Source organism: Ahaetulla prasina, chromosome 3, assembly GCF_028640845.1.
Source record: "Ahaetulla prasina isolate Xishuangbanna chromosome 3, ASM2864084v1, whole genome shotgun sequence".
Taxonomy (NCBI): domain Eukaryota; kingdom Metazoa; phylum Chordata; class Lepidosauria; order Squamata; family Colubridae; genus Ahaetulla; species Ahaetulla prasina.
Window position 1 is genome coordinate 174119998 of NC_080541.1, and position 72089 is coordinate 174192086.

At 39.5% G+C, this 72089-nt stretch overlaps 2 protein-coding genes across 5 annotated transcripts in view; one reads left to right on the forward strand and one right to left on the reverse strand.

The window, feature by feature from the left end:
• The window catches only part of LURAP1 (leucine rich adaptor protein 1), a 20113-nt gene extending 12588 nt beyond the window's left edge, over nt 1–7525 (reverse strand). The window contains exon 1 of one of the 2 annotated variants that reach the window (XM_058175811.1): nt 7403–7525. In XM_058175811.1, the coding sequence (XP_058031794.1) occupies nt 7403–7423 (21 nt within the window). In that variant the 5' untranslated portion in view covers nt 7424–7525. Of the gene's footprint in view, nt 1–1557; nt 3260–7402 lie in introns of those variants that run through there. The other variant, XM_058175809.1, reaches the window with a different exon arrangement.
• A 12782-nt stretch (nt 7526–20307) lies between these two features.
• POMGNT1 (protein O-linked mannose N-acetylglucosaminyltransferase 1 (beta 1,2-)) lies at nt 20308–53645 on the forward strand. Of its 3 annotated transcripts, XM_058176822.1 has the most exons (22): nt 20308–20530; nt 21908–22104; nt 27584–27689; nt 28499–28614; nt 29331–29396; nt 30700–30813; nt 31267–31384; nt 31859–31957; nt 32958–33085; nt 34167–34237; nt 34854–34929; nt 36527–36610; nt 37235–37276; nt 37666–37724; nt 38291–38363; nt 38494–38622; nt 40423–40548; nt 41707–41771; nt 45794–45838; nt 46445–46580; nt 47505–47614; nt 48746–53645. In XM_058176822.1, exons 2-22 carry the CDS (start codon nt 21994–21996, stop codon nt 48825–48827), a joined length of 1956 nt encoding a protein of 651 aa, XP_058032805.1. In that variant the 5' UTR covers nt 20308–20530; nt 21908–21993; the 3' UTR covers nt 48828–53645. The 3 variants fall into 3 exon arrangements, 2 of the variants coding, with proteins under 2 accessions (XP_058032805.1, XP_058032806.1); XR_009154372.1 differs by lacking the exons at nt 47505–47614; nt 48746–53645 and adding an exon at nt 44138–44313 and having other exon boundaries at nt 46445–46539; XM_058176823.1 differs by lacking the exon at nt 47505–47614.
• Nucleotides 53646–72089: the final 18444 nt, after the last annotated feature.

Consider the following 72089-nt stretch of genomic DNA (forward strand, 5'->3'; position numbering starts at 1 on the left):
CTGGCTCTAAGAAATGTATACATTCTCCTATTTGAATCTCATTTGTCCTAAGGTTCAATTATAATAAATCTGCCATGATGCAATTTGCATGATTAAAAACTATCATCATAATAATAACTTGAGCTGCTACCCTACTTAGCTGATCCTCAAAACAGTTAAGCAGGTTTGGACTTGATTATTACTCAGATGAAAGGCAATCAGGGCAATAGACTAACCTGAGAAGTTTAAAAAATCTCAAACAGAATAACAAACTATTTCCATATTCAGAGTTGTTTTACAACTGAAGAAAAAAACCTTAAAGGACAAGATATGGATGCAGACATGAAGCTACCTTGAACTGGATTGAATCTTACCTAGTGCCTGTTTAGTTCCAGGTGCCAAATAAATTCATGCTGGACACACTAAAATCATTTTAGGATTACTTCAAACACACTGTTTCTTAGATCCAGTCTATCCATTTTCATGCTTTTATCTGAATTGGGCTAATCAAAAACATCAAGTATGTGTGTATTTTCATGTGCATTACTTCAATGGAATATTTTGCAGAATCCCATGGAAAAGCCAACTGTATCATTAGAACTGGGCAGACTTTCAGAGGCAGACCTTAACTTTGAATCCAGACTTGGTCAAATGTTTCTAGCATCTGAAATTGGGCACCACATATTTCAATTTCAATCTGGTATTTGAAGTGAGCTGGGCTGGGAAAGGGCAGCCTCACAATCAGATATTTGGATTAAGCATTAAACAGTATAGATTGAGAGCTAGAGAACAGAGTGAACTTTTAAAGCTATACTAACATAAGTAATCAATAACTTCATAGAGCGAGCATCTAGCACTGAAGTATTCTTCATTTCCAGCCAAGAGTGGAAGTGCCTGTCATATCCAAAATCTGATGATAAATCTGATTTTGAATGCTGGAAAGGAAGCTGAGCTGGGACAAATGTGTGTGTTAAAAGTTGTCCATCATCAGATGGGGATGGAGAGGCAGTGCTTGGGAATTAGGAACTGGGAAATAGGGAGGCATCCAATAAATTGCTAGCCTATAGAAAGGTGGGCAAGTTTGTTCTCGGAACCAACAAGTAAAAGACAAGAGAGCAGGGCTAAAGAGTCCAGGCTGGGCATTAACGATCAAGTTCAGCAGGGACCATCAGGGGAAGGTATCTGGAGGAAAATCCCAAATTCACTCAACAACAAAAATCTGTCTCCCAGCCAGCGGGGGCTCGGTTTGCTTCATCTAAAACCCGAGGCATTTGGGGTAGATTGGGAAAGAAAACTCAAAAGGACCTAATTGTGTAACCGAAGCCAAATCCACCCATTCATAGCGAGGGATTCTTTATGCCAAATCAGCTGTTCCTAGCACAGGAAGGCCACGGCGCGGTTCGGAATGAAAAGAAAAAAGGGGAATGAATGAGGAAGGGAGTTCGGAGGAACAAGATCTTTGCCTTTTCTCCCTTCCAGAAGCAACAAAAAAAAAGGGTGGGGGAAGAGTGGGGTGCAAAGGGGGCATCCTATCTTTCCGCGCGGAAAGAAGGGGGTGGTGGTTTCCCCGCGACTCACCAATTCCAGCTTCAGAGCCTTGATCTTCTCCCCCAGCCCGTGGCGGGGCCCCCGATTCGGGCTGTTCCGAAGCAGGTGAGCCGTGGGGTCCCCCCGCAGCCATCGGATCAGCCCGTCCGGAGGTTTCTGCCCGAGTTTCATCTCCAAATCCTTCAGGTCCGGAGGCAGGGGGAGCTCGGCGCCGCTGCCCGGAACCTCCATCCCAGGAAAGGGGCGGTAAAGCGAGAGGCTGGGTCTGTCTCGGCAACTGGAAGCGGGCGCTCCTTTCCCCAACCTTCCAGCTGGGCTTGTGAGCTGTTGAAGGCTCGGTCTGGCAGACAGTCCCTCCCAGAAGCTCCGGGCGTGTGGGCGGGAGTTCCGCAGGCAGCACCCTTATAAATCGGAGCCTCTCCGAGGGCCTCGGCCGATCTCTCGGCTCCGAAGTCTCCCTGCGGGCTCCTCATCACAAGCGGGGCTTCTTCCCCTTCCAGCGGTGCTTTGCCGGGTATAACCCGGAGCTTTCCTTCCTCCCCGCCGTCGCCGTCCTTGGGTTCGCTTTCCTTCTAGGGGTGCTGGAAGCGGCCGGCATTCAACCCGGGATGAGTTGGCCGCGTCATCCGAGCAGGCAGCGCCAATGCCTGGCAAAAGTTCCAGGGGGCTGCGGGAGCAGCGCCAGGTCGCCAGGCAAAATCTGCCCCGTCCCGGGATTGTAGCAGCAGCAGCAAACGGCAAAGTCCGCCTGCCTTCTTCTTCTTCCTTAGAGGGGCTGCCCACCCTCCGGCCCCCACCGACGCGGCTCCTCTTCCCAACCTCCCCTACCTGCCCGGGATAGGAAACACAATGCAGAGGAGCCAGCCGCCAAGACTGGAGCTCGGCTACCGTAATACCCCTCGGAGAAGCACATTCCGCCTTACCTTATTTCCTCAATGGAGAGCAGGAGGAATCAACAAACACCCGCAAATGGAATCCAGCCTTGCCAGATTTCGAAGGATGGCTGGCTCCGAACATCCAATTTAGACTCATTAGTTTAATTTTACAAGGCTTTGCCTTCCCACGTGTCTTCCCTCCTTCGACCTGCATCTGCCTTTTCTTCTATTACTGTATTTTTATGCCTGCCTGTATTTGATGCCCCTTTTTGGAACTCAAGGCATTTCAGGTGCGAAATTCAGCAGGTTCTGGAGAACCGGTAGTGGAAATTTTGAGCAGTTCGGAGAACCGGCAAATACCACCTCTGGCTGGCCCCCGAGTGGGGTGGGAATGGAAATTTTGCAATATCCTTCCCCCCAGGAGTGGGAAGGGAATGGGGATTTTGCAGTATCCTTCCCCCAGGAGTGGGGTGGGAATGGGGATTTTGCAATATCCTTCCCCCAGAAGTAAGGAGGGAATGGGGATTTTGCAGTATCCTTCCCCTGCCATGCCCACCAAGCCACATCCACAGAACCGGTAGTAAAAAAAAATTGGATTTCACCACTGAGACATTTGTATATAAAATGAGCATTGCTGTGAATAAAAGCTAATGATTTTCATGATATTCAACATAGAGTGTATGAAAGGGAATGTATACCATGCGGCCAGCAGCCAAGAAAGGAGCATGTCAAGTTGTTCAGGTTGACGTGCAACAAATATACTGGTAATCTTTGACTTACAAAAGTTCATTTCGTGACCGTTCAAAATTACAGGGGCACTGAAAAAAGTGGCTTATAACCATTTTATTTATTAATTTTATTTATTTATTTAATCAAATTTTTATACCGCCCTATCTCCCGAAGGACTCAGGGCGGTTTACAGCCTGATAAAATAGCACAAGAATAAATACAGGATAAAAACAATATTTAAAAAACTTATTGAATTAAGTTTTAATTTAAATTTAAAATTATAATTAAAATAGTAAAAAACCCCATTTAAAAACTAAAATTTAAAAACTAAAATTCTAGGCCAGTCATGCGCAAATAAATAGATGTGTCTTCAGCTCGCGGCGAAAGGTTCGAAGGTCAAGAAGTTGGCGGAGTCCTGGGGGAAGTTCATTCCAGAGGGTGGGAGCCCCCACAGAGAAGGCCCTTCCCCTGGGTGTCGCCAGTCGGCACTGCCTGACGGACGGCACCCTAAGGAGTCCCTCCCTGTGAGAGCGTACGGGTCGGTGGGAGACAATCGGTGGCAGTAGACGGTCCCGTAAGTAACTCGGCCCTATGCCATGGAGCGCTTTAAAGATAGTAACCAAAACCTTGAAGCGCACCCGAAAGACCACAGGTAGCCAGTGCAGCCTGCGCAGGAGTGGTGTCACATGTCTATCACCCGCGCAGCTGCATTCTGAACTAACTGGAGCCTCCGGATGCTCTTCAAGGGGAGCCCCATGTAGAGAGCATTGCAGTAATCCAAGCGAGAGGTCACGAGCGCATGAGTGACCGTGCATAGGGTTCATTGAACAACCATGTTACTAACTTAACTGCAGTGATCCACTTTAACAATTGTGACTAGAAAGGTCATAAAATGGGGCAAAACTCACTTAACAAATGTCTCACTTAGCAACATAAATTTTAGGCTCAATTGGGGTCATAAGTCAAGGACTATTTGTATGTGAAATATTTAGTTTATGTTTTAAAAACAATATATAAAATATCTTAAATATTACTTTTATTTACAAAATAGGTGAATAAGATGCAATAGATATATTACCCCATAAAGGACTATAGCTAAGACTGCAATTCTATTCCAAACATACATACATACATACACACACACACACCCATCATTGTATTAGCCCAGCTTGTTCCTACCATGGCTGGGACAGGGGGATCTGAAGAAAATTGTATATGCATCAGTTTGAATCCATGGATGAAGAGTGGGATATAAATTTATATTAGCATGCAAATAATTTGACCAGGCATAAGGAATCTTTCTGTTGACTCTAGAATAAATAAGGCATTTAGTTGCAGCAATGGAAAATCTCAGTGTTAATCCAGAAGTTTTTAAGTGAGCTTGGTATGGACATGTAAATGTGTTCTTTTCTAAAAATCAAATTTATTTAATGCCTTAGGTGGCCTAGCTGCAGTGTCATCCTACCCATATAAGCATTTTAGATACAGGTGCATGTTGCTTAATGACTGCCCTGTTTAGTGACTGAAGTCACGGTGGTGCTAAAAAAGTAACTTCACAACCAGTCCTCATATTTATGACAATCACAGAATCCCTGGGCTCATGTGATTATCTTCAGGCACTTCTCAACTGGTGGCCACTTATGATCTTGTAGCATCCTGTGGCCATGTGATTCCCACACTTCAGAACCAGCTTCTGTCAAGCAGAGTTAAAGACTGCAGTAAAATTGCAAGTTGATTTTAATGACCTACAGCGAGGTTATAAACTAGTCATCATTATGTGATGCTTTGCTTACCGACGGAGTTTCCAATCCCAATTATGATCACTAAGCAAAGATATCAAACTAATTGAGGATTCACGGCCCTTATTATTACAATATCCCTTTATCCACTGTTTGGAGGAGTTCTTACATTTGAACTATAGCAGATCGAAGTTCAATAGATAAAGCTCTTCTTTCATTGTTGGATTTAAAAGCTAAGAAAAATGTGCTTATTGATTCTGAGCATATCATTCATATCTTTAAGAGACTAGCTTAAAATAAAATTACATCACAAGAGGTGAAGTGGACTCACAGCTCGAAATTGTTTTGAGTTGCAGATGTTTCTGTGAATATCACTAGACTACAATTTTCCTATTTGTAAATATGAGATAATTACATTAGACGTTTTATGATTTCTGGACCAAGGTATTGTACGAATGGACGATTACTCAGTACATCATGGTTAAATAGCATAGGACTAAGCACAATTTACTAACCCAGCCAAGGATGTCTTCCTGTTCTGAGTCCTCAGGCTCAAAATATTCTTCCTCTGAACTACCTCTGGTCAGAGACCATCCTCCCTCTCTCTTGCTCTGCATTCCCATAATGCTGCAGAAGGCATTTCAGCCATGTCAAAACTCATTACTACACTGTTTCTCAACCTCAGCAACTTTAAGTGATGTGAACTGAAACTCATAGAATTCCCTAGCCAGCATGCTGCCTGGGGAATTTTATTAAAGTTGCTGAGGTTGACAACTGAATTACTATGTAGTACAGTTTTACATACCAAAAAGCTCCAGTCTAGGAATATGGGATTCATTCATCATCTCTGAAAAATTTCAATTTCAGATGATTGAGGCAACAATAGTTTTTCCTAGCATCCCACCTAACCCCAAATCTTGCTTCCGCAGGAGCTCTCCACAGTTCTGATCTTAGCTCTCTGATCTACTACGGTATATACCTTTGCATACTTCCTACTTCACCTCTCCCAATTTGGTATTTTTTCCTGACATACACAGAATACAGGTCAGCATGTCAGCTTGGAAGGCTGACAGTTACATGTGTCACTGACACACATGTGACCCAACATGTGTGAAAGACACAAATGTGAATAAAGTAAAAATAAATACACCTCCAATTGCAGGGATAAAGTAAGAAAATACATTTATTTGAATCAGGAGAAAGAAATAGAATAGAGTTATTCATGATGGCTAGCATTTTGAAACAGATGCAAGTGGAACTGCGATTTATAAGTACATATGATAATACATATTTATTTCTACTTAGAAATAAATATATTTGTGCTGAACTCTCAGCACATTTTCCCACAACACATTGAAGTAAATTGACCTGCCACTCATCAGATTACTTTTCTGTGTACTCCTAGACAGCGTAGTTAATTTATGGAGATGCAGAAAATTATGGTTCAATGATTAACGTAGACAAGTTAACCACAGGGAAAGGTACTACTGAGAAAACTGGTGAATAAGCCAATTTACAATCAAATAAAAGATAATTTCATCATATAGGGAGCTGGGAAGATCCATTTCACATTTGGAAATGAAAGAACTTTCAGCAAAATGTATCAAGAAAACACTCTGCAATGGGTCAACTCAAGATTTCTTAGAGGATGCATGTATTTTGATTTAAGTTCTATTGAATTTACAGAGTTTGGGTAAGGTGTTTCCAATAGTGCCTTAACCTGGTGCTTTTTATTGATTTTTGCATTTTTCATTTGTTTGTTCATCAACCAGAGTCCCAATGGTAGGTGGACAGCCATTCATACTTACTGAATAATTTAAGGAATAGGTAAATTGTATTAAGTTGCATATTTGGAAGATATCTGGAACACACGCACACCCAATGAAATTAGATTGCCCCCCAGCTCTGCCAGCTTTTTTGTAAACCATTTAAAACATGGATGTGCTCCAGGGCCCAGGGACTGGGAGATTAGATGACCGCTGAGTGGGTTTTGTAAATAGTTTTGTTTGGCTTTTACCTTCAGGAACCACTGTAGATGCTTACCTTTGTTAATATTTTAAAATTGATTTCAACGTATTGTTAACTGCCTAAAGTCACATTTACTAGATGTGAAACCATATAAATCAATTAAATAAATCAATATTTAATAAATCCCATTGGAGTTTATTCTAGGGAAGATATGTACAACCTTGTAGTATAATATCATTACTGTTCAAATGTGTAACTCTAGAAACATAAAAAATGGATGTTTACTTGACAGACTGGCTTAAACTGACCAGTCAAATACCTTTCCTACAGACCAGATAGATCGGGGGTCTCCAACCTTGGCCACTTTAAGACTTGTGGACTTCAACTCCCAGAATTCCTCAGCCAACTTTGCTTTGCTGGCTGAGGAACTCTGGGAATTGAAGTCCACAAGTCTTAAAAGTGGCCAAGGTTGGAGACCCTTGGACTAGGCTACATTTGGGGGGTGGGGATTCAGGAACAGACTTCTGGCCAGTGCTAATCATTAATGTGTTATGTTCTCCCTACCTTCACAGCTCTGATGTCCATTGTCCCTTAAATCCCAGGAATTCTGGAAGTCCACAAGTCTTAAAGTTGCCAAGGTTGGAGACCCCTGAGATAGATCATACTCTCTGGAGCAGCTGCAAACTGAAAATGTGAAAAATAAGGAACACCAACAGTTTCCCCTCTAACAAGATCACAGTAGTCTAACTACAAAAGAAGATGATTTATGGGATCAAAGGGGCATAGGATTATTAGTATTAGGATCCAGTTATGACAGACATACTATTCTGAAGAACTGAGTGAAGAAAAATTCCTGCCAGTGGCTATATCCACTTCCATCTGAGAGCAATAAGTATTCAGTGAGGGTCAAGAAGCAATGGCGGAAAGGGAAAATAATATCAACTGTTATTTTATTTGTATAGGAGCTCAAGGCAATATGCTAGTGTTTCCTCCTCCTCTTCTTTCCCACAACAGCAAATCTGTGTGGAACATTGGGTTGACTAGAGAATGACTAGCCCAGAATCCCCAATGAACTTCCATATCTGAGGGCAGATTAGAAGTTCAACAGTTTACCCACAACACCACACTGGCTCTTATCATGCCAAAGTTCCTTTTGGGTTGCAAGTTTTGTGATGTTGCAATAAATTACTTTCTTTCATGGTATTTATGCACTATATCTTTGGATACTCTCTCTCTCTCTCTCTCTCTCTCTCTCTCTCTCTCTCTCTCTCTGTGTGTGTGTGTGTGTGAGCCTTTCAGTCAGTGGCAACTGCCTGGACTGAACGTTGCAGGATTTTTTGGCAAGAATTTTCAGAAGTGACTTGCATTGCCTGTTTACTAGGGCTGACAGAGAGCGACTGGCTTTGTGCCTAAGGTGAAACTGGAACTCATGGTCTCCTGTTTCTAGTGTGGTGCCTTAACCACAGTATCAAACTGGCTCTCTTTTGGAGATCTATCAAAAAAGAAAAAAACTGTTCACAGCACATGAGCTACTACAGGGTGACCTTGTAATTTTGCATAGCTTGAAATACTCCTACCCTTTGGAATACTTAAAGGGAAAGGGCAGGAAACACAGGATGGGCAGTCTTCAGTTTTTCCAAATGCTTAATGTGAGTAAAACATAATAGCACAGAAGCTGCCTGTGAAATAATATCTTATCATTCATACTTATACATGCACACCCAGCATGAGATTTCCTCTCAGAATAAGAGATGTTATGCAAAGAACAGACGGGAATAAGAAATAAACATTCAAAGAGTTTAAAAACATATATCTGGAAAGTACCAATTGAAGAAGGATGATGTAACATATCCAAAACAATATTTACAACCTATAAAAATAAATTTACCAGATCTGCCATTCTGGTTTTTACTTTTAAAAAGGTGAGGTCTTTTATTTGTTTCTCCCACTTTGTAGTTGACAGACATGTAAATCTGAATGGCTAGGAATTAGCATAGTAGTTCCTGAACCACAGAGCTACCCGCCTGCATGGACAATGAATTCAGCCAGAACATACAAGGAAATGAACTCAACCAGCCATTTAATTGTCAATGAGGTTCAGCATTTGGTCTATGGTTATAGTCCTGCATTCACTGACCTATAGTCATTCAGAACAAAACCAAATGAAACTCACCTCTAAATATTTATTTATTTATTTATTTATTTATTGTTTGAATTTATATACCGCCCTATCTCCCAAAGGACTCAGGGCGGTTCACAGGCATATAAAAACATCAATATACAAATTAAAACAATCATTAAAAAACTTATTCTACTGCCCAATTAATTAAAAGTAAAAATATAGATATTAAAATCAATTTAAAAACCCCTCTAAATTTAAAATCTAAAAAACTAAGCCAGTCCTGCACAGATGAATAAATGTGTCTTGAGCTCATGACGGAAGGTTCAAGGTCCGGAAGTTGACGGAGTCCTGGGGAGTTCGCTCCAGAGGGCGGAGCCCCACAGAGAAGGCCCTTCCCCGGGGGGCCGCCAGACGACACTGCCTAGCTGACGGCACCCTGAGGAGTCCCTCTCTGTGAGAGCGCACGGGTCGGTGAGAGGTATCTGGTCGCAGTAGGCGGTCCCGTAGATAACCCGGCCCTATGCCATGGAGCGCTTTAAAGGTGGTCACCAAAACCTTGAAGCGCACCCGGAAAGCCACAGGTAGCCAGTGCAGACCGCGCAGGATAGGTGTTATACGGGAGCCACGAGGGGCTCCAACTATCACCCGCGCAGCCGCGTTCTGGACTAACTGTAGCCTCCGGATGCCCTTCAAGGGGAGCCCCATGTAGAGAGCGTTACAGTAATCCAGGCGAGACGTCACGAGGGCGTGAGTGACTGTGCATAGGGCCTCCCGGTCCAGAAAGGGGCGCAACTGGCGCACCAGGCGAACCTGGTAGAACGCTCTCCTGGAGACGGCTGTCAAATGATCTTCTAGAGACAGCCGTTCAACAACGGCTGGAAATAGACATTTACTAACTATAACTCCATTGCAACAATATGTCAGATTGAAAAGGAAGAACCAACTGATCTTAATAGAATAGAATAGAATAGAATAGAATAGAATAGACTAGACTAGACTAGACTAGACTAGACTAGACTAGAATAGAATAGAATAGAATAGAACGGAATGGAATAGAATAGAATAGAATAGAATAGAATAGAATAGAATAACTACTCCCAACAGTAGCAACAACAACAAAGCAGCACAGAACAGCAGCATAATCAATGACAGAGGAGATCCAAACTGCCCTGTTGAATTTCCTACTGGCCTAGAAGAAAGAATTTCAGCCTGGACAGCTGCAGCTGCGTTTTGACCCTCCTTGGCATTTACTCAACTTAGAATGGAAGGTGCATCAGATGAAAGATGACAAGCTGTCTCCAGTCCCGAAAAGTAATTTACAGGAGGAAATCTGGAGGATTCCCTAAGGAAGGTAATAAGTAATGACTACTATCCTCTGCAACTCAGACTATTTAAGACACACATAGGCAACTGAAAAAGTATCCATGCTTTGCCCTTAGAATAATCTTATTTTATCAGATGTAAGATGCTGCAAAAATCCTGACCAATACTAGATGAGGTTTTGCAACCTAGATACAATAAGCCTAACGTAGAAAAAAAAATCCTGATACCGCTAGCATAGCTCAGTAAGGTACATTTTATTTGTAGAAAAAGAAGACAGGATTTTCCTCAGCATCTCCTAGTAAGACTGGAAACGTTTCTGCACGGAAACATGTAATATGTGTAAACTATAATGGACTAAATCAGAGATAGAAAAAAGCAGAAATCCACAATTCCTTCAATGCTACTAGATATCTAGGAAAAAAGGAACTTTTTAACATTATTTTGAGAAAGCTTCTCTGGAAATTTGAAGAACTGATAGCAATACTGAGCTAGACTGACCAAGTTGGTATGAGTTTCTTCTTATAATCCTCAGATGATTCTGCCTATAAGAACAGTGTTGAAGTCCCAAATGCCTACTCTGGATAAGTCTTGCTGCTCTTAAGAGATGAAGTATATTGTAATCATCGCCAACAAACAGTGAAATGGCCCATCCGTGAAACAATATGAAAATGGAACAGGGTATTTACCATCTGGTCTATGGTTATAGTCCTGCATTCACTTACCTATGGTCATTCAGAATAAAACCAAATGAAACTCACATTGAAAAGAAAGAACCAACAGATCTTAATAGAATAGAATAGAATAGAATAGAATAGAATAGAATAGAATAGAATAGAATAGAATAGAATAGAATAGAATTCTTTATTGCCCAAGTGTGATTGGACACACAAGGAATTTGTCTTGGTGCATATGCTCTCAGTGTACATAAAAGAAAAGATACCTTCATCAACAATTCTAAGGTACAACACTTAATGATAGTCAGAAGGTACAAATAAGCAATCAGGAAACAATATCAATATAAATCATAAGAATACAAGCAACAAAGTTACAGTCGTACAGTCATAAGTGGAAGGAGATGGGTGATGGGAACGATGAGAAGATTAATAGCAGTGCAGATTCAGTAAATAGTTTGACAATGTTGAGGGAATTATTTGTTTAGCAGAGTGATGGCGTTCGGGAAAAAAACTGTTCTTGTGTCTAGAAGTTCTGGTGTTCAGTGCTCTGTAGCGTCGTTTTGAGGGTAGGAGTTGAAACAGTTTATGTCCAGGATGTGAGGGGTCTGTAAATATTTTCACAGCCTTCTTTTTGACTTGTGCAGTATACAGATCCTTAGTGGAAGGCAGGCTGATAGCAATTGTTTTTTCTGCAGTTCTAATTATCCTTGCTGGGTTGCAGAAGCAATGTATTATTAATAAGATCAAAATTCATTTTGAGTAGTCTGTTAACTAGAAACCTGCATTTTTAAGAATCTTACAAAAAATCCACCAAGAGCAATAAAAGAGCTAGCAGTAAAATTATCTAGTAGCTAATCACAACATCTTGGAATGGAATGATTAATTTGAACACTGATGTCAACATTGTGAAATCAAAATTAATTAATTTAAATTAATTATTTAAATAATCAAATAAATGGATTTATTTTACTGATTTATTTGAATATCCTTCCTGCCCTTTAAAGTTCCCAGAATGGTTTGCAATTACATTAAAGCAGATTAAAGCAAAAACATCAATATTAAGAGAAGTACGAATCATCCAACAGTTTCAGTAACAGCAACAAAACATAAACAGACAGTTTGAGAGCCCATGAAAAGGTCTCTGCCTGATAATGAAGTGATATCAAAACAGGGCTCTCTGGGAAAAGTTCACCCATCACCATCTCTGATTAGCAATCAACCTTATCTGGAAAAATGCCCTGGCTGATTCTAAATATGCCATTTAAATTATGTAAATAATCTTCAGCATGCTCAGCCTTCCATCATACTTTAACATCAAATCCAACTTATTCCATTTGAAATACTATTTATGTTGACTGGGAGTGTGCCCACACACAAATTTAAAGAGTTAAAAAAAAATCAATCTCCACATCTATAAGAAATCCTAAGCACAGAACTGTGTGGGTGAGACTGTGTTTAGTAAAATATTTTCCCATGAACTATATCACCCTGGTTCTGTTTAGCTATGCCATTATGCTGCCACTTAGTGGTGCAAAATTTCTTCTGCATCAGATAGCTAATCTAATTTTATTACAAAATGATTCAACCTATGGAAGAGGGGTAGGGTTGTGGCTCCTGCTCCAAAGCACCACTTTTGCCCATCTGTGCTTTTAGGTGCACAGACCCTCTACAACAGGGGTCTCCAACCATATCAACTCCCAGAATTCTGGGAGTTGAAGTTCTCCAGGCTTCAAGTTGCCAAGGTTGAAGGCCCCTGCTCTACAAGTGCTACAGCCTTATAAATAAATTGACTATGAGTGTACTACCAGCCTTCAAAAGCACATTAGTTGCTACAGTGGGTGAGAATGAGTGGACTCTTCCAGCAGCACTTGGGGTATACTTCTATACTGGAAACAAAGGAGGGGAATTTGCACTAGCAGTTTTCTTGACTTGAACCAGGCGAAAGGGCAAATGGAGTAATTTATTTCTCTTGCAGCAGCCTGTTCACTCTCCTGTATGCAATTCCTTGTCTCCCAAGGCTATTGGGAAAATGCTTAAATATTCTTTTGGTTCACCTGCCTGCAACACCAAAGACGCCCTATAAAAATTTATGAATAAAAATTTTCCCCATTTCCCCGTAATATTGAAGTAAGCAACTACAGTGATCTACCAAATTAAACATATCCTGAGTTCAGGAAAGGTTATCAAAATTGGATTGCAAGCATCTGGATGACAGCTTAATGTTGGGATCGGGATGCTTTAAGATTGGTTCTTTTGTAAATAACCTCTTTAGGCCCTCAAATGCCTTCTGGCATTCCATAGTCCACTGGAGCAGCTGACTCAGTCAGGATTTGACCCATTATTCCAGTTTTTAGTAGTTCTGTGATTGGCAGGGCTAGCTTTGTGAATTGCCTGTAGAAGTTAGTGAAACCCAGGAAGCTTTGTAACTGCTTAAGGATCTGAAGGGGCTACCATTCTAGGATAGCTTTCACTTTCACCAGGTCCATCTCCACACTCTCGCTTGACACTAGGTAGCCCAGGTAATCCAGGTGGGTCTGGTGGAACTCGCACTTGAGAACTTAGTATATAAATTCGCTGCCAGAAGCTTCTTGAGGACTTGGCGGACTAACTGGATATGCTCTTCCATCATTTTTGTAAAGATAAGGATGTCATTCAAGTAAACTATGACCCCCTTATACAGATGCTCATGTAGCACCTCGTTTATCAGCTGCATGAACATCGCAGGGGGCCTTTGCAAATCCAAATGGCACTATCTCGAACTGAAAATTTCCCACGGGCAATTGAATGCCCTCTTCCTTTCATCCCCCTCTCTGATTCTGACATGGTAATATGATTCCCTCAAGTCTAACTAGATGAATAGCTTTCCCTTAGCCAGGTGTGCTCACATGTTTTTCATGAAGGGGAGGGATATATGTTTTCCACACACACCCTATTGATCCCTCTAAAATCCACACATAGTTGCATCTTTCTTTTCCTTAAACAGGACCAGAGCCACTATGCAGGATTTAGCCGGTTGGATGAAATCTCTGGCTAGATTTTTGTTGATGTACTCTCTTAATTCCCTCATTTCTTTGAGAGTCATAGAGTACATTATGGCTTTAGGCAATTTCACCCCTAGCAAGATTTTGATTACGCAGTCTTTGGGGTAATGATGGGGAGTACATCACATTCCTTTTCACTAAACACCTCCACCAGGTCCTGGTACTCTGGGAATGATTTGGGTCCCTGGGGGCCAATTCGACCTGGCCCTCAAGAATTCTCAGCCCCTGCCATCTGTCTCCAATGATATAGCTTGCGCAGTTCAGTCATGTGGGGGAGGAAGAGGGCCTCTCCCTATTTTCAACTTCCTATTCTTCCCTTCCCACCATATTGTCGGGTCTCATTTGTCCAACCAGGCTAACCCCAGGATTACATCTTCTGTCATTTTTGGGATAAGCATGAATCTGATCATCTCCCAGTGCTGACCCATCTTCAGCTTCACAGGCTTGGTTAAGTGTGTAACAGGACCCTCCCCCCAATTAGTGAGCCATCAACCTGCTCGAACCTCATGACTTTAGGCAACTTCCTTGCTTGGATCTCCAGCTTTAACATGGTAGGCAGGCTTATCAAACATAGGATGCAGCCTGAGCCTATTAAAGCTTCAAACTCCCCCTGAATTCCCAACTTGGGTGACACAATTCTCATGGGGATAGCAAAATGGCAGATGGCTCTACTCCCCATTAGGTCTCCTTCTCCCTCATCTTCACTGTTGTATGAGACTGGTAGACTTATTCGCTTTTGCTGGAGTTTCCACTCTCTTGGATGGGTGAGAGAGGACCTTGATGGCCTGGTGGGCCACGCTGGACTTTTTCAGCACCTTCTGTGGTGGGTTCTTCGGCTTGATCGGTGTTGGTGATCCTGCCTCAGTTTGGATGCAGGCACCAGGCACTTGGCCACTTGGTGCCCTGACTGGCTGTATTGAAAGCATTGGATGGGGCCCACCTTGGTCTCGCTGGTGTACTGGTGGGCATGGCTGAGGCTCCTGGCTAGTTGGCTCTCTTGGCTCTTCCTCATTCTCACTTCAGTGTTGCCCTTTGGTTTATAAGTCCTCAGCTCCACATCTAGCATTGTAGCCATTGTAGCCATTTCTGCAGTTGGTCAGGGAAGCTCTGGTGGCATATGCCTGGCACAGTTTTCTGTCAAGGCTCTCTTTGAAATGTAAATAAGCAGTCATTCTGGCCAGTGTCATAGCTTCCCTGTGACCCTCCAGAATTCTTGAATGTATTCCTTCACTGGCTGCCTGGATTGATGTCATGATTCTAAGTAATTATCCTGTCAACTTGCAAAGCATCCCTGGCCTGCTCTTGAGTTGCCATAAGCAAGGGGGGATGGGAAACTGATGAAATGGCACTACAGCCAAAGACAGATGCACATTCCAGCTTATCTCTCTCAAGGCGGTATCTCAGGTTTACCCACAGTGGCTAGAGAAGAGTGGTCTCTACAACCCACAAAATTGCTCCATTGGCAGTATGATCCCTGTGGGGAGGGGGAAACAGGGTCATGATTGAGGCATAAATTACATAGGGTCAGAGCTGGCTTCACTAGGGAACATGCTGACATGAAGCTTATAATAAATAACTGGATTTCTTTTGAAGCTTGGCTCAAGGCTCATGATTTAATTAGGGCATCTGTTGAAACCCAGATATATCCCAATCAATTCAGGAGGCTGTAGCTTTTCTCAAAGATCTTTTTTATTGGATACATCATATCGGCACATTCAAGTGTGAATCCAACTCTAAATATTTCCCGCGGTTTGGTATAATTAAAAGATGTTCCCCACTCCCCAGTGTCACAAGTCACGTTAACCAACCAGGTAAGTGGCAAGCTTCTCAGCTGCTTCCTCGGGCTATCCCGAACACTCGTTGAGATGATCTTGGTTCCCACAAGCCCTATCAATATTATGTCTGGCACATTAGAAGAAAACATTCCACATTCCATTGGTCTCCCTCCCAATATGTATGGCAACTAAGAAGCAAAGAAAAGAGAATATGGCTTCAGCTAAAGTGTTTGGAGGCCGTACGGGTCTGGATGGGGAGAAACAGGCTCAAGCTCAATCCCTCCAAGACGGAGTGGCTGTGGATGCCGGCACCCCGATTCAGTCAACTGCAGCCGCAGCTGACTGTCAGAGGCGAGTTATTGACCCCAAAGGATAGGGTGCGCAACTTAGGTGTCCTCCTGGATGAACGGCTGTCGTTTGAAGATCATTTGACGGCCGTCTCCAGGAGGGCCTTCCACCAGGTTCGCCTGGTTCGGCAGTTGCACCCCTTCCTTGATCGGGATGCCTTGTGCACAGTCACTCATGCGCTCGTTACCTCTCGCTTGGATTATTGTAATGCTCTCTACATGGGGCTCCCCTTGAGGTGCACTCGGAGGCTTCAGTTAGTCCAGAATGCAGCTGCGCGGGTGATAGAGGGAGCTCCGCGTAGCTCCCGCATAATACCACTCCTGCGCAGACTGCACTGGCTACCTGTGGCCTTTCGGGTGCACTTTAAGGTTTTGGTTACGACCTTTAAAGCGCTCCATGGCTTAGGGCCTGGGTACTTACGGGACCACCTGCTGTTACCGCATGCCTCCCACCGACCCGTACGCTCTCACAGAGAGGGACTTCTCAGGGTGCCGTCCGCCAAGCAATGTCGGCTGGCGGCCCCCAGGGGAAGGTCCTTCTCTGTGGGGGCTCCCACACTCTGGAACGAGCTTCCCCCGGGTTTACGCCAAATACCTGACCTTCGGACCTTCCGCCACGAACTGAAGACACATCTTTTCATTCGCGCGGGGCTGGCTTAAATTTTATCGATTTTAAATTTTCTATTACAAATTTTAATGGGGTTTTAGTTTTATATATTTTAAAGTTTTTTAGGCCAATTATAAAATAAGTTTTTTAATTTGTATTTTAAATTGTATATTGCATTGTTTGTTTTTTACTTTTTGGCTGTACACCGCCCTGAGTCCTTCGGGAGAAGGGCGGTATAAAAATCGAATTAAATAAATAAATAAATAAATAAATAAATGGCTGGGATAGAGTTTTCCGCATGTCTTTGCTGTCATCTCCTGGTCATCTAGATTTTTGCACCCTAGGTTAACTGTATGTAAAATCTTCAGCCTAAGTCTATTAGCCCATGTTCAGGAGAAATAAAGCATTTGTTTAAAGAATTACACAGATTCATTAAGGGCACATCTAACAGTAGTGATCAGTTAGCTAAAGATGAGTAGTATATGTCCGTGCAATATATCTGAGAAGCTTCAAAAAATAGCAAGGAACAAGGAACAAAGAGCAACCAAGATGATTAGGGGACTGGAGGCTAAAACATACAATGAATGGTATGGATAGTTTAGTGAAGAGAAGGACCAAGGGACATATGACAGCAGTGTTCCAGTATTTGAAGGGCTGCCACAGAGAGGATGGGGTCAAGCTATCCAAGGAATCTGAAGGCCAAACAAGGAATAATGGATGGATGCTGATCAAGGAGCTGATTCAACCTACCGTGCTTTCCCGAAAATAAGACTCTTGTCTTATATTTTTTTGAACCCTGAAATAAGCGCTTGGCCTTATTGCCATGCGCTCAAAAGCCCGATTGTGCTTATTATCAGGGGATGTCTTATTTTGGGGAAAACAGGGTAGCAGTAAGGAGAAATTTTCTGACAATGAGAACAATCAACCAATGGAACAGCTTGCCTTCAGAAGTTGTGGGAGCTTCAGAAGCTTTCAAAAGATTGGACTACCATTTGTCAGAAATGGTGTAGTCTCCTGCTTGGGCAGGGGGTGGGGGATACAAGGTCCCTTCCAACTCTATTAATCTGTATCTAAAGAACAATAAATTGTCAGGTTTCATGTTAACTATTCAGAATTTATCTCTTTAAGGTACAGAATTAGAGAGCAAAGTAAATCAACATCAATGATCATAAATATTGTCCAAATAATTGTTGAATGCAACGATATTTACAAGCACTCCAGCTAAAATTCTGTATTTAGCCCTGCCACTATCAGTCAACTTTTGAAAGTCCCTGACGACTGAGAGCTATAGAACCCTGATCCTATCTGACATATAGCTGTCAGAATTTGACACTATCTGATTGCTAACATACAGCAGCAGTCAATTATTTAACATTATGTGACATGTAGCAGCCAGCATTTATTTATTCATCAAACTGTTTCCTAACCTGTAGCTATTGGTTAGGCTGGTTGAAGATTTTGGTCCTCGCTTAAGAGAATAAGTAATAAACTGGTGGAGAAATCTGCTGTCAGTGATAGCAGGTGATATACCCTGGAACTAGTGATGATGTAATATCCTTTCTGTCCTCCTTTCTGTGCCTGTTGGCCTATTCATTTAGCTCAATGTGGGGTCCTTCATGTTCTCTAAGCTTGGATGTTTTCTTGCAGATGTTCCATTACCAAACTAGGTGTACTGATTAGTGCACTGATATTACCTAGTTTGGTTTATTTATTTATTTATTTATTTATCAAACTTCTATACCGCCCTTCTCCCGAAGGACTCAGGGCGGTGTACAGCCTTCATTTAAAACAATTAATATACATATTAAAATAACCATTAAAAAGCTTATTCAATAAAAGGCCAAATTAAAACCGGTAATGAAACGTCTGCAAGAAAACAATCTAGCTTAGATAAAGGACCCCATAGTTGAACCCTGAGCTACAAATATTCCCTTCCACTGGTAATTAGCTCAGTTCTCACATCTCTTCATGGGCTCACACCATTGTAGGGAGGATTTGGGTCAAGTCACACCCTGTTTCCCCGAAAATAAGACATCCCCCTGATAATAAGCCTAATCGGGCTTTTGAGCCCATGCGCTGAAATAAGCCTCCCCCCAAAAATAAGCCCTCCCCAAAAATATTTAAACGCAAAGCTGGAAATTAGGTAAGACGGCAAGAGGAGCCCTATCTTGCTCCACGGGCCCCAAAATAATAAGACCTCCCTGAAAATAAGGCCAAGTGCTTATTTCGAGGTTCAAAAAAATATAAGAGAGGGACTTATTTTCGGGGAAATCTGAGATGGAGGCAAAGAACAACAACTTTTTATAGATAGCTTAATAATTTAAAATCAAGGAAGTAATGCATGGCTTCATCTACAGGTGGACCTTGACTTACAACATTACAACATACAACATTAAGTCTTACAAGCAACTGATCAAAGTTACAACGGCACTGGAAAATGTGACCATTTTTTACCATTTTTCACAGTTATGACCTTTGCAGCATCTCCATGATCATGTGATCAAACTTCAGGCATTTGGCAACTGGTTCACATTTGTGACCGTTGCAGTGTCCCCAGGTCACATGATCCCCTTTTGTGACCTTCTGGTAAAGCAAAGTCAATGGAGAAATCAGATTCCCTTAACAGCCGGGTTACTAACTTAACAACTGCAGTGACTTAACAACTCTGGCAAGAAAGGTTGTTAAAATGGGCAAAAAGTCACTTAGCCAATGTCTCACTTAACAACAGAAACCGTGGGCTCATTTGTGGTCGTAAGTCGAGGGCTACCTGTACAATACTAAGGGTCTTGGCAGAATCATGTTGGTTGAACAAGCAACACCGGCTTGGTACCCTTTATAACAGGGGTCTCCAACCTTGACAACTTTTAAGACTTGTGGACTTCAACTCCCAGAATTCCTCAGCCAGCAAAGCTGAGGAATTCTGGGAGTTGAAGTCCACAAGTCTTAAAGTTGCCAAGGTTGGAGATCCCTGCTTTTATAACACGGTGGCATTCAGTCCCAGACCCTGATCCAACCCCATGAAAGCTTTACACGAAGTATAAGCCTCCCGAAAGGAAGTCCCCAAAATCCGCCTGCTGGTTTCAAACCCAGGGGATTCCAGACGGCAGCCTCGAGGAGAAAACGCCCTGCGTAAGCAAGCCGAGAGACCGCGCGTGTGCCTGCAACCGTGCCAACATTTTCCTCCAGCGGCGTCTATATTCGGAAAACCTCGACTTCAATGCAAGCCAAGTCCGGGGGGGCGGGGGGAAGCAGTTCTTCTCACCACCCTCGTCTCCTTCAAGCCAAATGCGGGTCGCCTCTCCACACCGCCGAGGAGGAGGAGCCGGGAACGAGTTCCCACCTTACAGACAGCCATAGAGAGACTGTTGGATGGAGTCTCGCCTCCCCCCCGCGCCCTCTTTCAAAGGAGTGGCCGCAACTTGAATAGACAACCGAGATAACCAATCGCAGGTTGTGCCATGCGGGCTCTTTTCTTGCGACTGGTTTCCGACCTGAATTGAAAAGCAAGAGATGCCCCGCCTCCTCTCCGGACGCTCCGCCTTGCGCCCCCCCCCCACCCCCGTCTACCCCAACCTGGCCGGTTGCCTTGCTTTTGAGCCGTCTCCTTTAAGACCCGGGCTTCTAACCTTATATCCCGCGCCGGAAGCGGAGCGGCGCCTTCATTTCAGCTTTTCGGTGTGAAAGGGTGTTTCGACAGCTGTGGTTCCACCCGCGCTCGTGCAAGCGGACGGCTGGAGTTCTTGCGTGCGCGGCGCCGGGCTATGGAGAAAGCTCCGCGGCTGGCGTGGCGGGGCTCAGCGCCGGTGAGTGGGGTGTGAAAAGGAAAGGGTTTCGCTTGGAGAAAGCGGGAGTGGGGGGAATGTCCCTTCTCAGACTCTGACGATTCATTTTGCATCATCATCATCACCATCCACTCCCTTCCGATTGTTTTCTGGGGGGACCGGTTCCTCCGTCTTATTAATTCGTTTCCCCTTTTAACAGCGCTTCCAAATCCGTCTGGTTTATTAACGGGCGGGTGATAGGAGAAAAGAGATCGGCCCACGCGTGGGGTTTGGTTTGAGACAATGGTAGGATGGCCGGCTCCTTTCTTTGGTAGCCAATGCTATCTTTCTTCTCTCTCCCTCCCTCCTCTTCTGCGTGGGGATTTCTGCTTGTTTTTGTTTTGCTGAAGGCTCCTCCGCCTTTTATTCAAGAGCTCCAGGCGGCATTCCCGTTTCCTTGATGAATGTAACTCTTGATATGTGCTTGCTTTTTTGGGGTAATTTGTGAGAAGGGTTGAAAAATGTTATGGGTGGTATAAAACGGATGGTTTGTACATGTGTTGCCCCTTATAAATTTTTAGAATGTTTGGCTGGGGTGTGAAAGAGCTCCATGGGATTTGAAGATGATGGCAGATTGAGGAAGAAGCTATTTAAAAAAAAAACATCCTCTAGAAAATATCCTTAGGGCGATGAAGCCTTATCACAGATGCTGATTCTAAAGGATGAAAAAAATCTATAATATTTATCACTTTGATGTGTGTTCTAGAGATCTGTAGAGATCTGGAAGGCAATTCATAGAAGAACACTTAGCAGTGTTGGAGGATGGTTCTATATGGGAAATTCAGAACCAGCTAGATCTGGTTCTTTAACAAACATTGCAAACTTAGATCAGCCCCCATGCCATTTCTAGCATGTTCAGTTTTTTTCTTTTAATTTTATCTTTCTGAGAATGGAAATGGGACAACATTTTCTGGATGCCTCTAAAATTTTGCCTCCCCATCCCATTTTCTGCTTGTCACCAACATCTACAGAAGGTTCTGTTAATCTGAAAAATACGTTTTCTGGGGCTGGGATTGCACATATACGTACACAATATGAATATAATAACTATGATTTTTGGGGGGACATGTGGCATAAAACTCAAGGTCCTTTGCCTGAGTCCATGCTCAACAGTCTTCATTCTTCTTTTAGTTTTCCCTGACAAAGAATTCATTGTCATTCCTTCCAGTCTGTCCTTGTCACACGGATACATTCTGCAAACTTCCAAGTATGCTGCCCAGAATAAATTATGTTAATGAAATATTGTGCAAACTTGGGGTTTAAAAAAAACAGCAAAACCTAGTGACATTCTCTCAGATATTTAAATCTAAATATGACCAGCTCTTCCTTTCATTTTATTTGTTTACTTTGTCCTGACAGGTTTAACTTGAAGAATTCAACTAGAGAAGAGCAGATGGTGAGAGTTACCTCATGTTATCTACTGCTGTCCTTTTTGCCCTGCTGTGATGGATGAATGGAAGCCTAACCCACAACCCAAGCCGTGGAAGAAACGCAGCTGGTACCTGGCCTGGAAGTACAAGTTGACAAATCAAAGGGCACTCAGAAGAGTGTGTCAGGTGAGAAGAAGCCCTACTCACCGCCCTTCTGTTTAGATATTTTGGTAATGGGGAACATTATATCTGATAAGATGATTAGCAAAGATCTTGGCTTTATATTCTTCTGGATTATGGTGTTTAAGGAACAGTAATCCTTGAAATGGAATCACGTGGAGGTGATATTCTTTATATAGCCTCAAGAGCATATTTACCCAAATGGACGCACTACTTTGGAAAGACAGGATGGTGTAGGATTTTGCAAGCTAGCAGATCTATTATAATTCAAGCTGATCTTCAGGCAAGAGTACAGGCTATGAAAGCTCATGTTTCAGTAAGAATTACTCAGCATGGAACATTAAGACATTTGTATCTCTTTAATGTATCTGACAAGGTCATATAATCTGAACTTGTTTCTTTTGGACATTCACCTAGTTTTTTTCTGTTTAGTTTGTTTTTCTGCCTAAAGGCCAGTTGCATGCACTTTGCATTAAATATTTAAAGGGTTTTAAAACCATTTCCAGATTGATACATCTGATAATTACAATTCATAAATTGTATCCTTTTTTTTGATAGTATGGACTGCATATTTTAAAAAGGAAGGAATGGTTCAGACCTTACACAGGAATAGAAGTCTGTACACAAGATGACTGGGCAGAGTACAATAAAAATCAAGAATTAGAACATATAATAAAACCACTCAAAATACTTATATAATTAAACACAAGGAGAAAATCGCAAGAAGGTTAGATTCAGAATGGTCTGCATGGTTCAGTTTACACATGGGCTCCCTGCAACCAGGAAATTCCCAGGCTGATGGAAAAACAACCATCCTGTTTTGAGGCCTTTCTAGAAGACCAAAAGGATTAGGGCCAACCTCACTTCAGGGGAAATGAAGGTCCTTTTGTAACATAGTAATTTGTATCCCACTTGCTACAAATCCTGTTTTAGTAATGATTTTTAAATACTCTGGACTGTAAATTCCCCACCAGCATTTTCAGAGTAGTAGTCCTACATTGGGGACGATGTGTTAGTATTTTAAATCCAGAACAAGTAAGGTTGCCTTAAGAGGATATCTGTGCTTCACAGAAGCTTCCTAGCAGGAACTAGGCTGAACTTTTTTGTAGATTCATTGAAACTCACTGATACTACAATGTATCCAGTCTCTATTGTCTGTCTGAACATAGAATTTTCTTTGCCTTCACCTTCACATGTGATTTATCTGTGTATATTGATAGATCTAAAACTCATGTGCATTGCTTTTCTGGCTTTAGCCAAACAGTTGAATGGGTCTGTTGCAGATTGTAATGCAAACTTTGTACTGTAGCATGTGTAATCAAGCCAATTACGCCTTATTCAGAAGTGATGGTTGTGCTGCATATGAAAAGAGATTGGAAACCAGGCATAACCTAGGGTGTTCTTTGTTCTTTTCCTTTTCGTTAAAGCAACTTGGTACCCAGGTATTTTTGCTGGCAAGAAATAGGATGGGCAAAAGTTCCTGCTGAGAACCCTATTAATGCTTGCAGAAAGTTCCATGCCATTGGATATGGACGATAATTAGTTTATTTAAGCAGATTCATATAACAGAACAACAGAGTTGGAAGGGACCTTGGAAGTCTTCTAGTCCAGGAGTCCCCAGCCCCCGGTCCGTGGCCTGGCACTGATCCGTGGCATGCCAGCGACTGGTCTGTGCAAACAAGCAAACCTCATCCATGGGATGCAGACAGTATGCAAAACCATGGCCCCTTCAGGTCTGTGGAAAACGTTTCTCCATGGAACTGATCCCTGGTGCCCAAAAGGTTGGAGACCACTATTCTGGTCCAATCCCCTCCTCAAGCAGGTGGCCATATGTCTTGATTATCTCCTTTTTGTCAGGTTATATACATGTACTTCAAAGTTGTAGTACTGGCTGAGAGAATAGCAGCAGTTCATCATTTAACCACTAAGAACAATAAAGCCTTCATTAATTGATTTATCCAGTTGAAATCCTGGTGGTGGTCCTGCACTGATATACAGTAAATCTTTGGAGCTATTTCTGATACAAAATCCTATTATGGCTACTGTCTGGTTTGAGTTTGGTTGCTTTTTAAGTAATGTGCATTGGTTACCTTAGTGAGCAGATTTATGAGGAAGGGCTATGATTTTTAAAGAAAAGGCTAAGGTTTTATAAAGTAAAAAAAAATATTCCTTTCCTTCCTTCCCTCCTTCTTTCCAAAAATACATTCTAATGTGCATGTGATCCATATGTTGATATGTTGAGATAAATGTGCACACTTGAAGTTGGCAGACTTCCAGCTCCATGGTGGTTGTGATTGTCATGATCAAAAGCCACTGGACTAATAGCCATTTTTATGTGATGCTAGGTAGGTTGCAGTAGTTCCATGCCAGTAGTTCCAGATGAAACAAATGTATTCACCTAAGGACCCCAAAAATGATCTGAAGTGAACTGGAGAAATCTGGGTTTCTCTTACACCCTTCACCTATTATATAACCAAATCAATTTTTCCTTATGTAGACCGCTCTGAGCCTCCCAAGTCCAAGTCATTAAACATTTGTAGGAGAACACGGGATAGAAAATGGCTTTCTGAATCACAGTTTGCAATTCTGTTTTGGACTTACCGCTGATGATTTGTGACTAATAATGGATTTCTTAGACATTTTATCTTCCTACAAAAAGGGGATAAATTTATCCTACTACAGTCTAGAGACTGACAGTGCAGCAGTCAGGAAGGTATGACAAATGTATTGCAATATCTTGTCTGTATCCCAGTGTCTTAAAATAGCAAATTTAATACAGAGCTGTCAGTGCTGTGGGAGATCCTGACACCTTAGCTACATGTAGACTGGACTTTTCAAGTTCAGGTTCCCATAGAAACCTATATACTCTTTGTACCTTCATCACCAGAGGCTTAATCATTGTAGTACCATACAATAGGTTCTACAAATGTGACGTATTCTGCACATAGCACTTTGTTACCATATAATGAGAGCAAGAGTGACTTTCTTTTCCTGGTTAGATAAATTAAGTATAGGAGAAATTGGTTTCTTGTGGGGAGATTTTGTGTCCAGTAGGAAATTAAGAAAATTTGAACATACGTAAGCATATGAATTGTAGGATATGTAGTTAAATGATTTTAGAATATCTTGTTGGGAGAAATATTGTAATAAAATGAAGAAACAATTCATATTTTTTCAATGTCATGCCCAAATGCTTTGTTTCTCAGTTTTGAAGCCGATTTTATTTGTAAATTTTATTTTATTTTGCATTTTCATATTTTTATTAACATCTTTGTCTTATTTTTAACCTTAAAACGGAAAGCATTCCCATGAAGGTCTAATCCATTTGGCTACCTTAATTCAAGTTTATACAAAAGCATTTTTTCATCAAAAATAAGCACAGTAAAAATAAAAGTTACTGTCCCCTTTGTCTGTTTCTTTAAAAAATTCTTAAATCATTTGTTGCTTAAATTTTGTGACAACATTTCCTGAACCTCTGAATCTTAGTCTCTTTTATTTTTGTAATATAGAAAAAAAAGTTACACTAACTTTGGGGGGGGGGTGTTGCTGCAAAGAGAAATTCTACCTATAGATTAATTACATTCAAAAGTGGCTAAGAATTTAGTCTGGTTGGATTTAATGTCCATATAGACTGCAATGCAGTTGTGGGTGAAGATGGAATACCGCAACTCCTAGCTGCTCGACTCAGGAATTTATTTCAAAAACTTTTGTTCATGCAGTTCACTCCTGAGGAGCAGCTGTCTGGAGTACAGATGGGCTTATCTCGCAATTGCTTCTTGATCTGAAGAGATTTCATTAGCAGGTGTCTGCCCTCTGGTTGGATTCTCAGCTTCAATATTGTCCCCACTTCTTCAGAGATGTTCCAAGCTGACTTTAATCCCCATCAGATATCACTATTTGAAATACACCGGATGTCTCTAAATCTTTCTGATTTCCATCTATAATATATTTTAGATGAGATGTAAATCCTGATCCACAGATAAAGATTAGTGATTAAGTCCTAAGATTATTGATGTGAAATCCAAGACAGAAACACAGGGAAGTTAAAAAATATATGACATAGCATCTAATGAAAATCTATTCACTACAACCACCTGAGGAAAGCAAAAGCTTCTAATTGTCATAGTGATGGGACAGAATTTTGCTGCAATTATAGAGACTTTCTAGTGCTGGTCATTTGGCAAGTAGTTCACAATTACTGTATGAGAGCCATCAGTGCTATAACATAAAATAAAAATTATGTTTGATGGTCAGACTCTGCCTTTATATGTGTTTATTCTCTTCAGCAAGTTACTTTTCTTCTAGACTTGTCAGTTTGTCATCCTGGCAACCACACAGTACATTCTCAAGATTTAACGTCTGTCCACAGTCCACAAAAGCTAAGGACTGTTACTCTACTTTTAGGGCTATTGTCATGAAAGAGAACAAGCATGAAGATAGACTGAACAAAAAGAGACATTCTGATTTTATAAGTAAAATTCAGTGAGCGTTAATTTGGGGTTTTCTCTGAGATGAGAAAGGAGTATAAATGATGCTCATTTTGTAGAGACAGCACTCTTCTCTGAGACTGTGCCTTCTATTACACAGCCTTTTGTTTCATGGATAGTATATTGTGGATGCTTCTCTAAGAAAATCTTACTGCGCTTTGCATCTATGCCATGACTCCATATTCCTATCGAGTAGTTTGTTTTCACTACCCTAAAATCTGTTCATAGTTTGTCAGGGAAGGCAGCCTTTTTGAACCTGTTGTGGTATAAATTATAGAGTTCTTCAGACAGCAAAGACCATATGGGATGGCAATTCTGGGAGTTGTTCTTTAAGCATTCAGATGCCAAGGTCTCAGGGTCATTTAAATGCATGGTGGGGAGAGGTCAGGGTTATATTTTAAGTGTATTTTAAGGGTGATACTAAACACAGATGAATGTATGACATGACGTACTATTGTCACAACTATTATTAAGGTATGTGAATGCAGTTCACTTAAAGAGCTATATGGCACATTTATTTCCATTAGTAAATGATGGAAAACATTCCATATTTATGTCATAAGACACTTAATCCAAAAATTGATTTCTATCACTAAAAGTCAGGATCCAGTTTTAAGGAATAAACAGCTGGCTACTTATTATAGAAATCTGGATATAACCTGCAGGACACTCAATATTTTCCTCTTATTTCATCCTTATACATGATAAAGGAAGACATTATACACAATGATAGAAAAGCCAGCAAATATACAAAATGAGACATTTTTTTAAAGAAGAAAATAGGGGTAAATGGAAGCAGGAACTAAATTTCATCCCTAAAGAACTATGGGAGAGTTCAACAAAGAAGTCCAAAAACTCTTGTCATTCATTTTTCCAGCACCATGTCCTTCCTGTTATGTCTAGCATAAAAATCTGTGTTTTCACCATGTAGACATTTTAAGCATCAGGTTTTCCAAATCTATTTTTTCTTAATCTAATAAAGGAGCCTTGTCTTACAGATGGGGGCGGTCCTTTTCTTGCTGGTAACTGTTATTGTGAACATAAAGTTGATCTTGGACACTAGAAGAGCAGCCAATGAAGAAGAAGAATCAGCTCAGGATTATGGTGAGCAGGAAATGTGATTAGATGGTGGTATAGAATGTACTGTATGATTGGTAGTCACGTTCTGGGAGAAAGGGAATGTAGACTTTTCTATGGTAGGAGAATAGAATTTTCCATACAACATTGCTTACTAGTGAATCCCATCCCATATTCCTAGTTATAGGAGCATTGAACATGGTCTAAATTTACAATTAGAATTTTAAAACCAAGTAACACTCAGTTGAAGTCTTTAATCTTACACGCAGGCTGTTAAAAGCTAAGTGGAAGGAAAATGTTGGTTTTCTTTTTATATAGATAACATGATGTCCTTTGGGAGATAATTCCACATGCCTCCACATCAAATGTTCTATCGATACTTTCATGAATCAGCATCACCATATCTGTTGCTATGTAGCTAGTCCTCGTTTGGCAACCACATTTGGGACTGGCAACTCTGTTGTTACGCAAAACAGTCACTAAGTGATATCCCAACTATGCTTACAATCTTTCAGCTTTCCTTTGCTTTACAAATCTGACGTGAATGTGAGAAATAGTCACACTTATTTTTTTCATTATTGTCATAGCAATGAATGGTCACTGTTGGAGGTAGTATAGAGAAGGCCTTTCATAATCTAAAGCAGGAGTCTCTAACCTTGGCAACTTTAAAGCCTGGCGGACTTCAACATCTGGCTGGGAATTCTGGGAGTCAAAGTCCTCCAGGCTCAAAGTTGCCAAGTTGGAGACCTCTGATCTAAAGGGAGATTACAAGAGGATAAGAGCATGAAACATATGACCATGAGAATCTAAAAATATGGTGCTCTCTCATTTCCTAGATGAAAGTTTGCAGAAGCTAGAGATTCCTCGGCGGCCTATCAATAGCAGAAAAATTCTGGACATTGAGGTCTATTCCAGTCGCTCCAAGGTTTATGTTGCAGTTGATGGGACCACGGTGAGAATCTGCACTGCAGCTGTAAAATACAAGAATCAGGGCAATAATAAATTCTCATATGGTTTACTATGAAGGAGAATTGGACAGTCTCTTCCTGCATTATTTGACCCAATGTGTCTGTGTGTATTCTGGCTTTCAGTTTTATTATGTCCTATTAGGCCAGTAAGTATATTTAGTAATTTTAAAATATGAATATGCGATACTCATTTTGTGACTTTGGATAGCCTTTTATTTTTTAATAAAATTTCTAAGTGGATATAGTCACGATGAAGTAACAAAACAATTATTTTTTTAAAGAGCAGTCTGTTCATTAATAGGAAGTGAGAACATTTTCTGATTGCAATTTACAAGAATAATGGTTTTGCAAGGAGTACGGGAAAGTTATAGTCTGTTTGCCCTATGTGTCTACATACCCACTTATATACATATGCATATCATGAAACAATTTCATGAGTTGCTTTCACCTTATAATGCTTTTATTCCTCACCTTCCAAATTATTCGTATAAAAACTGACCATAACTCTTTCCAACATGCTGGATTATGTTAGGAATAAAGAGCACAACTAAGTTACAAAAGCTAGTTCAGATTCTGGGTTACAGAACATCACTGTAGAAAATTGCTGGAAGAAAATGATGTACAAGAAACAGGGGAGGACTGATAAGGGTAACAGGTTGAAAAGGGTCGTTCGATAACAATTGTTTTTGTTACTGTCCAGGTTTTAGAAGATGAAGCCCGGGAACAAGGCAGAGGCATCCATGTCATTGTGTTAAATCAGGCCACAGTAAGTGATGAAGAACATAAATCTGACCTCAGTGAGATCAATATGCTTCTTTTTCCTGACAAAAAGACAAAGGCAATGTGGAGTTTCTTGCATTTCCACAAAACTATTCTTCAGCCATCACTGAAGTCCAAAAAAAAAGATGTATTTTGGGGTAGATTATTTTGGACAGAGTTCTGGATTCAGAGTTCTGGGTCAGAGTTGTAGAAAAGTCTTTTAACTCCACTGAAGGTTTGAGCAAGTTTCTAGACCTCTAGAATTATGCGTGGCCTGTGTTCCCCAAAACTAAAGCTAAGTGTAAAAGGAACACTTAGTAATAAAGGTAATCCTTGACTTACAACCAGTTGTTTAGAAACCATTTGAAGTTATAATGCAAACCCCCCCCAAAAAAAAGGTACTTATGATCTGGATTCTGCCATCCTGTGACCACATTTTGAAACTGGCCTGCATTTATGGCTTTTTACAGTGGCCTGCATTCACATGACCATGATTGAGGACCGTAATTGCAGGCTCAGTTATGGTCATAAGTCAAGGACTACCTGTATGCTATCCTCCCTGAATTACACAAGACTTCACCCAATTCAGTGAGCTTACCATGGGTGACTACATTCCCCAACTGGCTATAGTAAAAAGGCACTCACCATTCTGTATTTCCAGTAAGCTCCTTTACTAGGGAAGGAATTTTTAAATGCCAACTTCCCCTCTTTCTTCATAAATGTGTAAGATGTGTGGCTGGGAAGTCTTGCTTTTATAGCCAGTGAGCTCTCCACAGTTGCCTGAATGTGACAGATGTTCCTATCACTTTTCTTTAAGAAAATGAACTGGGATAATACATGCTAGGATACAACATTAAAATGGGGAGGAGAAGGCAGAAATATTCTGGGAAAAAATTGCCAGACGTTTTTAAAATATTTCCTCTGTTGCAGACATAGAATTTTAAAGAGTTGGAAGGGGCCATAAGGATAATCTAATCCTAACCTTTGCAATTATCAGGAAAGCTGATTAAACCATCCATGACAGGTGGCTGCTCAGTCTCTTCTTAAAAATCTCCATCAACAGAAAGTCCACAACCTCTGTAGATAGACTATTACATTGTTGTGCAAATCAGGAAGTTTGTCCTTATCTTTAAACAAAATCTGTTTTGTGCAAATCAGGAAGTTTGTCCTTATCTTTAAACAAAATCTGTTGTATATCATTGTCTCAACTGCAGTTCTCAAAAAAAAAAAAAAGAGGTGCGGTCCCAACATATTTGGAAGGTCACAATTTGAGAAGAAGTGATCTAACACCATTTTGGATCGTTTTGTAGGGCCACGTGATGGCAAAGCGGGTTTTTGACACCTATTCTCCCCATGAAGATGAGGCCATGGTTCTGTTCCTCAACATGGTAGCCAAGGGTCGCATCCTTATTTTCACGATTAAGGTAAGTTGAAATTGGTGGTGTAAACTTTCTTTCTTTCTTTCTTTCTTTCTTTCTTTCTTTCTTTCTTTCTTTCTTTCTTTCTTTCTTTCTTTCAGATAACCGAAATTTAACAAAAATTAAATTTCTAGTTTCACTGGAACATAGTCTAATGAAGCTAGAAATACTGCGATAGAGAAGAAAAGGGGATTGTGCTACTGTTAAACATTAATTTTATGGATTGCATTTGAAAATTTAATCTTGTAATTTTGTATGTATTTAATTTTAAATTATACAACACACTAGAAAAGCAAAAAAACCAAGTCCTACTTTGACCTCTTATTACCAGTTGTTGGTGTTTTTTTTTAATGGAGCTTTAGCTTAAAAGAACCAAGGCAGCATCAAACGATTCTTTATGCTTAAAGAATATATAAACCATGTATCTGTATTAATATTGTGGGATTTCTTCCTTTTCAGGATGAGGGCTCCTTCCACCTTAAAGACACAGCCAAGAGTCTTCTGAAGAGTTTAGGGAGCCAGATTGCAACTTCCCTCAGCTGGCGAGACATGTGGACATTTGTGGGGAAAAAAGGAGGTCAGAACTGAGCAGGGGCACAAATCTCCAAGGGAGAAAGGGACACAGGAGAGGGTTTTAACTTTTTCAAGGAGAAGTATAGTATTAATCAAGCCAAGTATTTGGCTCTGCTCTAGCTTCTTGTTTTTCGTATATTCATGATATTGGAACTTCTCAGCCCCATTAAATTGGAGCATGAGAAGCTGAGGACTTTTTCTGTTAAAAATATGGGGGAGTGGGCATAGGCAGCTGCAATGTTTCATATCCAAACCAATTTTCCCTCTTTTACAACAGTTGAGGATGTCTTTATCTCCTCCTACTCTGAGTCCGATAGAGGGATATTTTGTTAATCTTTCTTTTGCACTATAAATATATCCAAAGGAATCTAGTGAAAAAGTAAGATTACTGACAGCATCAGGGTTCTAATAGTGGACAAGCCAAATTAGTGAATGGTATTGGCTGCCTATTGACCATAATGTGTTGTGTTCTCTGTAGGTGAAGTCTATGGCGAGAAGCATGCCAAGTCGGCACTACTCTCATCATGGGGAGAGCCAGTCTTACTGAAAACGGAAGTCCAATTAACCTCTGTGGAAGGTATGATATTGATTCCCAAGAAGGAGTAGTAGTACTACTCTTGAACAGTTTTAAAGCTAGGAAATCAGGAACCTGGCTGAGGTAAAGAATTGAGGAAGAAGACTAAAACTAGTAAAGTTTCTACTGAAGTGGGATAAAAATTGTCAAGTATTTTGTGACACAAGTATTGGAAATCTGAACCAAGGATAGATTTACTTTCTACTCAGTATAATACAAGTGATCCTCAACTTACAAACATTTGCTCAGCAACCATTTCAAAATTACAATGGCCCTAAAAAAGAGACGTAGGATCAATCCTGACCCTTATGACTGTTGGAGCATCCCCACAGTCATATGATCAAAAGTTGGGTGCTTGGCAACAGATACCCATTTATGATGGTTGCACCCTTCCAAGGTCACCCTACGCCAACTTCTCAGTTAGCTTCTGACAAGCAAAGTCCATGGGGGAGATGGATTTGCTTAACAACTGCATATATATATATATATTTGTTTCTGAGGTTTTCACGGGTGTTTCTATGTAGGTCTTTGGTTGTTCGGGTTTTCTCCCATGTAAAATTGGAAGTGTCTTGGTGACGTTTCGACGAAGTCTCATTTGTCATCTTCAGGCTTCAGCTTCGTGCTTCTGGGAGCAATGTGTGATCGCAGCTGTTTCTTCCTTTTAACTGCTAGTGGGGGTTTGAACTGATTGGGTGCAAGCTTGGCTGTGCTCTGATTGGCTGGGGTTTTTTTTTGTGCTCTGATTGGCTGGGGGTGTGTCCTGTTTCGGTGGGGGCTTGGTTGTGGTCAGTTTAGTCTGTGTTGCAGGGGGATTTGAGCTGGTGAGCTGCATTGCTGTTGTTTGGCTTCGTGGTCGTGCTACATCTTCATAGTAGACTGACACCCGCTATAAACTGATAAAATATATAACATAAATATAACATAAACTGATAAAAGGCTTTCTATTTCAAAACTCTCCTATATCTCAAGCTAATCATATGCATACATGTGATGTATTCCACAGAAGCAGAATGCCATTGGCCAGATTCTGAGTTGAATCGACGGCGAAAGCGTTTTTGCAGCAAAGTGGAAGGTTATGGAAGTGTCTGCAGCTGTAAAGATCCTACACCTATAGAGTTCAATCCTGATCCAGTAAGTATAATAATGGCCCTTCTTCACCAACTCTTTCTAAAAACAAAATTTCTATCTAATTACATAGATTTAACTGACCTATCAAATATTTAATGTGAGATGGATGGATGGATGAATAGATAGATAGATAGATAGATAGATAGATAGATAGATAGATAGATAGATAGATAGATAGATAGATAGAAAGAAAGAATGTTTACCAGATTGTGTAGTTGGGAGTCAGATTTTTTATTTATTTATTTATTTTATTTATTTGCATTTATATCCCGCCCTTCTCCGAAGACTCAGGGCGGCTTACGCTATGTTAAGCAATAGTCTTCATCCATTTGTATATTATATACAAAGTCAATTTATTGCCCCCAACAATCTGAGTCCTCATTTTACCTACCTTACAAAGGATGGAAGGCTGAGTCAACCTTGGGCCTGGTGGAACTTGAACTTGCAGTGATTGTAAGCAGCTGTATTAATAACAGACTGTCTTAGTCTGTTGAGCCACCAGAGGCTCAACAATTTTAAAATGATCTTTTATGTTTATCTGATTGTTGTATTTGTCCTTCATGCCTTACCTATTTTTTTTTTTACCTTTTCTGACTTTTACTTTATTTCCAATCTCCTCCTTTCTTTGCCAACTGCCTACTTCTCTGAATTTGAGATACATGAGACAAATATAAATACTACTGGGAATCTTTTCAGAATTCTGAAATTTTTTAATTTTAAAATATACTTATACAATCCTAATTCTGGCAGTGGTCAGACAATATTGGTTTGAGTTCGTAATCTAAGTCTTGAGAGTACAGGCCAGGAAAAATTGCTTATACATTCTTTAGCTATTCCCAGTTTTCCACTTCAGTCAGTTTTTCTCAATTTTGGTAATTTGAAGATGCATGGATTTCAATTCCCTGATTTCCCCAGCCATCCATTCTGGGAGTTGAAGACCATATATCCTCAGATTGCCAAAGTTGAAAAACACTGCCTTAAATGTTCAAGTGTAAAAGAACAGACAAAAATAAATGAAGCAATGAGGGGGAAAGAGGTGTTGACGGTCTATCTTAAAATTCTGTTTCTGGTGTTCCTTTTTTAGCTGAAAGACAACAAAGTTTTTGATGTACCTGTTGCTGTCATTGCAGGGAATAGACCTAACTACCTGTACAGGTGAGAGACAGTAGAGACAAAGTAACTGCTATGCAACATAAAGTGGAGAATTCATATTTCTTGCCTGCCTAGTGTCTGTTGGAACATAATCTCCAATTCCCAAATGATGTGGTCAAGTTTTCTTGATTTTGTCCCTCTAAACCACGAGTGTCAAACTGGTGGGCTGTGGGCTGGATACGTCACGTGCAGGCCACGCCCACTCCAGCTCCGTGAAGGGGGAAAATGTAATGATATATCACATGACAGCAACATGATGCTGCAAGTTTGACACCCATGCTCTAAACAAACAAAGTATTCTGTCCCGGAAGGAAGGAAAAAGGAAAGCATACAGTTGTCACATCCAATGTCAACTGGAAGATTTCACCTTTAATAGAACAAAAATGTAATTCTGAGATCCTGCAAATCTCATACTTTGTTTATTTGTAAACAATTTATATTCTGAACAGTCAACTCTTGAGTGGCATACAATACATAATTTGAGATTAACATGAAAAAAGGTTAGTCAAGTTTATATCAGTAATACTAAGTGTTAATCTAGTATTAGATGTATATTCTTGGAATACATTAAAAAGCTTTCTGGGAATCACAGCAAATATGTTAACTCTTTTCTCTTTAGAATGCTGCGGTCTCTTCTATCAGCACAAGGGGTCAATCCTCAAATGATAACAGTTTTTATTGATGGATATTATGAGGTAAGTCACCAGGAAGAGTGGATCTACTTCTACTTTGAAGGTGTGTAACTTTGTGGGGGGGTCCAGTTACAGCACTTGGGTGACCTTTGGAAGAATTAGGCCAGGACAAATTTAAAATTTAATTTGAATTAAAGTTGCTACCCTACTATATCTTCACTAATCACCTTTCATATTGTTGCACTGTACAATATGGGAATTTTAAAAGAGCCATCTTTATCTGAGCATTGCAAATATATTTTAGCTAAAAACACTGGGGGATTTTGTTTGTTCTGTGCCTTATATTACTAATACTACTTCTTTTCTTTGTGCTCTGTCATGAAATTTGTTCTGGGGGCAATAGTAGTATTTACTAACTGGTATGGTTCGACTCAGACTTAGGTTTGTTGATCCCTACAGCAGAGCTGTTCTCCTTCCTCAAAAGGAATACCTCTATTCACATGGTAGATACTCCTTTGCAGAGTTGTTTTGTTGCCATAGCAACTGTGTCACCTGGCTAAGAAGGGCAGCATGAAAGCAAGTCTTTAAGGCACTGAATGATTCAGTTTTATGCTTATGCATGTATGAGAATTTTTTTATAGATGAGAAACTTCTAGATGCGAAGCCTTGGGATCTTTGTAGACTTCAGAAATCAATCTTAACTAGATCCCTCAGCAATTGACCAGATCTATAATAAGGTTGACACCATCTAACTACTGAGATACTTAATTGTAAATTGTATTTTATACAATGTATACAATACAATGTATTTTATACAATGCCATTTGAATAATAAATTTGAATAATAATAATAAAATTTGAATAATAATAATAATAATAGTGAAACAAAGCTATGAGTCATACCCTTTTTTCAAAGACTATTTCAAGCGCTTTGTTCAGCCCAGTATCTGCCTTTGGCTATCCCTATAACATAATCTACTCTCTTTGAAACTGTGATGTAACTACTTAATAAAATGCAAATAGAATATATATTCTGATCTACTTCTGTTTTTCTCTGAACAAAATTAACAACTTGTATTCCGTGTGCAAATAAAGAGCCCTCAGTGTTTGGCATTGAAGAAACATATTATAAAAACATATTATGTCTATAATAAAATATGCTAATGTGCCATTTAGAAAAGATAAGGAACATTATGTATAGGAATTTAGATGGTAATTCTTATTTTTGTAGAAGCAGACAGTAATTTTCATTAGTTACATGAAGTTATGCATCTTGGGTTGAGGATCTGAAAGGTGAAGTTCTAAGATATGGGTCAACTGTAGGTCAGAAACAGAACGCAATACATTTTGAAAGCCTGGGGATCACGGTGGGCAAAACACTAATACAAAATTAAGAACTGTGTACAGCTTTCACTTCATGTATCTCCTGCCTCAAAATATTGATAAATTATTATTATTAATCATTAATAGTTTCGGAACCCACTGAGAAGTATAATGAAAAATTAGAGGCCACAGGTTGTTTATCCCTATTCTAGAAAAAATTGGTTCAATCCCAGAAATCTCTAAAATAGAAGAAGGTTTGTATCCAACCTGGAAGATGAAAACGAATGAGCACAGTTCAGAAAACTTTATTTACCACCCACATTTCCTTCTTTTCCAGGAGCCAATGGATGTAGTTGAATTATTTGGCCTGAAGGGAATCCAGCACACGCCCATCAGCATTAAAAATGCAAGAGTCTCTCAAGTGAGTGGCTCATTTCATTGCCTTGACTGCTGCTTCCATTAAGCCATGAACTCCATTAGAAATCCTATTCTGTACTTGTTATCCTCCAGACTGATTTGTGGTGGATGAGCTCAAGCACAAGCCTTGGCTCTCCATTGGCAGTCTGGGCTTGAATTCGTCAGCTTTGTATGGCTGGAAATGCAGGGTATGTATCATTCTTGCTTTGAGGCACAAACGAAGCCAAGAGATAAAGATGGTTGGTCTGAATGTTCTAAAAAGTAGCTTTTCAGTAATGACTCTATTGGTATTATTATTATTATTATTATTATTATTATTATTATTATTATTATTATTATTATTTATTAAATTTTTATACCACCCTTCTCCCGAAGGACTCAGGGCGGTGTACAGCCAAAAATAAAACACAATACAAATACAATTAAAACCAACAATTAAAACCTAGCAAATTACAAAAGTCTGATAATTAAAAGTTTAAATTTAAAATTATAAAAGATTTTAAAAAACCCAATAAAAACCCAGTTTAAGATTAAAACTATTAAAACATTATGCCAGTATTACCATATTTATAGGAATAAACAGATTTCGAGAAATGCCATTCTTACTCCTTCTTTTGTCTCCATATAGCACTACAAGGCCAGTTTGACTGCAACATTCAACTTGCACCCGGTACGTCAGCTCTTCTATTTTTGCCAGTCTAGAGAGGACTATTCATTTAGGAAAATTCTGCTTTGGAATATGCTCTCCTATGTAACTACTGAGAGTTAGTTTTAGTTAATTAAAGGAGTTATAGTAATAAGTACCTAACGCAAACCTGAAAGTCACAGAGGCTGTTTTACGTAAACATAACATGATGGCAAATATCCATAATGCCATGCTTTTTAGAAATGCAGGTTTTGATTATTTAGTTGTTACTGAAAAAGGAATGTTCTTATTATTTGGTGAAGATAATACATTGCTGGATTGTCAGAAATTTTTCAGAAATTCTTACACTGAGTGAAAATGTGTATATAAATTTGAAACACTGTAGGTTCCCTTCTATCCTGATTGTTTTGTAGGATGCAAAGTTTGCTGTGGTGTTGGAAGAAGACTTGGACATTTCCATTGATTTCTTCAGGTATTAATTGAATTCATTTTCTAACTTGGTCCTATTTTGTTTTGCCAGCAAAGAATTGCAGCTGGGTCCTGATACCTTCTTCTGTCAGTGTGGCTGGCCAGTTTTAGATGAATACATTGACATTCATTGGCAATGGAAGTATAACTCCATTGCAAGGGAGATACTGTAGGATGAGAGTTCCTCCATCAAGCCCATCAGAAAAAATTCTGATGGTCAGGGAAGATAACTTAGATCACAGTATGCAAGCTGACTCAGAAAAAGTCTTTTCACTGAGAAGTATGGATTAGCATTTTAACACAAAACGAGTCTCTAGATCTTATACAAAATGTCTGCATATGTTTGAAGCTTGTTCAGTATCCCATTTTCCAATTCCAATTCAAAGTGAGACCATATTTAGTTCATGTAACTTATTCGTATCATTAGTTTCACTAGTGCTTCGCTAGTGCCTTTGTCCCAAGAAATCTCCTTTTTAAAAGAATGCTTCAATCTTAAGCAATTCACAGCATTGCTTTCATAAATCAAATCAGTATTGGCTTGTTCTTTGAAATTCTTCTCCATTTTCTTAGCTTTCTAAGCCAGTCTATCTATTTGCTGGAAGAAGATGATAGCTTATATTGCATCTCTGCTTGGAATGACCAGGTTAGTTATATGTTATCCTGATGCTCCCTCTTATCACATTTTACCTCATTCTCCCAAACTTGGATGAAGGACTGTGTGACAAGTTTCCTGTTGGGGAAGATTTCCTAAATCTTTCTCTTTTGTTAATTAGGGATACGAACATACCGCTGAGGACCCTTCACTTCTGTATCGTGTAGAGACCATGCCAGGCCTGGGCTGGGTGCTAAGAAAGACTCTGTATAAGGATGAATTGGAGCCCAAGTGGCCAACACCAGAGAAGGTCAGTCTATTTTCACAGGTTGTTTTTCCTTACTGAATAAGACTGTGTGTGTGTGTGTGTGTGTGTGTGTGTGTGTGTGTGTGTGTGTGTGTGTGTTAGGTTGATGGCCAGTTTTGCATTACTATCCTCTGGTATTCATAATGAGTTAATGGTAGCTTTTCTTGCATCATTGGGATTATGGGGCCCTCTAGTGTACTCTTTCTGATCTTTGCAATTTCCAAATAAGTAAACTCAGCATTATTACTAAAGACCATGTTGGCTGAGAAATTCTAGAAGATGAAATCCATATAGTGTATCCATATAGTGTATAAGTGCAACCCAGGTTCAGGAGACCTGCTTCAACACTGCAGTTGAAAAGCTTCCTTAATTGAGAAAAGTTATTATTGGAAAGGCTTTATTTTTATTTTTTATGCTTATACACATAAATGTATAAGATTTTAAGATTTAAGCAATTGTGAATTGTCCCTCAAATCATCTAGAGTTGAACAAAAAGCCAGGAAGAAAAAATTCCTGGCACATCAAGGTTTCAATAGAACAGAATAAAAGGAAGCCTTCCATCCTTCCGAGGTCGGTAAAATAAGGACCTAGATTGTTGGGGGCAATATGCTGGCTCTGTAAACCACTTAGAGAGGGCTGTAAAGCACTGTGAAGAAGTATATAAGCCTAAGTGCTATTGTTTTTGCTATTAAAATAACTGACTTCATGATAGCTATTTAAAAGACCTGCTGCTTTAATAATAATAGTGAGCCAATGTACTGGCCTCTTCTAATCTGATGTCTTCCAAATACATTGAATTCCACTTCTAATCATTTCCAACCACTATGCTCAGAGAGAACAGATTTGGAGGACCTAGGCTGAGAAAGGCAGATTCAGTTTTTTCTTCTAAAGAAACTCTTCATAAAGGCAAGCATTAGCAAGCTGTTGCTGTGCCTCCATCTACCATCTGCTTAGAAGTCATTTTATTGATTGGCCTTGGCAAAGCAATTGAGAATGCTTAATCTGATCTAACAATTAACATACTTAAATAACATTTTATCATGCATGCTTATGTATTTTCTAACAACTTCACATCGTTCCCAACTGTTCATGCAATTTAAATATCACAGTGAGAGCATGCATGTGTTTTAAAAAATGTGGGATATAGAAGAACAATGAAAGCATTAGAAGAAAGGGGAAATGCAGTTTTGGAGCATTTAGGTTTTATTCAATAAACTCAGTGACTTGCCATTTTCTCCCATTTATCAGTTTATAATGTAGCATACAAAGAAAACAAATAATAGAAAAAATAGGGGAGGGGGAGAGGGAAGAGAAATGGGGGGGAAAGAAAAGGGGGAAAAAAAAGAAAAGATATTGACTTGCCATTTTCTAACTCTATAATATCCAGTCTATTTAAAAAATAATACTAATCAAGGACCATTATATGACTAGCAAATGCCTAAACTAATGCTATATAATTACATTAGTCAGGGATTCTAAAATGGCCCGACTTCTAATGCCAAAGAAAATAACTGAAATCAAACACAACAAAAAGTATTCTCATTTCATCCAGAATTTATGCTTACATATAAAGTATGTGTTGGAACAGAAATCTCTTGAGCGTTAGTGCCAGGATACATTCCATTTTCAAAATTGAGAAATAATAAGAGCCTACATCTGAAACTTGGGTTGAGTTATCTTCCGCTTCAAACTTCAAGGGTATTTTAATGCAATGCTAATGCTTATGGTGGCTGCAGCAAAATAAGTTGCTCTCAGATAAAAGCTTCTTCTCCGGGTTGTATTTTGCCTGCTTTCTTCTCTCAGCTTTGGGACTGGGACATGTGGATGCGCATGCCAGAACAGCGGAAAGGCCGGGAATGCCTCATCCCAGACGTGTCCCGTTCGTATCACTTTGGCATTGTTGGCCTCAACATGAATGGCTACTTCCATGTGAGTGACCCTGCTAAACTCAAATGCAGAAATACTAGCTCTTGCTCATATCCTTATTTATTCACAAAATAGCCTGTGTAGCAGGGGTGAAATGCTCCCGGTTCGGACCGGATCGGCCAATCCGGTAGCGATGGCGCGGGTGGTTCGGAGAACTGGTAGCAAAAATCCCTCCCCTTCGCCCCCCCCCACCCATGCCCAGTTGAGCCAGGCGATCGTCAGAGCCTTTTTTTACTTTTAAAAGCATTTTTTTACAACCTCTTCAGCCAAATAGGTTGCAAAAAAATGCTTTTAAAAGTAAAAAAAAAATTGCGTGTCACAGCTGATCATACACACCCCCACGCATGCTGCTCTACTTACTCCATGCCTCCTTTTGGCGTGCACTGCGCATGTGCGCACCTCGCATTTGTTGTGTGGTGCACAATGTGCGTGCAATGCACATGCGCAGCCAGTGAACCGGTAGTAAACCGGTTCAGATTTCACCATTGCTATGTAGGTATTGAGCGGTTTCAATTGGAGAAGAAGCACGGTTAGATTGTTCAGTTTCATGTGCTTCCTTGCCTTTCAGACAATGTCTACCAATGGTAGCATAATTCTGGAAGGAGCAGAAGGTGGTTTTTTAATAGTCTATGCTAATAGTCTCCCGTATTAGTATTCAAAGACCATTATAAGTAAATGAAATTTCTCTGGATGGGCAAAGTAGCTTTTAAAGCTTCATCTTGTGGGATGGAAGAAGCCCTCTTGCTTGTGAGCACCCAGAAAAAATTGACCTAACTGTTTTAGGTAATAGAATAGAGGACTAGACTAGACAATAAACTGACCCAAGAAAGCAATCAATATCATCTTCAGTTGCTATATTCCCTAATCCCAATGTTTGCAATTTGTCCGTTTAGTCAAACATTGATAAGCAAAACTCAGCAGTTTGTTCACTAGGTACAGCTCTCCCCAATAATTGCTTTTAGCCTTATCTATGAAACAAATGAGATGGTTTAGCTGCAGTTGTTCTTCTTTGGACATGATGGAAAATATTTTCCTTGCAAATCTTCGGGTGCAGCAGCAGTATCGATGGTGCTGCCCCTGCTGTACTTTGGAAGAACAAGTGGAAGGTTAGGGTAAATGATACTTGAAACCGCCTTTTTTTTTCCATTCATATTTTCCCAGGAAGCCTATTTCAAAAAGCACAAGTTCAACACAGTCCCCAATGTACAGCTTAAGAATGTGGAGAGGTAAGTTCAGTACGTAGAGAATATGGAGAACAAGCTAACATGGACACCTTCTGACCTAACCATAAGCTTTCTTAGGTAGGCAACTCACTAATATGAATGTAGCCATACCTGAGAACTTGAGGAACATGAGCAAGTCAAGATCAACCCTAATATAATACTCTTGACAGCAAACCCTAGATTCCCTTACCATTTTCAGACAGCAAGGATTTGGATTAATGGAGGGACTGTTTACTAATGCCTAACCAAGGTAGACTTGTAAATTATAATTCAGTGGTTGACTGCTGGCAGCTTCTGGTTTGGTTCAAACAAATATGCATCTATAAATGTTCCATATCAGTTCATGAACACCAGGAACAAGAAGAAAGAATGGAATAAAAATAGAAGAGCAGAAACCCTCTGTTCTTTATATTTTCATTAGAGGTATTACTAGAACGAATTAGACAGAAATAAAAGGATTGAAAATTAGAAGTGAAGAATATAAACTGCAAGCGTTTGCAGATGATTTGGCTTTTATCATTGAAGAACCACTAGAGAGAGGACAAGCACTAATTAAGGAATTAGAAAGATATGGAACTGTAGCAGGGCAGAAAATTAATAGACAGAAAACGAAACTTCTACCGAAAAATTTAACAGAACCACAAACAATAGAACTGGAAAGATCACTTGGACTTCAAACAACAAGAAAAATCAAATACTTAGGGATATGGTTGACAGCGCATTGTAAAGCAATAAAGGAGAATAACTACAACAAATTATTACAAGAAACAAAAAAAGATTTAGAATTGTGGAAGAAGATGCAGCTGTCACTATTAGGAAGAATAGCAGCCGTAAAGATGTCCATACTACCAAAATTACTATATTTGTTTCAGACTGTTCCAGTCAAATTAGAAAAGATCTTTTTTAACGACCTTAATAAAACAATTGGAAAATTTATTTGGCAGGGGAAAAAACCTAGAATAAAAATGAAATATCTACAAGATATGAAGAGCAGAGGAGGATTTGGATTACCAAATTGGGAATTATATTATAGTGCAGCAACACTAGTTTGGTTAAAAGACTGGATTAATTTAAAGAATAAAAGAATACTAGCTATAGAAGGCCACGACCTACAGAGAGGATGGCATGCCTTCCTGTGGGAAACAGGCCATATGAAACAAAAAATATTTCCACAGACATTTGATTAGAGATTCCCTAATAAACAATTGGATTAAAGTTAAAAAGAAACACTATATAAAAATCCCAATTTGGCTATCCACAATGGAAGCGATGATTCACCCAAATAATTTAGATTTGAATAAAATGCTAAAATATAAAGATCTATTAGATATTCATGGAAAATTAAAAACACTACAGGACCTCCAAGAACAAGGACTACGGGTTGACTGGTGGGCCTATCTTCAGTTACAAAATCGATACAAACAAGATATAAAAGAATATGGAATATATCTTAAACCACAGCAATTAGATAAAATTTTACTAGGGCCAGACAAAAAAAATATTACCCAAATTTATAAATACTTGCTAGAAGTAGAATTGGAAGAAGAAGTAGTGAAAGGATGTATGATTGCATGGGGCCAAAATATTGGACATAACATAAATTTATCAGATTGGGAGAAAATATGGAACAGAAATTATAAATTAACAAAATCAGCAGCATACAAAGAAAATGCATATAAAATGTTCTACAGGTGGCACCTGCCCCCTTCGAGACTAGCGAAAATGTATCCCAGAATGTCTCCCATATGCTGGAAATGTAAAAATAGAATAGAATAGAATAGAATAGAATAGAATAGAATAGAATAGAATAGAATAGAATAGAATAGAATAGAATAGAATAGAATAGAATATTGGCCAAGTGTGATTGGACACACAAGGAATTTGTCTTGGTGCATATGCTCTCAGTGTACATAAAAGAAAAGATACGTTCATCAAGGTACAACATTTACAACACAATTGATGATCAATATATCAATATAAATCATAAGGATTGCCAGCAACAAGTTATAGTCATACAGTCATAAGTGGAAAGAGATTGGTGATGGGAACTATGAAACGATTAATAGTAGTGCAGATTCAGTAAATAGTCTGACAGTATTGAGGGAATTATTTGTTTAGCAGAGTGATGGCCTTGGAAAAACTGTTCTTGTGTCTAGTTGTTCTGGTGTGCAGTGCTCTATAGCGTCGTTTTGAGGGTAGGAGTTGAAACAGTTTATGTCCAGGATGCGAGGGATCTGCGAATATTTTCACGGCCCTCTTCTTGATTCGTGCAGTATACAGGTCCTCAATGGAAGGCAGGTTGGTAGCAATTATTTTTTCTGCAGTTCTAATTATCCTCTGAAGTCTGTGTTTTTCTTGTTGGGTTGCAGAACTGAACCAGACAGTTATAGAGGTGCAAATGACAGACTCAATAATTCCTCTGTAGAATTGGATCAGCAGCTCCTTGGGCAGTTTGAGCTTACTGAGTTGGCTTACTAAAGATTACTGAGTTGGCTTACTAAAGATGGAACATATTACCATATGTGGTGGTCCTGCCCCGAATCACGTAAATATTGGTTAAAAATTAAAAAGTGGCTACAAGAAATTACGAATGAACAATTGGATCTAGAACCTGAACTTTTTTTATTGGGGACTTTTAAAAAAAAATACTTGAAGAGTATAAAATATTTAATACTACATATATTAACTGCTGCTAGGATGGCTTTTGCTCAATGTTGGAAACAGCCATGTGTGCCCTCAGAGAGACTTATTATACAAAAGATTATGAATTGCGCTGAAATGGACAAACTAACTCTGAGTCTGAAGGGTAAAGAGACATCAGTATTTTATGGTATATGGGAACGGTGGTATGGATGGATGGAAAGGAGATAGGAATATTTAGTTACTAAGCATAATCAATAGATAAAATAAGAATACAAATATGTAGAATTTAATGTTTGTCATTATTGCACAGATTATTGTCAGATGAAAAACACCACAAATAGCTGTTAAATGATATAAGCTTTTCTTTTTCCTTTTTTTATGCTTTTAATGTAAAAAAGTTCAATAAAGTATATTTTTAAAAAAAAAAGAAGAGCAGAAATATAAGAGCAATTAGTTTGGTGCAGCTGGCTAATGGTTTAATAGGGGCTTCCGTGTGTATTTGCAGGAGGAAAAGCATTTTGTCATGGAAAAATGAGTGTACATTAAAATAAATAAATAAATAAAAAAGCACTTCAAATTGTGTATCACATTTGAGCAACAGCCGCATGACTATAAAATGCCTTTACAAAAAAGAATGGAGTGGAAGATTTGGGATTAACAGTACCTGCCTTAGTAGCTGCAGCATTTACTGGGTTGGTTTATCTCTGCAGTCATTCTCTGCCATTATTATTTGAGCTCTGTGTAAACACAAACACACACATATCAACGCCAGAAGATTCTGCTTTTTCCTCTTGTTTCTGAGGGTTGCGTTTTTTTTGAAAATGGGAGCAAATGTTGAGGCCTCATTTTCTAGAACCTCATTTGCAGCAAAATGTGGAGATGGGAGAAGTAAATGCACTGCTGCAAATCAGCCATTTTTAGTGACACGGTCTTATAGTATGCCAAATGTTCCAACCCTTTATAGCAGGGGTGTCAAACTCCCTGGTGTGCTTAGATCTGGCCCGCAGGGCTGCCCTGGAAACAGTAAAGAACTGGCCTGTGGTGGTTCTGCCAGCGAAAATGGAGCTCGGGAAGGCCGCTCATGGCCTTCCCGAACTCCATTTTCACTGGCAGAGGGTTGCAGGAAGTCGTCGCAGCAGAAAATGAAACTTGAGAGCCCATTTTCACTAGCAGAGTGCTCAGACCACCACAGGTGCCCAGACAAGAGTGATGTCAAACTGGCCACGCCCGCCCTTGCCACGCCTCCCTACCCACCCACCCACCCCGAGGTCAAGCAACCCTGATGCGGCCCTCAATGAAATCGAGTTTGACACCCCTGCTCTATAGAGTGTAAAGCAATTCAATTTCAGTTCTGACTTTTTATTTCTCTTTCTATTGTATAGTTTAAAGAAAGATGCATATGAAATTGAACTTCATCGTCTGCTCAGGTACCTTATGTGTTAAACAATGAAACTGATAGAGAGGTGAATGTCTTATATGGCCTGATCTAATGTCCAAAATATTGGGACTGGAATTATGAAATGCTGGTAAATGCCTGAAAGGTGCTGGCTCAGGCCGCGGTGTGGCTCAGGCTGTTAGAAGCCTGTTATTAAAACACAGCTGCCTGCAATTACTGCAGGTTCTAGTCCCACCAGGTCCAAGGTTGACTCAGCCTTCCATCCTTTATAAGGTAGGTAAAATGAGGACCCAGATTGTTGGGGGGGCAATAAGTTGACTTTGTAAATATACAAATAGAATGAGACTATTGCCTTACACACTGTAAGCCGCCCTGAGTCTCCGGAGAAGAGCGGGATATAAATGTAAAAAAAAAAGAAGAAGAAGAAGAGCATTGTGGCCAATTTGGCAACTAGCATACCCATTAAAAATTTGATTGTGAAATAAGAAAGGAATTTTATTATCTCTCAAAGCCAGTTAATTTTTTTTTTTTATTGCATGTTCCTGTTTTGTATCTTTAATGTGGCATTTGCTTCATGTTACGGACTTTTCTGTCTGCTTGCCCTCTCTGATCTTCTTATTTTCACCCATTTCTTCAGTGAGGCTGAAGTTCTAGATCATAGCAAAAATCCTTGTGAGGATTCTTTTGTCCCAGACACTGAAGGGAAAACCTACGTGATGTACATAAAGATGGAGCAGGAGGCAGATTTCACAACTTGGACTCAGCTTGCCAAGGTATTTTTCAGACAGAGATAACCTACTTTTTAAAATATAGCGATATGAAAGTTGAAAAAAGTGTTAAAATAAATCAATAAGTCATATTGTTATATAGTCATTACCCGCTTTAGTCATTATGATTTAACTTATACATTATAAGCTAATTAAAAAGCAATAACTTTTTTCTGACTTGGAAATTTTAATGACTTTAGAAAACCATAAAAAAAGGGAAAAAAGCTACCGTAAATGTTAAAAGTTTATGTTAGGAGGAAATGAACTTGAGATGTCATACAAATCTGTTTACAAAGTTATAAACCAATAATAGCTCCCACATTCAGTTAAATTCTCTATCAGATTTATTATTATTTTTTAAACCTGGTTTTAACATTGATTCATACACCCATAACTTAACTTACCATTCTTTTACAGGAGGAATTATTTGTACTTTCCATTAAAAAGTATAGAATATTCTAGTAGCTTTTGCCATGTACAAATCTAAATCATTTTGTAGGAATACTTGGTTTAATAATGGGTAAAAAGATAACAGGATAAAAAGAAAAGAAAACCCATCATTAAAGCCTGTTTAATTTCCACCTTTACTTCTTGCCTAGCCTATGATAAGGTTTCCTGATTGCTTATTTGTACTCTATGACTATCATTAAGTGTTGTACCTTAGAATTCTTGATGAAGGTATCTTTTCTTTTTATGTACACTAAGAGCATATGCACCAAGACAAATCCCTTGTATGTCCAATCACACTTGGCCAATAAAAAATTCTATTCTATTCTATCTATTCTAAAAGGAATTCCTGCTCAAATTTAGGCCGTACCATATTACAAGTCAGCACTGAAAGCTCCTTAGAAACACTCAACTGGTTTAGATTTAGAATCTTTAATGATTCATTTGGTCTTGCTGTCAGACACCTATAACTTGTTCTTTTAGTGCCTCCACATTTGGGATCTGGATGTCCGGGGGAATCATAAAGGACTATGGCGGCTCTTTAGGAAAAAAAATCACTTCTTGGTTGTAGGAGTCCCTGCCTCTCCATATTCGTAAGTCATCTTTGTGGGTCAAGTTAGACTTAATTGTTGTATAAAACTTTTCTTTTTCCCTTCCGACTCTTATGGCCAGATTATTTGGCTAGGCACTTTCTCTTTTATTCATGTTGTTCTTAAACAAAATGTCAGATCAAATGATTTTTTTTTTCCAAAGGGAGTCATGGGAGACGTCTCCTGTTATGGGTAATTAGCTTCTATCCATTGCTTAGCTCTGTTGCAAGTTGGTCCTTATTTAATTCTTTAATGAAATGGACATTGTGTAGAACTTCAGAGCAAGAAGCTCTAATGGGAATACACCCTTGTAATCCTTGGATGTTGTTCCAGAGACTTTCAGAAGTTATTCTTAAATTGCAGTTTTTAACATGTGAAAGGGGAAAAAAACTGTTACATTCACAACTGGACAGCAATCATATTAAAATAATTTTTAATTACATTTACATGTACATTTCATAAAATCAACTGTTGTCCAAGTCCCACCTTTTACTTTTTGGAAAGCAGTGCCCAGTCTTCAATGGCTCAAGGTTGACTCAGCTTTTCATCCTTCTAAGGTCGGTAAAATGAGAATCCAGATTGTTGGGGTCAATATGCTGACTCTGTAAACTGCTTAGAGAGGGCTGTAAAGCACTATGAAGTGGAATATAAGTCTTAAGTGCTACATTGTTTAAAAGCCAGATGTGAACCTTGGGCCAACATAAATTTTGCACCCTTGCTTTTCAGTGAATCATAATAGAGAATGGAATAGAACAACTATGAAAAGATAAGCAGGAAGGGACAAAAGCTGAAAGATGCCCTGCATTTTGGACATACAAAATATTCCAAATTCAGTATTCATGTAAAAGCACTGGATACTTTAGTTCGATATTATGGAAGACTGGTAAAATCTGACAGCACTAGGTTAGATGGATACATTACAGTCCACTTTATCTAGCTTGCATTTCACCTGACCTCAGTCATTGATATTTTAGAATTCTAAAGTTGAGACTTGGTGCTTCTAGAAAGCACCAGATTAGAAAACTCTGTAATACTTTGCCCCTCAAGACAGTTTTATATATTTTGTTACTCATCCTGTTGTTTCCACCTCCTTTTCTATACTGGTAATTCAAGACCAATTTCCTTTTTCCTTAGATTCAAAAAACCTTCTTCGGTGACCCCAATCTACATGGAACCCCCAGCCAAGGATGAGGCAGCAGGAGCAGAGCAAACATGAAGCAGATCATGGAGTGTCGACCATATTGCCTTCATAGCCTGCAGAATAAAAGGGCAGAGGAACACTTAGAGCTCTCTGGGACTGGCTTTTCTCTGGAAGTCTTGAGAAGTAGGACAAGCCAAAGGGAGCTCTCCCCATCCCTCATCCTCAGGCTGCTGCCGAGAGTGGATAAATTGCCTTGGAGGAACAGGCGTCTTTAATATTTTTCTAAGCCACTGAAACAATGCAGGTGTCTCATTTTTAATATTGATGCTTTACTAATTGTGGGCCACTATTTCCCCAAATTGGGGTTGGGCCTGAGGGAGCTGTTTGAAAGGGACTGAGTCCCTTTAGAAGCTCTTTCCATATTGTTACCTGAGGATATAATTTTTTTTTAATTTATTAGTTTGCTGCAGTGGTCAGCCACTTTCTAAAGGCTGTTTTCTTGCTTTATATTTCTGCTGGTTTTTGAGGTGAGTAATAATGATGGGAATTGTTCCTGGAAAGCATATGGAGCCATACCTTAAATCCACATACCACTGCCTAGCTAGTGACTTTATGGCCAGTGGTTCACATGCGCACAAAGAAGAGTTTTGTAGCCTTGGCTTCGTGATCAAAGGATGCAAGCTGCAAAAGAACTGCATGTGTTTACTGTGTATTGAATGTCCTGGTCACTCGGACTCAGAATTCCCTTTTATCCTCTCTCATCCTCTCCTCCCATTGGGCAGAGATGGCAGTGAAAGGTGGTCCCTTTCAAAGCTATGGGTTCCTAAGTTCCCAGTGGATCTGCCTGGATTCAGCTAAGGCAGTTGGTCTTGGTTGAAGTATCTGAAAAGATACAGGCTACATGGTTTGGTCATTTCCGTAAAATGCCTGCAGGAAGAGCTAAGCAGCAGTAAAGAAGAAAAGTGCCTTGAGCAAGCATGTGCTGGCCTGGGAAGCTTTAGTGTTTACCAGTATATCAGGGTACAGAAATAGTAAATGAGTCAGATTAAATCTTACTTCTGAGTGAAGTTGGTCTGTAGGTTTCTGAAAACCAAACCCAGAAGTAGCCAGCCATCATAGGGTCTTTCTACCACTAATGACAACTCCACTTGCTCTCCCTCCTGTGATATAACCTGAGTCCCTTCCTGTTAAATGTGAGGTGCAGGTACTAAAGTATTTTGTCCCCAAAGGAAAACTCAAAGGGACTTGTATGCACTGGGGAAGGTTTTGAGACTAAGTCCTAAGAAAGGGCAACTCGGGGCTCTGCTAGATACTGTAGATAATCAGAGGTGAAAGGGTGTGGGGAGACAGAGGAAGAAGCAATTCAGGGATAAAGAGCAAATCATGGTTTCCTCTTGGATATCCTGTGCCTTATGGAGAAGAGGGAAGGTTTTAGGTTTCAAATGTGACTTTCAATATATTCACACCATGAATAGATTAAGGGAAAAGGAAATGAACATTCCCCTCAAGGGAACAACTAGATTCTAGTTTGAGGCCACCTTTCCTTTATTTTGTTGAGTTACCTCTTTGTGTTTTCCTCTTTTTCCTCACTGTCCTCCAAACTTGTCCAATACCAGTATGAGTTAAACAGCAAATACCTTTTCCTGTCCATAAGGCAGCTTGAAAACTTCTTGTTTTGATTAGTTAGCCAGTGCATGGTTCTCCTTGAAACTCAGGCTCCTACTTATTCTAGAGCCCAAGGGTTTCTGTGCTTGAATGAGACCTCAAGTAGAACATATGACCTAATACTGTCCTAAATATATTTGCAAAGGTCACCTGTCTGCTGCGACCCTAAAGTTTTCATTGGCAAAGCAGTGGATAGTTCATGCGAGGATTTCTGCCGACAAAAATTGTGGTCCTCTTGGCTCTATCAGTCTTGGTGGATGGTGGTCTTCAACTTGTAGGATGAACGTGAACTCCAGTGTGGGAGTACAACAGTGCTGTTTTTGTTCTGCCTTGATTTTATTTCCTGCCCTGTTATGTGAAGAAGGAGAAATGACTTTTTCTAAAGAAACACAGAAGAGACATAACTTACTAAGAATCCTGACAGGGGTGTCGTTTGGTGTGTTTTAAGTATGCAAATGTGCATCAGAAAAACAAAATGTTCTGTTGAAATAGCTCTCATTCTGGAGCCACAAGCATTTGACCATTTTGTGGAACTTGGCGTAGAACTTCCTTTTTGGACTTGTGTAGTCTCCCAAAGCTGGTTCCATTAATGGGGAGTAACTTCTACATTCGGGGCTGAGGAGTCAACAACTTGAATTTACATCTTTTAGAAGCATGCTGTGGTTTTTTACCCTTTTATTTATTTGGCCATTAGGACTGATGAAAATAATCCAGTTCCTTGATTTATATGGTGGTTCGACCCTTAATACTGGGGGATAGAGACTCCATATCAGGAACAGATCCTAAAAGCTATTTTCAGGGGAGGCAGGAGGAGCAGGAAGAGATTTAATAGATTTGTTACCAAGTGAATATCAATCAATGCATGACCTCCCTTCTATTTGTAGATATAAATTCAGATTTAATATTGGGGTCTTCAAAATCCTTGATTTTGAGAGATGGTCTAATCCAGGGGTCTCCAACCTTGGCCACTTTAAGACTTGTGGACTTCAACTCCCCTATATTTGGGGGGTGGGGATTCAGGAACAGACTTCCGGCCAGTGCTAATCATTAATGTGTTACGTTCTCCCTACCTTCACAGCTCTGGTGTCCATTGTCCCTTAAATCCTTGGTAGAGAAGAGCACGTCACTTCCCTCTATTGCAGTTTCATAGTAGAAAGGCGATTCTTGCAAAACTTGGAAACCCTGCTCACTTTTCAATTAGAGTGGTGGAGGCCCTTACACTTCCAAGGTCCATCTCTTTCAGAACTGCATTTTCTATACAGTGATGCAAGGTTACTTTGTTAAGACACAACCATATTGTTTTATCGGGTCCACCTTTTGCCTTGTCTAGCCAAGTGTAGGAATACCTGACAGTGATGAAATCCTATGGAAAGGAAGGTTACTTTGATGCAACATTTATGAGAACTTTGTTAAATAGTTTTTGATATGTTTGGGTGGGGCAATAAAATGCTAGAGATGATAATTCTCATCAAGGCCAGTTCAGCCTTGAAGGTAAAGGCAAAAGTCTAGAGATCCATAAATGCCTTGTTCTTCATTCATCAAAAGGCAGTTGGAATGACACTAGACTTAGAAGATACTTGTATTAAAGAAAATTATTTGCCCCAGCTAAGTAATGTATAGCCAAGAAGGAACAATTGACAGGAGGGGAAGAAAATGGCAGGAATATGTTTATACTGATTTTGTTTTCCTTTCATCTAATTGTTTTAAAAAAATCTTAGAATCAGGTGTGCTATTCAGCAGGTTCTGGAGAACTAGTAGCAGAAATTTTGAGTGGTTTGGAGACCCAGCAAATACTACCTCTGGCTGGCCCCAGAATGGGGTGGGAATGGAGATTTTGCAATATCCTTCCCCCAGGAGTAGGGAGGGAATGGGGATTTTGCAGTATCCTTCCCCTGGAGTAGGGTGAGAATGGAAATTTTGCAGTATACTTCCCCTGCACGCCCACTGAGCCACACAACACCCACAGAACTGGTATTTAAAAAAATTGAATTCCACCACTGCTTAGAATTGTTCTTTTTCTTACCAAAAATGCTTCTTTGTAAAATTACCTGAAGATGTTTACATCTGATGTTTCTGTTATATCAATTAGGGTTTAGAGAAAAAAGAGCAGTATTGGTTAAAATGAGATTTTTTCCCCCCATCAAACAACAAATAAATCTAGGGGAACTGATATGCCTAGTGCCATTCTTTACAGACTATACTATGCAGAAAATGGCAATTGAATTTTCTCTCCAACTATTTCCTTATACTTATACACCCATTCTGGCTAGCCACTCTTAAAGACGGAATAATATAAAAGTAATGAAATCAATTCCATGTGAGTCTACAAGGCAATAATTATTAGCTCCTTAAAACAATTGAGGTGCGTATGGAGAGAGTGAAATAACCAAATGATTGTCCTTTTTGAGAGTTTGTTTAAATTTGAATTATCGCAAAACACCTAGCAGTTTTCAGGCATGCCTAAAACAATGGGGATATATTCAGATATTGCTGGATTGATTGTCATTTTGTATAAGATCTTGTGGCCTAAGCTACTTATCAGAATGCAGGTCCAATCTTCCCCCGTTCTGCATACGATTATGCTTGACTACATACTTGCAACATCAAAACTGGTGTTATGGTCCTCTGAATAGATTCCATCTGGGCTAGATTTACTCTTTCTACCCTTTTTTCTACTATTGATATCTAACATAACATAACATAACAACAGAGTTGGAAGGGACCTTGGAGGCCTTCTAGTCCAACCCCCTGCCTAGGCAGGAAACCCTACACCATCTCAGTCAGATGGTTATCCAACATTTTCTTAAAAATTTCCAGTGTTGGAGCATTCACAACTTCTGCAGGCAAGTCGTTCCACTTATTAATTGTTCTAACTGTCAGGAAATTTCTCCTTAGTTCTAAGTTGAGTAAATCTCTCAATCTCTCTCTCTCTCTCCCTCCTTCCCCTTCTCCCTTTCCGTTTCTCTCTCCCTCTCCTTTATTTCCCCTTTTCTGTTGTTCAAAGTATTTGTGGCCTGAGTGCTTCTGGTTTGTGGGCAGGCATCGCTTCTTGCATGCAGTCAGAGAGGGAAGAGAGGTTGAGTGCAACTGGGCTGGCTGCTTTTTGGTATCTCATGTGCCTGTGTTTTCCAAAAATAAAGATGCAATAAAGAATTGTTGCATCTCCTGTCTTTTACATCTCTATGCATGGTGATGTCTTTTCCTGCAAATAAAGGCTGTCCTTTTTTAGTAGGTGTGGCATAGATTATCATTTCATCCTGGGCAACTTTGACGAAAGTGTTGTGTTCTCCACTTATCTTCTCAGTTCCTTAAAAGGCACAAATAACAAATTCTGTCCTGGATTTACAGAAGTTTTCGAAATTGATCATCTGCAAACAGTACAGGTAGAATAAGCATCTCAACATATTATTTTACAGAGAGTAAAAAGAAATGGATATTACTGCTTTTTCAGGAAACCAACTCTTCAGAATTTATTTATTTATTTATACTGCTCTAGTGTTATTTTGTCAGATTCCCGCTGTGCATTAGCTCACTCTACATAGCACCTTTCTTTCAGCGATCAATCAAAACTTGTATAGGTAGTCCTCGACTTACAGCAGTTCATTTAGTGACCATTCAAAGTTACAACAGCACTGGAAAAAAAAAGACTTATTTTTTAAATAGTTTTTCACACTTAACGACGGTTGCAGCAGCCCCATTCTCATGTGATCAAAATTCAGATGCTTGGCAACTGACTCACATTTATGATGGTTGCAGGGATCATGGGATCATGATCCCTTTTACGACCTGACAAGCAAAGACAAATGGGAAAGCTAAATTCACTTAACAGCCGTGTTACTAACTTAAAAACTGCAGTGTTTCATTTAACAGCTGTGGCAAGAAAGTTCGTAAAATGCGGCAAATTCACTTAACTGTCTCCCTTAGCCACAGAAATTTCAGGCTCAGTCGAAGTCGTAAGCCAAGGACTGCCTGTACTTAGTCCAATCAGGTACATAACATCAATAACTTTATTCAAGATGGGCCGGCCTGCCCGTTTTTTCATCTTTCCCGTTTTTTCATCTTTTCCCCCTACCAGACATTTCACCTTGCTCTGTAGTGCCAAATAAAAGAACTGTTATACAGAACCACTAGAGGTCCCCAGCTGTTCATAAGCTTCAAAGGAGCAAGCTGCTTTTAAGCACTGGTGCATTTTAGCCCCTTGGAAATATAAATGAGCTGCGCTGAATCAAAAATATATCAGTCTGTGGACTCATAAGGTCCCTATCACTCCTATCACTTCTTTCAGGTTAAGACAAAGACAAAGAACAAATAAAATGCTAGGTGCCTGCTCGGATGAAGGGCAGCTCCTAGAAAGGGGCATGTTGAACATTAATAACTGAAAAACTGTTCCTTTTAGTGTTGTATACGTTTATTCCACTGAACTCCACACGTGTATCTACTACTATAGTAACTTGGCAAAAGCGTATTGTTCCATTTGAAACCCTGTTACCCAATCGGGTACGTTCAAACAAGCTGTTTCAAGCACGGATATCCTTTAAAACCTGAAAGATAGAAGCCTAGTTTGAATTGGCAGCATAGAATTGCCAGCAACACTGAACAAAAAGTGCCATTAGCGGCTTTGCATGCCACGTATTGTTGAAAAGTCAATTTCCATTAAATAAAAGTCTGAAGAGAAAATGCATTACATGTTTTATTGTATTAAAGAGTAATGAACAGCATATGTCCATTTGTGCATGGTTGACTTGGCATATTTGCCAAAGTGGATGCTTTCTTACAGCATTGACTGACCTATGATATTTCATATCTCTTAAAATATATACATACTCCCTTCTAATGCAGTTCCAAAGCTGCCTCCTATTCCACATAAAAACAATGGCAGAAAATATTAAAAAACAAAATTGTATTAACATGGAGGGAATAAACAATAGGTCTTCATAGGGTTCTGAATATTTTAAATAACACTTCAATCTTTGCGGTTTCAGGAAATATTCTGGACTTTTTCACCATGAAGGGCACAACAATCTAGCAGATTATCTGATCTGGCAGAAAAACAAAATCTTAGTTAAGACATGATGCAAACCCAGATGCTTTTATGTGCCTTTCAAAGAAACATTTAAATGTTCCTTTGACTCTTGGTCAATTGTAAGCTAGTATAGACCAAAGATAACCATGATCCTCGAAGAGTCCTAGAACTGCATAGTGAAATGAATGCACAACATGAAAGCATTTGTCCATATTAAAATAGTTCATTGGGCATAAGCATACATCCCACTTCTGTCCATAAGCAACTGAGTCAGAGAAGCCGTCTGTCTGTAATAAGGGAGGTAATGTGAAATCATCATGCCTTATAGCCATTGTCCATGGACCATCCATGAATCTGTTACTTTCCTTTGAAAACTGAAACTGATGACTATCTATAGAGCCACGACAACATATTTTGCATGTTAAATACTCTGTGTAAAAAAGTGCTTTCTTTGATCTGTCCTTACTGGTTTCACTGAAATTTAATAAGTTTCGTTCTGTGTATGAGTTGCCTAATCTAAGGCAATTTTGTTAGATTAGGCAATTCACTCTGTACATCCTTCAGTTTCATACAGTAGTAGTACCAGTAGGAGAAGGATATCCTTTTACTAATATTTTCCTATTACATATTCACTCCCAGCACTGTAGCATTAAACTGTAACCTATGCAAATGGATATGAAAAGTCAATAGCACTAGCAAGTGAAAGAGATAAGTAGGAATACAATAGCTTGTAAATTAATGACATTATGTCAGAACAGGTAAGGGCACAGTTGATGTCTGGATAAGATGGTTGTTACCATATTAAATATGATAAAGGTACAATGCTTGTAATTCCTATTAGCTGAATTTTTTTTTCAGAGTGAATGAGGAGTGTTCTGTAATACTTAATTCTCTCCCCCCCCCCATAACACAGCAGTGTAATCTAGTCTATTAGTTGCCATCTGGAATATTTGATGGTTTGTATTTGGTGTTAACATAAATGTGGAGTTTACTTAAACGCAACAGTCAGAAACTACAGACTAATGAACTATAAGATCAAGATTAAAACATGTTATCTTTGGTACCTCTTAATATACTTTTACTGGTGGATGAAACTAAGATTTGTTTGTAGAAAAATTGGGATATGGAGAGAGGATTCTCAGAAAGACAGAATGACTGTTAAGAATGTTTAACAAAGTATAAAGCTAAATTTGATTCAACTTAATGTAGGTGATAGGATACCTACCACATATTAGGTAATCTTCATCTTCAGAAGGTTAAGGCAATTAGGAAGGCTCCAGCGCCCAAAAACAAAGCAGAGCTGCAGGCATTCCTGGGATTGGTTAATTTTACGCGGTCTTTTAAAGAACAAAGCAACCGTTGGAACCGCTGCATAGGCTCTTAGGGAAAAATACTGTTTGGTCTTGGGGAAAGTCAGAAAATAGGGCTTTTGAAGCAGTAAAGAACCTGCTCTCAAGTGATAGCCTGCTCATACAATATCACGACTCACTACCCCTAGTGCTGGTTTGCGATCGTCCCCTTATGGGGTGGGGCTGTACTCAGCCATAGACTTCAAACGGCACAGAAGCCCCTATAGCGTTCTACTCTAGAACGATGTCCTCCCAGAGAGGAACTACAGCCAATTAGACAAAGAAGCATTAGCCATTGTATCAGGGGTCAAAAATTCCATGAGTATGTCTTTGGGCGGAATTTTGAAATCGTGACTGACCACAGACCGTTACTGGGATTACTGGCTGGCGATCGCCAACGCCTGTGGCACTTTCGCCACGCTTGACTCGATGGACTATATTTTAGCCGCTTACTCATACAAGCTGCAGCATCGACCGGGGAAAGAAGTGGGGCATGCAGACGCATTGAGCCGATGCCCACTGCCAGGGGCCGAAGACCCCACTCCGGGGACACCCATCCTCCTTATTGACTCGTTGGACTCTGGCCCAGTCACATCAAAGGAAGTGGCTCGGCATCATACCGACATTGTGTTAAGGACTGTACCGGTTGGGTACAGAGAGGGTGGCCCGCTTCCGGCAGTTCAAGAATTTGTTAAGAAACGTGATGAGCCCTCGGCTCAAGGGGGGTGCCTGTTATGGGGTGATCGTGTAATAATTCCTGTTAAGTTAAGGGGCAAGGTATTGGACCTCCTCCACGAGGGTCACCCAGGCATCGTAAGGATGAAGGGGTTAGCTAGAAGCTATGTATGGTGGCCACTCATGGACGCAGAGATTGCTGAGAGGGTAGGGAAATGCCAAGCTTGCCAAGAGTCCAGACCGCTACCCCAACAGCCCCAGTCAGAGAATGGGAAAAGCCCCAAGGGCCTTGGTCAAGAATCCACATTGACTTTGCTGGCCCTTTCACGCCAAACGTTCCTAGTGGTGGTGGATGCATTTTCCAAATGGTTAGAGATCATACTTATGAAGTCCACCACAGCCGAAGCAGTAATCGCAACCCTCGCCACCTATTCGCAACTCACGGGTTGCCGGACACTCTGGTGTCCGACAATGGGCCCCACCACGGCAGCCCAGTTTGAAGAGTACCTGGCAGAGGAAGGCATCCGACATGCCCTCTCTGCACCTTTCCACCCTGCGCCGAATGGCCTTGCAGAGCGTTCCGTCCGAGCGCTAAGGAGGCATTGTCCAGGCTCAAGCCAGGTGACTGGCAAACAAAATAGACTTTTTCCTAGCCGTCCAGCACAGAACCCCAAGCACAGCCACTGGGAAAAGCCCAGCCGAATTGCTAATGGGACGAAACTCCGTGCCCACTTGACCGCTTGAACCCCATTACACACCCGAGGGTTACAAGGGGAGCTAGAAAAACAAGGAAATGAGCATAGGCGACCGGTGTGGGCCCGAAACTATGGGGACGGCCCTAGTTGGGTCGCAGGACAAGTAACAAAAGTAACAGGGCCAAAATCGTACGTGGTAGAGCTACCAGACAACCGAATGTGGCGGCGCCACATAGATCAGTTAAGGAAACGAATAACTGACCAAACCAACCAACAGAGACAGGTAATGACCAATACCACTTTGAATCCACAGCTGACAATGACCCGGGAGGCGCAAGACTTAGCTGAGGTCCCAGAGTTCCAGCGACGCCATCAGGTCCCCGAGGGAAACAGCAAGGAAAATTCCAAAATTAATCCAAGGCCGGATGGCCAAGAAAAGAGTCGGCCAATAATCCAGAGCCCGATGGCCCAGAGAAAGAGCTGGGAGGAAAACAGCCCCTCCGACCAGCTCAAAACACCACCCAGAACTGAACCGCGAGGTCAGAAAGAACTAGAGGCAGCCCAGGTTATTTGCGTGACTACGTGAAAAATAACATGTAAATAAATATGTAAATAAGACCAAGTGTTTTCTGGGAGGGAGGAGTGTTATGTATTAACAGTTGTACCTTTAAACAATGGGGATATATTCAGATATTGCTGGATTGATTGTCATTTTGTATAAGATCTTGTGGCCTAAGCTACTTATCAGAATGCAGGTCCAATCTTCCCCCGTTCTGCATACGATTATGCTTGACTACATACTTGCAACATCAAAACTGGTGTTATGGTCCTCTGAATAGATTCCATCTGGGCTAGATTTACTCTTTCTACCCTTTTTTCTACTATTGATATCTAACATAACATAACATAACAACAGAGTTGGAAGGGACCTTGGAGGCCTTCTAGTCCAACCCCCTGCCTAGGCAGGAAACCCTACACCATCTCAGTCAGATGGTTATCCAACATTTTCTTAAAAATTTCCAGTGTTGGAGCATTCACAACTTCTGCAGGCAAGTCGTTCCACTTATTAATTGTTCTAACTGTCAGGAAATTTCTCCTTAGTTCTAAGTTGAGTAAATCTCTCAATCTCTCTCTCTCTCTCCCTCCTTCCCCTTCTCCCTTTCCGTTTCTCTCTCCCTCTCCTTTATTTCCCCTTTTCTGTTGTTCAAAGTATTTGTGGCCTGAGTGCTTCTGGTTTGTGGGCAGGCATCGCTTCTTGCATGCAGTCAGAGAGGGAAGAGAGGTTGAGTGCAACTGGGCTGGCTGCTTTTTGGTATCTCATGTGCCTGTGTTTTCCAAAAATAAAGATGCAATAAAGAATTGTTGCATCTCCTGTCTTTTACATCTCTATGCATGGTGATGTCTTTTCCTGCAAATAAAGGCTGTCCTTTTTTAGTAGGTGTGGCATAGATTATCATTTCATCCTGGGCAACTTTGACGAAAGTGTTGTGTTCTCCACTTATCTTCTCAGTTCCTTAAAAGGCACAAATAACAAATTCTGTCCTGGATTTACAGAAGTTTTCGAAATTGATCATCTGCAAACAGTACAGGTAGAATAAGCATCTCAACATATTATTTTACAGAGAGTAAAAGAAATGGATATTACTGCTTTTTCAGGAAACCAACTCTTCAGAATTTATTTATTTATTTATACTGCTCTAGTGTTATTTTGTCAGATTCCCGCTGTGCATTAGCTCACTCTACATAGCACCTTTCTTTCAGCGATCAATCAAAACTTGTATAGGTAGTCCTCGACTTACAGCAGTTCATTTAGTGACCATTCAAAGTTACAACAGCACTGGAAAAAAAGACTTATTTTTTAAATAGTTTTTCACACTTAACGACGGTTGCAGCAGCCCCATTCTCATGTGATCAAAATTCAGATGCTTGGCAACTGACTCACATTTATGATGGTTGCAGGGATCATGGGATCATGATCCCTTTTACGACCTGACAAGCAAAGACAAATGGGAAAGCTAAATTCACTTAACAGCCGTGTTACTAACTTAAAAACTGCAGTGTTTCATTTAACAGCTGTGGCAAGAAAGTTCGTAAAATGCGGCAAATTCACTTAACTGTCTCCCTTAGCCACAGAAATTTCAGGCTCAGTCGAAGTCGTAAGCCAAGGACTGCCTGTACTTAGTCCAATCAGGTACATAACATCAATAACTTTATTCAAGATGGGCCGGCCTGCCCGTTTTTTCATCTTTCCCGTTTTTTCATCTTTTCCCCCTACCAGACATTTCACCTTGCTCTGTAGTGCCAAATAAAAGAACTGTTATACAGAACCACTAGAGGTCCCCAGCTGTTCATAAGCTTCAAAGGAGCAAGCTGCTTTTAAGCACTGGTGCATTTTAGCCCCTTGGAAATATAAATGAGCTGCGCTGAATCAAAAATATATCAGTCTGTGGACTCATAAGGTCCCTATCACTCCCTATCACTTCTTTCAGGTTAAGACAAAGACAAAGAACAAATAAAATGCTAGGTGCCTGCTCGGATGAAGGGCAGCTCCTAGAAAGGGGCATGTTGAACATTAATAACTGAAAAACTGTTCCTTTTAGTGTTGTATACGTTTATTCCACTGAACTCCACACGTGTATCTACTACTATAGTAACTTGGCAAAAGCGTATTGTTCCATTTGAAACCCTGTTACCCAATCGGGTACGTTCAAACAAGCTGTTTCAAGCACGGATATCCTTTAAAACCTGAAAGATAGAAGCCTAGTTTGAATTGGCAGCATAGAATTGCCAGCAACACTGAACAAAAAGTGCCATTAGCGGCTTTGCATGCCACGTATTGTTGAAAAGTCAATTTCCATTAAATAAAAGGCTGAAGAGAAAATGCATTACATGTTTTATTGTATTAAAGAGTAATGAACAGCATATGTCCATTTGTGCATGGTTGACTTGGCATATTTGCCAAAGTGGATGCTTTCTTACAGCATTGACTGACCTATGATATTTCATATCTCTTAAAATATATACATACTCCCTTCTAATGCAGTTCCAAAGCTGCCTCCTATTCCACATAAAAACAATGGCAGAAAATATTAAAAAACAAAATTGTATTAACATGGAGGGAATAAACAATAGGTCTTCATAGGGTTCTGAATATTTTAAATAACACTTCAATCTTTGCGGTTTCAGGAAATATTCTGGACTTTTTCACCATGAAGGGCACAACAATCTAGCAGATTATCTGATCTGGCAGAAAAACAAAATCTTAGTTAAGACATGATGCAAACCCAGATGCTTTTATGTGCCTTTCAAAGAAACATTTAAATGTTCCTTTGACTCTTGGTCAATTGTAAGCTAGTATAGACCAAAGATAACCATGATCCTCGAAGAGTCCTAGAACTGCATAGTGAAATGAATGCACAACATGAAAGCATTTGTCCATATTAAAATAGTTCATTGGGCATAAGCATACATCCCACTTCTGTCCATAAGCAACTGAGTCAGAGAAGCCGTCTGTCTGTAATAAGGGAGGTAATGTGAAATCATCATGCCTTATAGCCATTGTCCATGGACCATCCATGAATCTGTTACTTTCCTTTGAAAACTGAAACTGATGACTATCTATAGAGCCACGACAACATATTTTGCATGTTAAATACTCTCTGTGTAAAAAAGTGCTTTCTTTGATCTGTCCTTACTGGTTTCACTGAAATTTAATAAGTTTCGTTCTGTGTATGAGTTGCCTAATCTAAGGCAATTTTGTTAGATTAGGCAATTCACTCTGTACATCCTTCAGTTTCATACAGTAGTAGTACCAGTAGGAGAAGGATATCCTTTTACTAATATTTTCCTATTACATATTCACTCCCAGCACTGTAGCATTAAACTGTAACCTATGCAAATGGATATGAAAAGTCAATAGCACTAGCAAGTGAAAGAGATAAGTAGGAATACAATAGCTTGTAAATTAATGACATTATGTCAGAACAGGTAAGGGCACAGTTGATGTCTGGATAAGATGGTTGTTACCATATTAAATATGATAAAGGTACAATGCTTGTAATTCCTATTAGCTGAATTTTTTTTTCAGAGTGAATGAGGAGTGTTCTGTAATACTTAATTCTCTCCCCCCCCCCATAACACAGCAGTGTAATCTAGTCTATTAGTTGCCATCTGGAATATTTGATGGTTTGTATTTGGTGTTAACATAAATGTGGAGTTTACTTAAACGCAACAGTCAGAAACTACAGACTAATGAACTATAAGATCAAGATTAAAACATGTTATCTTTGGTACCTCTTAATATACTTTTACTGGTGGATGAAACTAAGATTTGTTTGTAGAAAAAATTGGGATATGGAGAGAGGATTCTCAGAAAAGACAGAATGACTGTTAAGAATGTTTAACAAAGTATAAAGCTAAATTTGATTCAACTTAATGTAGGTGATAGGATACCTACCACATATTAGGTAATCTTCATCTTCAGAATGATTATCCATGACAGTTGGACAACAATCTTGTAGGGGATTTAAGGTTTTTATTTCTGAGGCTAAAGGGAAACTCATAACAATATATTTAACTTCTATAATTATCACTTGCAAATAAGTATTTTTGCTGGGGTATCCAGATTTTACTGTGAGGTTTATCACTACTAATATTACTACTTCCGTGTTTAATTCTTGGAACGCTCCAGGTGATACTATATTTGTGACAGATGAGATCTGGTTGCTAAAAAATTAATGTTTTTTTTTACAGGCAAGTCATTGATTTTTAAGCCTGTAGTATCTGGTGCTAGAAAAAAGATACTGGCTCTTACATTGGGAAACTTTATTATGATTTTATTTGAAAAAGGTATTTTTGAACATGTTTCTTCAACAACACATTTACCATAATCCAATGTTTCTAAAGGATCTGCTTTCCATATGAACAAGTTTAGTTTCCAGTCCTAAGTGACTGAAGTGTTATAAAATGTAGGTTCTATTTGCAATTGAAATATCTTATTTAAATTATTTGAACTGAAATATTGCTGAGCTTTATCCACAAGGTCATGATGGAATAATAAATAGATTAAATGCAATACCAGGCCTGATTATTTTTTAAAAAAAAGAAAGGTTCTTTTCTTTCTCCAGTGCAAATAGAGATTAATTGCAGTACCTTTCCTGGACTCTGATAGGCAGTAAAGTACATTTTTCTGTAAAAGATAACATTGTTGTACAACCATGAATCATATAATCAGAAAGTTGGCAGGACTCTTTTAAAGCTCTCGAGTCCAGTTCCATGAAAGCAACTCAGACTGAAGGGGCGTGGCCTCCTTGTGAACATTCCGAATAAACGGGATCCCACTTTCTCTCTAGATCAGAGGTGGGGAAATAGGGGCCCTTTATGGCCTGTGGACTTCCTCCCAGAATTCTGGGAGCTGAAGTCCACAGGTCATAAAAGGGCCATAGTGCCTCACCCTGTTCTAAATAGTAAATGCGAGGTTAGACTGATTGGCTTGTAGTTTGCTGGATCTCCCTTTTTCTCCTTGTTGAGGATAGGGACAAAATCGCTATTTTCCAAATCTGGCTTTTCACTGACTTTCTAGATTTTAAAGAATTAAAATTGTGTTATTTTAAAATTAAAATTGTGTTATTTTACAGGGGAGTATGTTTTTTAACGTTTTGGGCATTTAAATTAGTTTTTTAAGGGTTGTTTTTAAATTATTGTGTGTATTTATATTTTATCTGCCTGTTCACCGCCCTGAGTCCTTCGGGAGAAGGGCGGTATACAAATTAAAATATTATTATTATTATTATTATTATTTTTGTTGGTGCACATGCCCCCGCTTTTTTTGCAACAATTTCATACTGCTAAGCCATAACTCAGTTTGCCCGACATCAATTAGTTCCTCCAGTACCTTGAAATAGGATTCATCTGATTCTGAAGAGTTCAATTCATTTAAAAGAAAGAGGTATTTCCTGAGCATCTTTCTGTTGTCTTTCCTGCCCTTTCATCTTGCATAACTATGCTTTTTTTTATTTGCTTTCATTTTACAGTCTTAATTGAGCAGTTGGTGTATTGATTCTTCTTCTTTTAAACAAAGTTAAAGAAGCCCCAATTGTTAAGAGTTTCCCTCCTTTGATAGTAGCTCTACAGTTCTAGGCTGGTGCTACTCTTCCTTTGTAGTGTGGCAGGGGGGGTAGTCAAAAGAGCCAAGATGATGGTTGTATACAGTATGATGGAAGCTTTGCCTGTTGTGTACTGCACATTAAAAAAAAAAAGAGTTCAATTGAACCATTGCTGCCATCATCTTGACATTTTTGAGCACACCCTTTGAAAACCCTTGAACTGCAGCCTCTTTCCATTCCCTGCATTGTGCACATTCTTTTATATTTTCTTATCATTAAGTTTTTTGTGCCCACCCTTTTGGTTTCTGCTGTCCTTTATCCCCTTCCCTTATTGCAGGGCTGGGCAACTATGGCCCCTTTATGACCTGTGGACTTCAACTCCCAGAATTCCTGAGCCAGCCCCTTTACAACCTACGGATTTGAAGTCCGTAGGTTGTAAAGGGGCAATGGTTTCCCATCCCTGCCTTATTGGGATGATTTGCAAGTGTCCTTTTAAAATCTCCTCCTTTAGGAATTTCCACTTATCCACAGCTCAGTTTCCCATTGGTTTTCCCTGCCATGTGGTGCCAGTTATCAGTGGTCTAAGTATAGTAAAATCTAGGAATTTCCACTTATCCATAGTTCAGTTTCCCATTGGTTTTCCCTGCCATGTGGTGCCAGTTATCAGTGCTCTAAGTATAGTAAAATCTAGGAATTTCCACTTATCCATAGTTCAGTTTCTCATTGGTTTTCCCTGCCATGTGGTGCCAGTTATCAGTGTTCTAAGTATAGTAAAATCTAGGAATTTCCACTTATCCATAGTTCAGTTTCTCATTGGTTTTCCCTGCCATGTGGTGCCAGTTATCAGTGGTCTAAGTATAGTAAAATCTAGGAATTTCCACTTATCCATAGTTCAGTTTCCCATTGGTTTTCCCTGCCATGTGGTGCCAGTTATCAGTGCTCTAAGTATAGTAAAATCTAGGAATTTCCACTTATCCATAGTTCAGTTTCTCATTGGTTTTCCCTGCCATGTGGTGCCAGTTATCAGTGCTCTAAGTATAGTAAAATCTAGGAATTTCCACTTATCCATAGTTCAGTTTCTCATTGGTTTTCCCTGCCATGTGGTACCAGTTATCAGTGTTCTAAGTATAGTAAAATCTGGGGCTTTGGGGTTAGGTGGCTATTTTTTCTCAGGTTCACTTCCTCATACAGTTCATAATGACATTACATCTTCCTGTTGATAAGTATCGAGTCAAGGCTAACCGATCTACTTGTGCCTTTTTCTATCATCTGACTCTGACGTCCTGTACTTGGCTGAGCTCCCCAAAGATATAAGACTAATTTGAAGTCTTCTGACATTAAAATTTCATGCTTCTGTGCTTCAGAAAGCATTCATCCACATCTTTTCTTGTACGGGCTGGCAATCATAAACAACCGCTAACAATTTGTTTACATTTGTTTCTCCTTATTTTAATTCAGATGCTCCATTAAGCTGATCGAGTGGACATTTTTCACAAATAGTGCAACTGCTCCTCCCTTTCTTCTGCTTCTGTTCCTTTTCAACAAATTATAGCTTACAGGTGATATACTCCAGTCATGTAAATCATTCCACCAAGTTTCGATTAAGTCTCTCAAATTATATTTGCCTTTCGATACCAAAAGTTCAACCTCTTAGCTCCCACACTCTGAGATAACCAATAGCATTACTTTTTTTATATACATACGCAAAGAATCATATATTTTTAAATGCTGCTGGGATAATCCAAAGGTCTAGATAGTGGACTTCTGTGGTATGTGTGTCATTTTTTCTGAATAGCTTAAACAAACATTGCACAATAGGTTAGCATTCAAAGCTGGTTGCGACTCTTATTTCTACCACTTCTAGCTTAGAAATATAGTAAGCTGGAGAAATGAATAGAAGCTACCTAAGCAACCCAGCCTGGAATGTACACAAAATACAAGATTGTTGTATTGCTTCAATCCTTTGGCCAATGTAAATACATTATCCATGGCTAGAATCACGTTATAGATTACAGAAGAACACTACGGGGTCATGCTCACCTTTCGTAACTAAGATATGGTCAAGTCATTGGTGAAAAAGGATCCTCAGTATTGTGAAATTGCAAATATCCATACTGTTTTTCTCCATAGTTGCCCTGTGTACTGTTTATCAATGCATGTTGAAAAGATTGTCTGATTAATACTAAAATTTATCATTTTTATTTTGTGAAGAAGTCCATCAGTGTTTTTAAAGGAACCTATTTAATATAAAATAAGTTGTAATACACAATGCTTAACATATTTTGGCTTCATTCCCATCCTTATTTAGTGGAAACACATTTTATACTATATAAAGCAGGAACCTTTGTCGCTATCCTTATACCAAATTCCTTGTTTTTCATTTTTCCAATTGTTACTGGGGAAATTTTAATCAGATTAAATAATTTAATCTCTATTACATTTGTAGAAATGCTTCATTACAATTCATGCTGAAGTGCTTAAAGCAGTATTTCTCAGAGCCTTTAAAATGTGTGGGCCAACTCCCAATATTCCCCAGCCCGCGTTGCAGACTGGGGAATTCTGGGAGCCGAAGGCCGCACATCTTAAAGGCTCTGAAATTAAGAAACACTGGGCTGGAAGAATGGTTCAGGCCTGGGACAATAGATCAATAAGACATTCAGTTTGGGATAACCATGTTCATATACCTAATCATTCTGAAAAGATTGTTAGAAGTAATGAAAAAAATGAAGAATGGGATGGCCGAGATGATTAAACTGAACAATACAGTAGGAGGATAGGCTTCTTTCACTACAGCAAAAACGGCACAATCAAGGACAGGACTAGAAAAAGTCAAAGTAGCTCCAGACCTTTCACGTGTGTATAAAAGAGCAGGATTTTGATTGTGGCAATGTAACTGAATATTCACATTTAGATAAAACCATGTCATTCAACCCCAAAAATTAGCTGTGTGGAGAAACATGGAATAAATACATTGACAGTTTTGGAAGACAATTTTCTTTTTTGCTTCTTAACTGCCACATATTTTAGCTGGGAAAGTTGGGAGGAGTTGTTGGAGCGGTAGAAAGTTAGTCATAACAACATTCTGTATTCAAGGACTTTTGCCTGCGTCTGATGGAGACTGCCTGAAGATTGTATCCAATTGAGTGTGAAGAGTTGATCGGACAATGTGATGAATTTGTGGGTGTGGGGCAGGGCTGTGAACTGTCAACTGGGTGTGGAAAACCTGGAAGCTTTCAGATTCAGGTTTTCTCAGTTGTGCCAACATGACATCTCTAATAAATTGGAACTTTGAGGAACCTCAAGCCTCAGAGCTTTAGTTCGTTGGGGGTGTTCCTTGGAACCCTGTCATACATTTTAATATGAAGTTATTAAATTCAATAAATAACTTGCAAGTATACATAAAATGAGGAACTGAGAAAAACTGACAAGTATTGATTCCTAACTGACATCCCTAATCTTAACTGGCAATATACAAATAAAAATTAAATGGCAATAGTCAAATAATGACTGTGTTCTCATAGAGATAAAGCCATCATCTTAACCATATTTTCTTAAATAAGCCAGTTGCCTGGATTCAGTGACCAGCATCAATGTACTATGCTAAATCCAAACTATGAGAACCTGTTTGGTATAGCAGTTAAGGTTAGATTAGAAACTGGGAGTCTATGAATTCTAGTCAGGTCTTGGGCATGAAGCCAGGGCCAGTCATTCACTTCTTCTTCCTAGGAAGGTGGCAATGGCAAACTACAACTGAGAATTTTTTTCAAAGAAAATGGTAGGAACTGGTCCAGGCACTCTCAAGAATCAGACATGATTGAGCAGAAGAAATATTCCAAAATAAACAATCAGCATTTTCATTTATTATGGTATCTGTGGAACACAGCATCGTGATTTAAACACTGCCCTATTCATAGATACAAGAAGATGTTGACCCCACCTTTATATCCTGCCTCTTTTGACCTTTCCTTCTGGCACTCATACCATGGACACCGCTCTCTGGGGAAACCCAGCTCCTTAAGGAAGTGGAACTGACTTTCCTAAGCAAGAGGAAAGGAGAATTCAGTGATCTAATAATATCCACTTCTTCCTAATCAAGAATTGAAAGGATGCAGAATTTATTCAAGTTACTAAGTTTAGATTTTGTTAATATCAATCCTCCATGTATATTCTCTGAATCATAACTTTATTGCTGGGCATCAACTGAATTCATCTGGCTCTACTGAGAGTTTTTTTTTAAGTACTATTGCGTCTGTTGTCCTTGCAATTTATAGCCATGCTCTTTTAATTAGTAACTTTTTCTTATTTAATAATAAACCCAATGCAGCTAATAAGCCTTATGTGGATTCTTAATACAAGTGAGATGGTTTTTCTGTTTTTATAAATAAAGTTCAGTAGGGCTTTCAAGAGATTTAATGGGAATATTTTGTGGAGGTTTCTGCAATTTGCAAATCAAATTCAAATGATAATTCACATTCAAAACCTCTGAGATCTTTTTAATATTGTATCTGAACTTAATTAAAGTTCAAATACGTATTCAATCTGAAGATAACTGAAACTTAACTGACTTGTTCCTATAACAACAAAACAATGTTCCTCTCAAAAGCTTCATTAATGACTTCAAAACTGGAATAATATAGCAAATAAAACAGTAGCGTACAAGTTATTAAATCAGTAATCAAACTGCAAACATGTCAAATATTGCTGTTTTACAGAATTATAACTGAGACAGAACAGTGATTTACCAAAGGTTATTTAAGAAGTCCAAAAAGTACAAGGCTGTAAACTGAAATTAACAATTTAGTAAATGAATAATGATCGTTTTTGACAAAAACAAAATGAACCCATTTCACTTCAATCACTTTAATGGAAAATTATTAATGGTGTGCTTACGTAAGAAAGCTGTTGTACTCATTTGCTAAACTATAGCCTGCTGAATAAGCCATGAATAATGTATTAACTAAACCATAAACTACTATTCACAAACTTTCATGGTTGGGATGATACATGAGAAACCTTCATTAGGGCTTCACACAATATATAACTTTTTAATCTTACATGTGCACATTGTTACATTGGAACTAACTTTCATAACATGAAATAAACATAGTTACTTTACTGAGAACGGGGCAAATATCAAGCATACAGAAGTGTTGAATTTTGTAATAATAGGTCTTTTTTAAACTACTTCTTCTTTTTTTTTTTTTTTACAAATGAAGTAATATTAAAATGAATCATTTGGTGCACTTAAATATATTATCTGATCATACATCATCTATTGGTTCCAAAATTCTGCTTGCTATAGCTCATGCCTGTACTCATGTCAATGCACAATGCACAAGCTGTATGGACTGTTGCAGATAGCATGCCACAGAGGTTCCACTCTATTAAAGGCCCTTGTACAGATTGCCAGAAAGGGATGTGGTGTCTTAGTGGGTAAGACGCTGAGCTTGTCGATCGAAAGGTCGGCAGTTCAACAGTTCGAATCCCTAGTGCTGCGTAACGGGGTGAGCTCCCGTTACTTGTCCCAGCTTCTGCCAACCTAGCAGTTCAAAAGCATGTAAAAAATGCAAGTAGGAAAATAGGGACCACCTTTGGTGGGAAGGCAACAGTATTCTTTGCGCCTTTGGCATTGAGTCATGCCGGCCACATGACCACGGAGACGTCTTCGGACAGCGCTGGCTCTTCGGCTTTGAAACAGAGATGAGTACCGCCCTCTAGAGTCGGGAACGATTAGCACATATGTGCAAGGGGAACCTTTACCTTTACAAATTGCCAACTCTCAATTTCTCACCATGGCTGCATAGGAATAGTAGGTATCTGAGCTTCCAAAGTAACATTTGACTTGAATGCATAATATTTGAGAGTAGTTGAAGATGATGAGAGATGACTGTGCAGGTTGTGGTTGCCTTTTTGGCCCAACCCTCCTCTTTTGACTCTTGACTCACAGGTTGAAAGCTCTGGTTTAGCGGCTTTGATGAACCAGGAACTCAAGTGGAGAAAAAAGAAGGAATTGAACTAGTAGGTGTGTTTAGGTGTATTAATAGAATAGAATAGAATAGAATTTTTATTGGCCAAGTGTGATTGGACACACAAGGAATTTGTCTTGGTGCATATGCTCTCAGTGTACATAATTAATTACCTTAGTTTTTTATTAATTACCTTAGTTTTCTCAAGGTGCTATGTTTTTTTTGTATAAACTTCATTAACCAAGGGAGCTAGAATAAACAGGAATGGGGCTGTGCTGTCAGAGAAAGGAACACCAGGGTGTCCATGACTTACCCATGTCCTTCTTTACAAGACAATCTTTTTTCTTAAAGACCTTTTACTCTCTGCTGTTTCAGAAGCAGTGAAGCAAGAGATAACACTTCAGAGGTAAACTTCTTGGATTAGTGGAATGGATATTGGTATCCACTAGAGCTACTAGTCACTCCTGGCATTTAAAGAAGGAAAGCAATGAAAAGGTTTAAAATGTTCTGCACATTTTCTAGGCCTATTACATCAGATCAGGAAATACCTGGATGACCACAAGATGGAGCTGCATATTGATTTCTCCCTATTTCCTGCTGCCATCTTGTGGTCATCAAGATTTTTGCAGATCAAATTTAGTAGAACTACTCTCCAAACAGCACCATCTACAGGCTCCCACTGTTTTCATCAGCCTAAGGAAAGCAGCGTCCATTTGGTGCATGTGTACAACATCATGATTTTAAAAAGCTGTGGCTTGTATCACAATACTGCAACACCATTTTCTTCAGCCTGATTATCCTTGTCCCTCCTGAAGACCCCACTGCCTTCAGACATTTGAGATGGGCATGATGGTCTAACTCAACTAGAGGATGCCAGTGGAGAGCACTGTAAATATGATTCCTTAATCATAATCTTCATTTACAGCGAAATTGGAATATGGAAATTTTTATGGTATTCTCATTTGAATCATTGTGGAACATGAAGTAAAAGATATATAAATGCATGGTTATAAAACCTTGGCTGTTCTAAACCTCGTATCAGGGAACTATTGAACAAAAACATTATCTTCAAACATTTTAAAATGTTTATTTTGGCTTTTAAAATAGTATTTCCTTGTGGGAACACATACTGTTCTCATTAAATTGCGATAAGCTCATTTCATCCTGGGTTCAGTGATAAAGTTTTCAGAAAGTCTCTCTCAGAACAGATTATAACATATACCAAAGATTTTTTATGAATTAATTGATCATGCATATCCTCTTGCACCTAAGCCTAACCAAAAAGGTTACCAGATTCTTAGAGCAGAATCTGGTAACCTTTTTTCAAACAAACACACATAGACAGACCTAGAGTAACATCTAGGTGCAGTAAGTTATTAGTTTTCTTCAACACTTTTTATTATTTTCTATCTTGATTTCACACTTGTAATGATTCTTGCTATGGTGTGCATGGTAGGAAAATACAACTCTGGCAATGAGGACTATTGGTCACAAAGGAATCTCAGCTCTTGGAAAGTGTTGCTTGCAAACTTGAGTAAAATAGAGAGGTCATGCAAGATCCGTTGCCTGGACAACTTGTGAATCATCAATAGCATTGAGAATTTCTGGTCTCCAAGGTTCATGGAGAAACAAAGCTTTTTTTAAAATGCAAGCATATGTAGATATAGCCAATCAGGAGGTTGATGTGTCTTTTGATTACTATGCCTTCTACACATAAATTGTATTTCCCAATACCTGATGTACTCGGTCCAACTGACTAATTTTAGTAACAGTTGATGTATTTGCATTCACTTCCTGTTGCAAAATCAAGCTGATGTCCCAAAAGTGGCTCTCTTAATGTCCTCCAGGCTTTTATGGTCT

Coding starts and splice junctions, on each gene's coding strand:
- POMGNT1 (XM_058176822.1), top strand. CDS start 21,994: ATGGATGAATGGAAGCCTAACCCACAACCCAAGCCGTGGAAGAAACGC. Junction 30,814..31,266: donor TCCTTATTTTCACGATTAAG/GTAAGTTGAAAT, acceptor CTTCCTTTTCAG/GATGAGGGCTCCTTCCACCT. Junction 41,772..45,793: donor CAGCTTAAGAATGTGGAGAG/GTAAGTTCAGTA, acceptor TCTATTGTATAG/TTTAAAGAAAGATGCATATG.